Source organism: Vigna unguiculata, chromosome 5 (genome assembly GCF_004118075.2).
Source record: "Vigna unguiculata cultivar IT97K-499-35 chromosome 5, ASM411807v1, whole genome shotgun sequence".
Taxonomy (NCBI): Eukaryota; Viridiplantae; Streptophyta; class Magnoliopsida; order Fabales; family Fabaceae; genus Vigna; species Vigna unguiculata.
The window spans coordinates 35,116,246-35,186,352 of NC_040283.1; the positions used below are offsets into that span (position 1 = coordinate 35,116,246).

A 70,107-nucleotide genomic window follows, 5' to 3' on the forward strand; every position below is an offset into this window, starting at 1 on the left:
AATCCAAGGACTTCACCATGGTTAATAGAGTACTAAAGAACAAAGTAGTACATGGGCCATAGCCCTAAAGAAAAACCCAACGAAATATGAATTCCAGTCCAGGGAGACTATGCATCGGAACCAATCCCTTCCATGTGGACCTCGAGCACCTCCCGCATCTGCTCCCATCAATAAATTGATGATCATCTCAAAAGTAGAAGAACGACATACAACACAATCAAACAAGCAAGGGTAAGCTAGAGCCAAAAACCATTTCATCAAAGAAATCAGATACATATTCACAGTCCATTATACATACGTCACACAAGCATGTTACGACTTTCCAAATAATACACTAAGACTCGACTCTACTCATCTAAATACGTATAACCTGGTCGGACTCAGCAGATGCTTGCACTTGTGGTGGATACCTCTGCTCACCACCGAGCTGTTCACTCCCGAGCTATGTGTTACAAGTGTTATAATGAATCAATTTTCCCTCACCACAAGGTTAGCCCTTAATGAATTTCGGGCCTCCTGCTACTCTCACCACAAGAGTCAGTCCGCTCTAAGTGAGACTAACGGACTCCTTAGAGTGTCAGGATGCAACCTTACCTTGAATCCTTACCTAGTTATACAGATGGGGCACCACCATGGACACCCACTAACAGGGGCCATGGAATTACGTCCCGACCACTGAAGCACGACCCTGGGAATCTCGCCTAAAGATCCCAAAGACTTACGCACTAACACGAACCAAACTTTCTTAATCAATCAAACAGATTTGGCATGCATACACACAAATATATATACATATACATCTCATACAATTTCTCATAATTCACCTCTTTCGTATTCCCAACCAAATCATGCCAACTCATTATTCTCGAACCCAGAATATGGAGCTCTGTCTCATACCATTACCATGCCACATTGATACCAACCCTTTCATATCTCATGTCGAACTTATACCAAACTCATCATTTCAATTTCATGAATCATCTCATACAATTATCATGCTCACCTCATGTTAAAACTCATAAATCACAACTCATACACCACCTCATTCACAAAGGCCATTCAGTTCATAAACTTAAAGGAATACTCATACAAGCATGTTGTCCACTTTTGAAATCAAGGAAAACATCAATTCCAACCACCTTCTCGCCCAGCATCTCGCTCAGGCAGAAGGGTCTCGCCCAGGCGAGGAGGACCCTCGCTCAGGCGAGCTCCCTTCGCCTTGGCGAGAGCTCGACTTCCAGTATGAGAACCCTGTGCGCGTTCTCGCTTAGGCGAGACCCTCCTCGACTAAGCGAGATGTTCGCTCGCTCAAAAGGCACAGTGGGTCGCCTAGGCGACCATTCGTGGCAAAGTACTTAGGCGAGCCCCTGTTAACCTCGCCTAGGCGAGACATGCCCGCTTGGGCGAGTTTAACAGTTCTCGCCACTGTTTTCTCCTACAATTGATAATATGGCATACCAAACAGTGATCCAACCATTTTATACATCCATAACAGTGCTCAAAATGCAATCAATCGCAAGACCAACACCAAAAACCACAAACATCTCAGACATTTAGGAGGGTTCTAGCTTCCCTTACCTAGAAAAGGCCAACAACTGGGTCCTTGGGTGTAAACAGAGAAAGGTAGCAGCTCCTAGAGCGATTTAGTGAGCTGGAAACTCAAAAACAGAAAGACACATAGCTACTCAGTACGACCCTAGAGGGAACTCGAAGCAACTGTGCTAAATAGTAAAGATATGGGATGGAATGCGACTTACGTGGAACGAAACTGGCTCGAACAAGCACAACGGAGTTCCAAGACTGAACCCTAGCGGGGAAGACGGCTGCTGCTCAAAGCACCAAGGGGCAGACTCTGAAAGAGTAGGATAAGTGAATTAGGGCAGACATTTTGGGTGGCTTTATACATTGGGCCAATCCTTAGGCCCAATAGCTTAAAGACAACCCTTAAAACTTTAGGGCAGAAAACTGGGCTTTACATAGATCATTGTAAATAAATACAATAAGTGATAAATATTATTTGTATAATAATTTGTAAAATCATAAAGAAATGCTAATACAAAAGTTGTGCATCTTGTATGCACACCTAAAAAAATTCACTTGCTAAACTAGTTAGATCACACGAATAACTTTGTCTATGTTCTAGTCTTTACATCATTTGTTTCAATAACCACAAAACTATATCAAGCCCAGTCTTTAATTTTGAAATTTTTTATCATATTTTCAAACAAGTATAAAACTGAAAGAAAAACTAATGAAAAAGTGGTTCAGAAAGTGTTCTTTCTACGTAAATATGAAATTGAAATTATGTAACATCCCAATTTTAGCAGCCTAAGAAGGATTAAAATAAAAATTTATTATGAATATTTGGGGATGTCAAAAAAATCCATACCCACAACGGGGAGAAAACGGATATTAAAAATGGATACCCGCTATCCGCGAGTACGGGTATTTTTGATACCCGCATGTTAACGGGGCAGGTACGGGTATCATAGTATCTGTACCCGTGGATACCTATAGTCGTTAAATTTTAATTCACAAAAATACCCTCATATATATATATATATATATATATATATATATATTAGTAAAAAACATTCTGACTTAATTTTTTCTAAGTTGCACATCTTGTCCTGTCTTTTGTCTTCATTCTTCCAACTTCAAGTATTGATACGTTGTCTTCTTCCAAGTACACCCCTTGACATTCTTCTCTCTCCTTTCTTTGAAATTGGGCATATACATCAAACCCTATATAGACAATGATATTTATGGTATGCTTGTTGTCAAATGATGGAATCAAAATAAGAATACTTGGCACGTGACATTTAAGGTTTATTATTTGTTTATTTTGTTTAATTTTGAGGAATCAATCAAAGAAAGCGAGCTTGTTGATCGAATCTGTAAGACCCGAGAAATTTAAATAATTAAATAAATAATTATTTAATAAATGTGGGTGGTGTGAGCCTTTATGGCATTTAATACTGCTTTTAAAATGTTGAATAGTACTAGCTTAAGTGGTTGAGAGTATTTGGTCATGTGAGAGGACTTAGATTCAAATCTTGTGTATGCCATTTGTGTGCTATTTTATTTGTTTATTATTTTAATAATAAACGCTTGAACATGATGAGTGATAATACAATCCTAGAATTATAGGAATTATGTGCACTTGAATTGTTATCATGTGGTCATGTGTTCAAACCTTGTTAAACATGAATTTAACTTTCTTTTTACCAAAATTCTATTTAGCATGAATGTGACGGGTAGAAACCCTAGCCGTCTAGAGAGTAGTTGGAAAGGGTTGGAAAACCTTCTTGAATGGTCATTGATTAACCATTAAACACATTTTAATGGTATTTTCGTTTTAGCCATTAAGACACTTAAAAGTAGGGTGTGAGATGAGTGGAAGGAGAGGAAAAATACTTTTAGTCATACACCAACTCTATGTACTGAAAAAGAGAGTTATGAGTGGTTCTAGAAGCCTATTGACGTGTGGAAAAGGGGAGGAGACGAGAAGTGGGTTTTACTATCATCAAGGTTTACAATAGTGGCAATTGGAAGCACGAAATCCAGGTTAGGGGAGTTGTACCTCTCGTTTTTCTAGTTTAATTATGTAAACATGTATACAATGTGATGTATGATTGCTTGATTCTCGTGATTTTTGGAATTGGGCTGAGTTTCTGGAAATTTTCCAGAAACTGCCTGGCGGGCCTTCGAAGCGGCCAGGCGACACATACCTTTTGATGTGCATTTATGGGTTCCTTATGGGAACTGCCTAGCGGTGATGAATTGCCGCCAAGCGATGCATGAATGTGTAGAATAGGGTTTCTTCGTGAAAAAAATGTTGTTTTTCGTGTTTCTCGTGAAACAGGAACTGTCGGATGGTGGTTTCCTACCGCTAGGCGCTAGGTCTCTGGTGTACTTTCACTAGGCGGAAAAATCTAGTCGCTGGGCGACTACGTTTTTTCTAGTCTGCACGATTTTCATAAAACTGCATTTCTGGTTCGTTAACCGTTCGATTTAGATGAAATTTTTTGAAAGGGGGTTCCTAACATGTTGTTCTTTACTTTGAACGGTGAAGATTTGAATTGGATGTTTGTAGTTATAGATATATGTTACTGATGATTGGTAGTTTGAATTCCTTAAGAGTATGATTAGCAATGGATGCTTAAGTGTGCATAAGTGTTGGTATGGTCTTGATTGGTGAATTTATGTATGTGTATATATATATATATATATATATATATATATATATATATATATATATATATATGTGTGTGTGTGTGTGTGTGTGTGTGTGTGTGTGTGTGTGTGTGTGTGTGTGTGTGTGTGTGTGATTGATGAGTATGTTTTGGTAGTACTTGCTTAGCCATGTTGAATATATAAATCTACATATGTTAGCTCGAATCTATGATGTTATAAGTGTGTGAAAAATGTCACTATTGATGATATCACTATGACCAAGTGTTGCATGATCATGATGGGTTTTGGCTAGTATGGGAATATGATAATCATGCTTTAAATATAATGGGATTGCGGGGGTATGTAGAATAAGTACATAGATTTTATTGTGTCATATGTGGTGTATGAGTTATGTGCATGTTGTCTTATTATTTCATAATTTTGTAGAAGCATGGTTTACTCTTGGGTTCAAATTGAATGTTGGCATTGATTTAAGATGTGAGTATATATGAATTATAAAAGAGAGGAATGTGTGTTTATACTTGAAAGATGTATATGTGTTGTAATGTTGTAATTTGGAGTATATGAATGTGTATTTTGACTTCTGGATGTTTGAGAATTGAATGGTTGAATGCTAGGAACTGAATTAGAGTACCTAAAACCAGTAGTATCACACTACTGGTGTAGCATCGGGCAATGCAGAGTGGACCGCCAGGCGATAGTAGGAAATAGGGAAGTCTTGTGTGTTTTAGCGCCCGACGGTGATGTGGAACCGCCAAACGGTTTGCACTGCCATTTTGCCTGGCGGCGCTTAGGCTATGTCAGGCGATGGTGTAATGGCAGTGTGCGTTTGTGATACGTTTTGCATGGCTTGTTGTGTTGGTCCTAGTCTGAGGATATGCTTGATATTGTCATGAGGGGTAGGTTCATGACTGGTGATGAAAACGTGATAATATGAGTGGGGAGGTTCATATTATGATGCTCTCGTGTAAGGATACGGGTAGGGAGGTTCGTATGTTCCATGCTCACACTTGAGGGTTGTTGTGAGCGAAGAGGTTCGTAGTTGTTGGATCACGTGTGTTGGATTACGGGCGGGGAGGTCCATAGAATTGGACTACGAGCGGGGAGGTTCGTAGAGTTGGACCATGAGCGGGCAGGTTCGTGGAAGCATTGGAATCCTTAAGACCATCTTGAGTATGTACCTTGTATAGTGTAGTGTGCTTTTCTTATTATTTTTTTTTGATGTTGTGATGTAAGACATGGATCAAGAGATGTCGTGCCATGAGCGGGTAGGTTCATGGATGGTGGTGAACACGTGATGATATGAGCGGGGAGGTTCATATCTTGATACTCTCGTGTGGGGATACGAGCGGGGAGGATATGTTCCGTGCTCACACTTGAGAGATGCTGCGAGCAGGTAGGTTCGTAGCTGGTGGATCACGTGTGTTGGACTACGAGCAGGGAGGTCTGTAAAGTTGGACTACAAGCAGGGAGGTTCGTAGAGGTAGGACCACGAGCGGGCAGCTTCGTGGAAACATCATATATCCTGAGTCCATGGTCAATTATTTGTGTGACTTGCAGGTTGAAAACCCTTGGGGTAATAAGGTCTTAGCCAAGAATTATCTAGAATAAAATAGTTGGGTGTATCTTGATTTTATTAACGTGTATGTTAACTGTTTATGAGCTCACCCTATCTGCTTGTATTTGGCAATGATCGTGTATTGCGTTACACGGGAGCAGATGATGTTGTAGGTGGTATTGGTGAAGCATAGAGCCGGAGCGGGGCTAGACTGGGGAAAAAGCTTTATCAAATTTGTATTGTTTATGGTTTTGAATAATTTTGTAAACATTTTTGTTACAAACTTTTATATATTGATTCGAGTTTTATACAGTATGGATTTTGGACAATGTTCCGATAAATTAATGTTTTAATTTTCTCGTGTTTTGGGAAAATGTAGTATAATAAATGATGTTTAATTATTATTTCTATTTGATTTATTTAAATTCGTAATATCCGACTGGGATGTTACAAAATCACTAATTAAAGAATTTTCATTGTGTTGAACATCATTTTATGTTTACTTTTATAATTATTTGGACTTGTATTAACCTGATTTTATTTGAATTTTATTTAAATTTTATGACACTGATATATTTTATTTTATTTTATTTAAATTTTTGATTAAATATTTGTTTTTTAAATAATTTTTTAAATATCCGCGGGTACCCGTAGATACCTGCAAATATGAAAAAAATAGGCGGGTACCCGCATAACGAATACTCGACGGATATGGGTACGGATACGAGGTGGATATTTATCAATGGGTAGGGTACAGGAGAGCTACTACCCGTACCCTACCCGCCTCGTTGACATCCCTATGAATATTCAGAAAGAAGATAGTCCAATGTATATGGTATATTAGTACAATCATATTAGATAGGTTTACAACAATATCACACACATACATTTCTCAAGCTATTACCATTTCTTTTGTTTCCAAACTATACCTAACAAGATCTAATCTCACTCGACCGCCCAAACTGATAGCGCCTCAACCACAAGAGGTACCACTACAGTTGCATCTTTACATGCTCACACCAATAAGGTGATCATTGCAAAAGAAAATAAACAAAACAAAGGAGAAAACACGAAAGAAGGGTAAGTTAACTGAATAAGAGACTACAATTGCATTATAAATAATCCATGCATACAATTTCCCATATTCAACAGGTATAGCACAATCACACAATATATCATATTATGAATCAAACTCTTCTAGAATCAATATTATCCGAATATGTGCTCTTGTGTAAGACTAGTGAAGTCATGCACCTGTGATGAAATAATGAAATAACATGCTCTCCCCGAGCTGCTCTCCCCGAGCTACCACACACAGGGTTAATCCCTTTTATAGTCATAAGAAAAATGAAATCATCTATCAACACCCAATTTTGTCTGGTTGAATAAATAATAAATAAAATAAAATAAAATTTTATTTTTAATAATAATTTTATTTTTCTTATTTCTTAATTTAAATATATAATATAACATCACTAAACATTTTTTTAAATAGAAAATTAAACGAAATAGAAAAGATAAGAAAAATATTTTTATAGTGAAAATAAGTTTTTAAAAGATAAACACAAAAAAAAATAATGATTAAGAATAAGAATTAAAAAAAAAGTTTTATAAAAAAAATAATAATAAATTGAAAATGGAAAAATAGTTTTTAAATAATCAAAATAATTTTATAAAATATATTTAAATTTATAAAAAAATGAAAAAAAAGATAATGGTAAAAAACTATAAATATTGTTTTAAAAATATATATATATTAGGCTAATAAAACAAAGTAATAAAAATAAAAATAAAAACAATAAAAAGATATATATAGTTTTTACTAAAGAAAGAAGTAAAACTAAAATTAGAAAAAGTAAGGAAATTTCAAAATAAGTGGTTATATGTTATCATTACTCAACTACATCCTCCTTATACTCCCATAATCTATATTCTCTCCCCATTTCTCTCAACTTTTGTACAAAGTTAATATCTTAGGCTATGCTAAAAAAATAAAAAAAGATCTCATGATCTCAGTTTTTTTTATGCTCGTTCCTTGAGTTCTTTTTCTTTCTCTACTTCATAAAAGAGAGGTTTTCTTACACAACACATAAGATATACATTTCTCCTTTATCCACCGTCATCTTCTTCCCAAGGTCAAAAATATCATTTTTGGATCTCACTCTCATCACCTTTCATTAACGATCATTCTAGAACAACTCATACTAAGGGATCACACACCACGATACTAAACACAAAGAAAAAGCACCTGAAAAATACTTCTTGGAGGGGCAAAGCCACCAAAACACGAAGCTTTGAGAAGATAAGAGAGATACACGTGCAAACATTGTTTTGATTTTGAAAAGTAGAAATCTTCAAACAGGTGTGAAAAAATCCAGGTTTTTCTTTCTCCTTTTTATATTTACTTATGATATTTATTATGAGATCATAGCACCGAACATATTGATTTTTTTTTCTCTCTTTTCCTTCTCTTACTCTGAAGCTTGAACTTATCATGGCATCGTATGTATATGTTCTAATTATCATTTCTTTTATGAAATTGTCTCTTGTAATGTGGTTTTGTTATGTCAAAATAAATGGTTGGTTGTGTAATATACGGAATTTGGGATGGGCTTTATTGCCATTAATATTAGATGAAAGTTGCATATGTGTGTTGGCATAAAAAGTGTCAAAGAAACATAAACCTTATATGTATACATAAATCTCTGCATTTGAAAGTTTCTTTGGTACATTTAGTTTATTAATTAAATTTTTTTATACTTTTTCCTTAATTTCTTTTATCGGAATGCGAGTGTTGATTTTAATGGCTAATATAACATGTTGCTTGCATTGGATATTTCAAAATAACGCACAAGATACACACTAAACATGAATATTGGAATAAAGAATTTTGAGATAGCTATTGAATAATAAATATGTCTAGGCATTAATTGAGAAAATTTTATTTTTGTTTGGTGATATTTTTTTAAAAAGAGATATATAATATTTTAAAAACTTATTATTATTTATTTTGTTATATATATATATATATATATATATATATATATATATATATATATATATATATATATCGCATAACATTAATTATCATGTTGAGCATAGAATTTGCTTGATAATTAAAATTTCAAAATTCTCATTAATTATCCTGTTAAGTCTCAAACTTGTTTGATAATTAAAATCTTTTAAAATATTTTTCATTACATTAATTATCATGTCGAGTCTCGAACTCGCTTGATAATCATTATTTTTCATAATTTTAATTATCATGTCGAGTCCCAGACTCGCTTGATAATAATTATTTTTCATAATTTTAATTATCATGTCGAGTCCCGGACTCGCTTGATAATAATTATTTTTCATAATTTTAATTATCATATCGAGTCCCGAACTCGCTTGATAATCATTTTTCATAACTTTAATTATCATGTCGAGTCCCGGACTCGCTTGATAATAATTATTTTTCATAATTTTAATTATCATGTCGAGTCTCGGACTCGCTTGATAATAATTATTTTTCATAATTTTAATTATCATATCGAGTCCCGGACTCGCTTGATAATCATTATTTTTCATAACTTTAATTATGATGTCGAGTCTCGAACTCGCTTGATAATCATTATTTTTCATAAATTTAATTATCATGCTGAGTCCCGGACTCGCTTGATAATAAGTATTTTTCATAACTTTAATTATCATGTCGAGTTTCGGACTCGCTTGATAATAATTATTTTTCATAATTTTAATTATCATGTTGAGTCCCGGACTTGCTTGATAATCATTTTTCATAACTTTAATTATCATGTCGAGTCCCGGTCTCGCTTGATAATAATTATTTTTCATAAATTTAATTATTATGTCGAGTTTCGGACTCGCGTGATAATAATTATTTTCATAACTTTAATTATCATGTCGAATCTCGTACTCGATTGATACATTATTTCCATAACATTAATTATCATGTGAAGTTTCAAAATCGCTTGATAATCATTATTTTCATAACATTAATTATCATGTGGAGTTTCAAAATCGCTTGATAATAATTATTTTTCATAATTTTAATTATCATGTTGAGTCCCGGACTTGCTTGATAATCATTTTTCATAACTTTAATTATCATGTCGAGTCTCGGACTCGCTTGATAATAATTATTTTTCATAATTTTAATTATTATGTCGAGTTTCGGACTCGCGTGATAATAATTATTTTCATAACTTTAATTATCATGTCGAATCTCGTACTCGATTGATACATTATTTCCATAACATTAATTATCATGTGGAGTTCAAAATCGCTTGATAATCATTATTTCCATAACATTAATTATCATGTGGAGTTTCAAAATCGCTTGATAATCATTATTTTCATAACATTAATTATCATGTGGAGTTTCAAAATCGCTTGATAATCATTATTTTTCATAAACATTAATTATCATGTCGAGTCTCGTACTCACTTGATAATCATTAGTTTTTTTATACTTTTTAATTATCTTTTTGGGTTTCGGACTTGCTTGATAACTACTTTTTACAACATACAAAACTTCTCTAAAACAATTTGAGTTTACAAACCCTTTCATCTTTTTCAAAACTTTTTTTCACTTAGAACTACGTGATCACTTATTCTCCATTCCAATTGGAGATACGTAGGAGCAAGGTCAATCCTTGTCGAGTTCACCTTCCAAAAATCACATCTTTTTCAAACAATTTTTTTAATTATTATTTTTTATTTTAGAACTACGTGATCCCTGATTTTCCATTCTGAATGAAAATACGTAGGAGCGAGACCAAGTCCTTGTCGGGTTCACCTCCCAAAAATTTAAAATCTTTTTAAACTCGTTTTTTTCCAAATAGTCTATAAAGAACTACGTAACCCTGATTCTCCATTGCAAATGGAGATACGTAGGAGCAAGGTCAATCCTTGTCGGGCCCAAATAAAATTTTCAATATTATTTTCTGTAATATTTGGTATTTTTTTATTTGTTTGATTTTTTTTTATTATTTTTATTGTTATTTATTTATTTATTTCTGTTATTTTTATTTTTTTTGGGGGAAAACATATATTTTAAAATTACATTAATTTTGCACACTTAATTAAAGGAAACTGTCTTTGGACGGACGTTGTGGGGTGCTAATACCTTCCCCTCACGCAACTGACTTCTGAATCCAAACTTGGTTTCGAAGACTATTTCTTTTTAAGGTTTTTCTATAGTTTTCCTTAATAAACTATGGTGGCGACTCCTCTATTATTTTAAAATAATTTTTTTGTCGTCCCGTCGTGACCCCGGTTGCGACACCATCCTTATGACAGGACCTCCTGCTACTCTCACCACCAAACCATTCTCTTTTACGTAAGTATGAATAGCTAGTAGAGTTCAAGATAGCTCACAAAAATGGAACAATACTAACTTTCAAGGCACACCCTAATGAAACACATCACCAATGGGATTTCCTCCCCGGGAAATACCTTACAACAGTTCACTACATACCTTTATTTCATAATATAAACCAATCATATACATCTTTAATCACATTTTCATATTCACATATCAACCAATTACAATTTCAAACATATACATACCTAAAGTACATCAAAATGCTGAAAATCATTTCTCTAATCCCAGACTTCAGAACAACGATCCCACTAGTCAAAATGAAGAATCACATGCATAGGATCAGTTGTCAAAATTTCAGCTTGATCTAACGGTTAACGAAGTGGGAATCTTCATTTTACCAAGAGGACACAATGTTAAAAAACTATGTAGTGCCCAATACCAGAAAGTGGCGGCCAACGCTGTTCAGTTCGCAAAAATTAGCGCTCAGCGCCACCTAGCCAGCGCTCAACGCTGCCATGTGAGGCTTAGCGATGTATCAGATACCAGTAACATCAGTTTTGCAGTATTTGGTAATCTAATCCTATTTCATAGCTCAATTTGGTACTTCTCCTTTATATATTGTTTTAAAATAGTCTTTAAACCATTGAGTTGATACCAATTTTATCAATGACTCAGATCCTAGAATTTCCAATTACTACCAATTCAAACAATAACATTGAAATCAAGAATCACACTTCAATTTAAACACAAAAACAGTCAATCAAAATCATATCAATTCAGAACACCAACAATCCAAGGAGAATTTCACAAATTAGAGATTACTCAATTAAACACTAACTTAAAGTTAGCTTCCCAGGCCTGGTATCCCGCTTAAACAGCTCTAAAAACGCCAAACATCACTAACTCCACAAGATACTCTATCTATACATAGAAACATCACAAGAACGATTAGGACATACCGTTATGATCACTGATCAGCATAAACTAGAGTTGTCAAAATGGGTTGGAACCAGCGACCCAACCGGGCTCACCACGGGTTCGGGCCGGATTGGGTTGAAATTTTTTTACAAATTTTAATACGGGTTGATTTTTTACCCAACTCACCTAGAACCCGACTCACCCAAGTTGAACCCATGGTGAGTCGGGTTGGCTCACCAACCCGCAAATAAAGGGTCACACAAGTATTTTTATGTTAAGTTGGGCTTTGTATTTGAGTCATGTTAGGTTGTTGTTTTTTTTTTGCTAACACATAGATAATTTGTATTTTTGTGATTTTGGTTTGTATTTGGATTATATTAAAGTTTATTTAGATTTTAATTAGAATTATAATCTAGTTTTGACTCAAAAAATAAATAAATAAATTGTATTTTTTTAATTAAGTGAGCTCGTGAGCCAACCTATTTAACCCACCAATTCGTGGTGGGTCGGGTCGGGTTGGAATTATTTTGGCTTGCTAATAAGTGAGTCGGGTTGGGTTGACTCACTAAGTGATCAACACGTGGTGGGTCGAGTCGGGTCGGACCGAGTTACTTGTTTTGATAGCTCTAGCATAGACTCATACAAATGATTAAAAGAACACATGCAAGCAGTAAAAACCTTACATGCAACAGAACTAGAAGAAGACCAGGGAAAAATAGTTGAAACTTAACTTACACAAGCGGAGAATCTGATCAGTCCAATTTGAAGACCTCGTCGTAAGGATCACTCCTACGGTTTCAGATCTTCAATCAAGCGAACAGAGGAGGAGAATCCTTAGAGAGAAGTCAAAGAACCATAGAAAAGTGATTTCTAGAGAGATTATGTGTTTTAAAATAATGAAACTCGTTTATAACAATCTATTTATACTAAAATCTTTTAATATTATAATAATAGACTCTCACTATTTTTAAATCCTTATCACTTTTAAAATACCATTTTCTATGGTCTTACAAATTACTTTCTTTTTATTTACTAATTAACAAAGAGGTCGAACATAATTAATAAATTAACCTAGATTCCAATTTCTACTGGTAAAATTTACATTCCTTGATATAAAGGGATAATCTAGGATATAATGAATATCTTTCCTTATTGTTAATATTATAATTGAAGGATTCTGGTAACGACTGTTTTAAGAGTAATGGTTAAACATAATTAATAAATATCGAATTTTATAAAACTAATAGTTAACTGGAATATTCAATAAATTTTAACTTTATTGATAATTGATAATTTTATTTTATTTTAAAAATAAAAATATTCATAAATATCAGATAATTGCCATTTGTAATTTTTTGATGTAAAAAAATAAAAAAAATAAAAAAATAATTTTAATGTAATTGTACTATTAAAATAATAAAACTTCATTCCACTATTAATATTGTTTGATGAAATTTTAGAATTAACTTTTTTATTCGTTCATCGGTTTAACTTTCTATTATTTTTAATTATTTAATAAACTCATAACATTTTGAATTTAATAAAAAGAACACCGTAAAAATATTTTCACAAATATACCATTACAAATGAGATAATCATAATTTTCTGTAATAATAAAATAAATTAAAAAGAAAAAGAAAAAATGTTAAATAATGATGAAGAGAAAACTTTATATTTAATAATAAAACTTCATTCCACTATTAATATATTGTTTGATGAAATTTTAGAATTAACTTTTTTATTCGTTCATCGGTTTAACTTTCTATTATCTTTAATTATTTAATAAACTCATAACATTTTGAATTTAATAAAAAGAACACCGTAAAAATATTTTCACAAATATACCATTACAAATGAGATAATCATAATTTTCTGTAATAATAAAATAAATTAAAAAGAAAAAGAAAAAAATGTTAAATAATGATGAAGAGAAAACTTTATATTATTAAATATAAAATTAATGTTTTAAAATAAATTATTTAACAATTTTTATATTATTTAATATAATACAACATTAATATATTTATTATAAAAGTTATTGTATATAATTATAAATTTAGTTTGAATCTTTCTGTACATTGTTTCTTTAAACCAAAATAGTGAGATATTAAAATTATTTTATTATTTTTTATGCATCAAATAAATTATTAATGCAATTGTATAACACCAATGAACACTCTACATGAAGTAAAATTATATTAATTAGTTCAAAATTTTACACTTATATATAAACTTTATACTTATTAATTATACCTTAACCATTTCCTTTGACACCGATTAACATTTCTCATAATTAAAATAACAAAGAGAACCAAGCATCTACTGACAATACTCAAATTATCCTTTAATCTCCTTTATCTACGTTTCCTTCAATTAAGTCATCAAATCCTTCGTTCAATGTAATCTTTTTCCTCCACCGTTCGGTCAGCTGGGTGATCGGTGTACATGTCTAAAAGACTCTGATGCTTAAGTTAGTTAAGACCGATCGGTAGATAATAGTAACTGCTATAATAAATGCGAATTAAAGATCCTCACCAACCTACCTCAGACCTCTATTTATAGTTTTCGGTGTGGGTCTATGATTAGGGTTCTTAATCATGGCCCAATTACTTTTTAAACTTGATTACTGACTTGTATCATCTTAATTTATTTCTAACTTACTGATCCAGGTTTTGGTGTGGCTGCCCGACCGAGGATCGTGCGGCCTGACAAGTGTCCTTATGGGTGATGGTCTCCATAGAGATGGAGACAAAATTCAATTGGAAATGAAGACAGAGGGAGTGTTTAACCAGTCTGGCCGACCGGTAACCGATTTAGCGTGTTCAGAGCTAAAACTCCGGAGAGACTGTCACATCAACGTCCAATGTAAGGTCCGCATGTAGCAAGCGGCCTGCGACCGCTTAACCTTTGTCGGCTTGACCGATGGACCCTACAGTACAAGAACAATGTATGAAAGTATCTTGAAATACGTGTGATTCTTTTATTTAAGGAAATTTCTATAATATATTATCAATCTTTTTCCAATAACCTGATTCTACAACCAAGTGTTATAGCAAGTTTAGTTTATTTTGTACCATTATCACTTCACCCAAATTGAAAGGTTAAGTCTATTAATCTAAATGAAAAAAAAAAAATCAACAATTTGTATTTATCTTTTGTTATAATAAAATTCAAATTCAAGTTTTCACCGAAAACACCCTCCCTGTCACGAGTATTCAGAAATGTAAAATTTACAAAAATATATGGACGTGTTCAGTGAGATATTTCGGAAATACATAAATGGAGTTTGTATTTACCAAGAAGAGGGATTCGATCATCTGATACAGAACAAACTTTTTTTTTTTTGTTTAATTGATTAAGGAAACATAACAGAAAGGAAAAAAGAGTTGCTACCCTATGCAAGTTACCAAATCAATGAGATAACCATATACACCAAGATTTACAATCTTTTTCCCATAAATCTTTCTATTTATACCCTGTTATTAACTCTCCCGAATCAGGTTAGTTGGCTCACTCAATACGTATTTGGGTAGCTCATACTTTGCTCCTGCAAAACAAGTGTTCAAAACGAAAGATCAGAACAAGATGAACATGAGATTCTAGCCCCATAATAACAAACACAAGGTGAAGTAGCTCAAATTCTGGTTTGATTTCCATGGCCAAAGTCCGGTAAACATTTCCAAGAATTTTGTTTTCATCATTATGGTATCTCAAACTAAGCTAGTTTTAACTTTCTGTACTTAATTTCCTTGTACATACCCTTCAATTCAAATACATGTTTGAAGTCTGCAACTAGACCTTACTGACACCAACTGTGTTTTCTGAGGTGATAAATGAATAATGAAATGAAACATATCATCATAAAGGTTTTTCTTTTAAGAGTGATAGTACTTATTTATGTAATAGGGTAGTTGAGTTGAGAAAAGAAATGGTGGGGTTTAAAAAGCTTTCCACCATAATCCACAATAAAGGTGGGTGTCACATGATTCAACTAAATGTGGACCACAGTGGGATAATCAAGGGGAAAAGTGTGACAATGCTGCAGGAAAGCCCACTAGTTCATGACATAAAAGTTCTTTAGATGCTTTTCAACTTAACTTCATTTCATCATCCATATTATGATTTCAAAATTAAACAAAAGATACTGAGTTTTCAAGACTGATTCAGATTATGGAAACCAAAAAACATTGTATCTTCCATAATTTTAATGTTCCTTTCTATTTGTAGATAATGGAATGCGACGTGAAACAATTACCTCTCTCATCATAGCATACTGTCAAATCAGAACTTTGGACAATTACCCCAGCACTATCCACAATTGCTTGTGCTAAAGTTAGATCAGCCTCAGCAGCAGCTCGAAGAGCATCCCAAATCTCTAGTAGCAAGCAGAAAAATATACATGGACTTCAATTAAGAATGTAATTAAGGCAAAGATGATATAAAGAGTAATTCAGAAATTGTTAAACATAATAACATATGACACTACCATTGATTGTTTTTTCAGAAATTGGTTTTATACAACTAAATGCAATTGGCTAACTTCATGTTTTTTTTTTCTTCTAATCACTATAAAGGTGAAATTTGGCAAGTAGACCCAAAGGAAACCAATCATTCCATCTTGCCACCACCAGGCCAAGGGAAGTCAAATCTCACTTTTTTAACCAAAGTCAATCTGAACAAAAGAGATCTCATTCAAAAGAACTTTGATAATAACTTTTTCTTATTTCCTTAGGGCGAAGGTTTTGTTCTATTATGGATTACTTTGGCAATAATACTCAAACATCAAGTCAACCAATCATCTAAGCCAATTGTAATTAGTATGCTTTTCATTCACATGTTTCTTGTCTGCCCAGTTTTCTATATAGAAAGCACGACAGATAAAGCAGTGTTAAATATCACACATAAGCACCAACAACCAAACATGATTCTTATAAAAGCACGACATTTTCCATTTCTTCCTTAATGAGAATTGTAACCTTATCATCCCTTCTTTCCAAAATTAGCTTTAAACAATAATGTAATAGCAAGACACAATTAAAAATCCACTCTTCGATCTTTATATGGAGAATATCATCATTACCCATATGCTATGGCATATGGATCGCATATGGGTAAAAAATTATATATCTGAGGCATCATATTTAATAGATGTAATAATGGATAAAACCTTTTTCTTATGATATGCAATGAGAGAACAAGAATATAAGTCCAAAGCATGACCATCCAAAGTGAAGTATTGCACATTTATCAACCTACAAAGTTCAATCTCTACTGCCTCGGGCCAGCCATCTACTCCCTTCAAGTTAAAGTTTCCTGTCCAACTTTTTCCTGACAAACACTCTTCAATCTCATTGCAAGTTATTGCACCCACACATGAACAAACAATAATACAGACACACCAATTAGGAGGTCACACTTTTCTAGTATCCCTTTGAAAACTTCTCAGCAAAGAACATTTTCAAAAATTTCTTCTTGGTAAAGAAATGACAACCCATACTTGATCAACTTCTATGCCTTCTCTAACAAGAATATGAACTAATGGAACCAGTTTAGTTTGGGATTTCGAATAACAAACTTTGGTTATTGTCAATTTACATCTTCAATAATTACCAACCCTGTGCTACAACACCCTGGCTTTAAAGATAGAGATTTCTTAGAAAATGACTATGTTAGACGAGATTAAGGTAAAGTAGCAAGCTATAAATAACTAATTTTAATCACTCAAAACATTGGCAAACTGCAGCAAACTATGGAAAGTGAGCTGATTCATGTTAAAGAAACCACTTCCATTTAAACTACTTTTCTTCTAAAGCCAATTTAATCTGCAATAGGCCTTTAAACATTCCAAATATTTTCATTTATTGTTTCGTGGTAATACCTTTCCGGCCACCGTAGTGAGGAGCTGTGTCCCAAAACTCATCACGTAATTGCGTTAGTTGAGTCTTTGTTATTGGCTGAGGATGCTTCCATGGCTTAGGCTTCCGGATCTTCTTTACTGCACCTATTATATTGGTGTAAATGGCAAATGATATTAAACTTGAAATCTAAGCAGTGTCATCAGGAACAAACCACTAAAAACACTGGAGGATGTAAGAAATGAAAAATCTAACCACAAGCATTTGAAATAATGAATATCAAGAATTCAGATTAGCAACACAAGAAGAACACTTATACTGTGAGATAAAGCAAAAAAAGAAGATAGTGATGTGCTGTACCACCTTATTCTATGCATTCTTTTTGTGGTTAAAATTTAATCATTACAAAGGATATTTCCCCCTTCATGATATCAGATCAGCACTACCAATATAGAACAAATGTGAGGTAAGACTAACAAAGAATTTAGACCACACAACTCACCATTCCGGTCAGGTGAAACTGGGTAACGAGGGAATAGGCCTTACAAAATCCAGGATACTCAGCTGGTATCATCGATAAAATCAAACATAATACTAGAAAATAAATCCCTCAGTATTCTGTCATAAATTTAGCTTTCTTTGTTTTCTAAAATTCGTAAAGCAACAACCTTATAAACTCGCTTCACTCAAGAACTTCCACATGTTTACACCAAACTACTGAAATTTAGTCAAAACCTCACTCAATGATCTAAACTAAACCCAACGGCAGCAGGGTCTATTTCAAAACCAACTATTCCAAACTCAATTCAATCAACAAAAAACTCACACGGAGTGTCCTCATTCCAGACTAATGTTTTTGAAACTACAAATAAGAGAAGGATACCAAGTGTTCCTGGTTTCATGTTGGCTTATCCAATCAGGCTGAGAAAAACAAGTAACGTGATTTCCACATTGAAAAATTGAGAGTATGTTCTCACACTCAGAAAAAGAACACAGAGCCACTTCTGCTTTGAAGTGATAATGAACGTACATCACCTTTGATGTGATGCTAAATCAGAAACCCACTGATTTTAGGTTGAAAATTGAGTGAGTTAAAGCAACTAAAGCTTTTTGAGTTGAGTCAAAATAGTTTGTACCGAATTTTATAACTACCTAGATTTTAGAACAAAAAGCAGCCAAACATGAACCACATCACTTGAGAATCAGTTTCACTCAGAATCAATTTTGCCAATACTCGCCCAAACACGTACCAAACAAAACACTCGAACATAAAAACCAAATCAAGGCACCATGTGTTGTTAATAAGTTTGGAACACCATTCCTAACTCCTACCCCCAAGACACCCAACAGACTAAAAAACATAACAACCTACGACCAAAATCGCTGGTAAAAACAAGCATGAAACAAGAAATGCTCGAAACAGTTTCACAGGGTAGGATTTTCATTATTCAATACAAAATGTGGCAAAATATCCAAAACCCAAAAAAAAAACAGATTTGTAATTCGTTCGCCCTATGCACCTTAATTCTTGGTTTTCTTCCCCTTCGAAATTACAATTTTACAGTGTCCCCCAGATACGATCGTTCGCAAATATCAGCACCCCAATAAACAACAACCAAAAATAACCGATTTTGACACCGACCCAGAATAAAATTCCCAAAGATTAAAATAAAAGGGAATGCAAAAATGAGGTTTTGAAGGAATCAAAAGAATGGGTGGCTCACCGTCAGGCTTGGATTGCGAAGATCCAGCACAACCCATCGCAGAAGGAGAGAGAGAGAGAGAGAGAGAGAGAGAGAGAGAGAGAGAGAGAGAGAAAGAGGGGAAAGAAAAAAAAGGGATTGCTTGTGAGTGAGATGCGAAGTCAATGACGTAGCTTTGTCACGATAACCACTGCAGTGGGTAACGGTAATGGCTACACTCTACTACCTCACCTTCCAATTAAAACTACGATTTCAGTGACTGTAATATACTAAGTAAATTTTATTAAATTATGATAAATAATATATATTATACATTTTAATTATAAATTAATTTTAAAAATATTTAAATTTAGGTTAAAATATTAATATCTCAGATATAAAGTACAGAGAAAATGAACGAAAATATTTTTAAAATAATTACTTCTACTTTTTATGTATATTCTTTCATAATATTTAATATTGGTTTGCTTTTCTTTTAATTTTTACAAATATAAACACGTTTTGCCATTTGTTCTAGGGAGTATAATTATAATATAACTAAATAAGAAAATTACCTCGGAGAAAAATAGTCTTATTGATATTAATGGGTTTTCTATTACCTATACATGTTATTGATGTTATAGATGTATTTCAATCTTAAAAATAAATTATATTTATACTTAAAATTTTATTTTATATTAAATGATAGTTTTTCAAATTGTTTGATTGAAATTAAAAACATAAAAATATATATCATTTTCAATCAGAACTATATTAAATTTTTAAAATAAAATATATTCTTGAAATTATTTAATGATATTTAGGTATAATTTGTTGAACTTTTAAAGTTATACTATTTTTATATAAATTAGAATATATATATATATATATATATATATATATATATATATATATATATATCGGTCAATATTTGACAAAACCAGTTTTGATTGCTTCTCTTAGATGAAACTATATTTTAGGAAATCTGTTTAAACTCTTATCACTTTCGGTCCATCATTTTTAATATCTTTATATTTAACTTGAATTTTAATATTTTAAAATAAAATTACAAAATGATAATATGGCATGTTTTATGTAAGGTCCAGTTTTCTGTTGCCTTATTTTTGTAAGGACTGTCCCAAATCGAATGGGCCCAAGGACTGACCCAAAACGAATTCAGACCCTAAGACTGACCTGACCTTAACTTTCCCTCTCACTTTTCAGAAAAATGTTCCTTGTCCTAGAGCCGCAACCGTCTCTCAATCTCTGCTAGGGTTTGGTACCACCGTAGGCACGCAAGTTCGAACCAGCTCTCTTCCTCTACATAAGTACCCTTTCATTCGTGCTTATAGTTCTGCTACCGTTACGCTAGGTAACTCACTTCCCGCTGTCTCTCATTTCTTTTCAGCACCTTAAGTCGCTCCTTGAGTTGCCGCTTTCTGCTGTTTAGGGTCGAGATCTCGTGCTAGCCATTTCCAGGTAGGGAAGCTCTGGCTTACTCATATATTCCATTTTTCCATGTTGTTTGGTTGCTATTTCGAGGTTTTGTGGTTGGTGTGATGTTATATTAGCTGTGAACGTATGAGTATGTGGTTTTGGAGTGGTGTGGGTGGCTGTTGTAGGAAAACAGTAGCGAGACCTGATAATCTCGCCTAGGCGAGATTGACAGAGACTCACCCAGACCCTTTTTACATGAGAGGTCGCTCAGGCGACCAGCTCAGTTTTTGAGCGAGCGAGCGTCTCGCCCAAGCGAGAGGGGTCTCGCTCAAGCGAGAGGGGTCTCACCTAAGCGAGATCCCGCGTGAGCTACTGTTTCCCTTTTTCAAGCCCTCGCCTAGGCCAAGGGGGCTCGCCTGAGCGAGAGCCTCTCGCCTGAGCGAGACCCTTCAGCCTGAGCGAGGAGCTGGGCGAGGCAGTGTGATTGTGTGGTTGTTTCTGAAATTCTGAAATGATTTATGCTTGCTTGGATGTTGATTATTGTGTTAAATGCATGAGAACAAATAAATATGCATGAGTGATGTGATTCATGAATTATAAATGATGGTTTTGGGCGTGAACCTTCGCATGTGAAATGAATGAGGTGATTGGTATTAAATTGACACGGCATTGGTATGAGATGAAATTCCACTATGTTGGTTGAGAATGATGAGCTGATATGGATTCACTGGAAAAATGAAAGAGATGGATTATGAAGAACTAGTATGCGATATGTGTGTATAAATCTATATGATGAATCTTTCTCAATTGGTTAAGGATGTTTAGTCCGTGTCAGTGCGTAATTCTTTGGAGTCTCTAGGTGAGACTTTTAGGGTCGCGCTTTAGTGGTTAGGACGTAATTCCATGACCCCTGTTAGTGGGTGCCCATGGTGGTGATCCATCTGTATAACTAGGAAAGGATTCAAGGTTTGCATCATGACACTCTAAGGAGTCAGTTAGTCTCACCTAGAGCGGACTGACTCCTGTGGTGAGAGTGGCAGGAGGCCTGAAATTCATTAAGGGCTAACCTTGTGGTGAGGGAAATTGATTCATTGTAACACTTGTAACACATAGCTCGGGGGTGAGCAGAGGTATCCACCACAAGTGCGAGCATCTGTTGAATCCGACCAGGTTATATGTATCCGGATGAGTCGAGTCGTGTCTTAGTGTATTGTTTGGAAAGTCATAACATGCTTAGTTGATATATGCATATGGGATTGTGAAAATATATTTGATTGTATGGATGAAATCTTTTGTGCTCTAGCTTACCCTACTTTCGTTGTTGTGTGTTCTGCTGTGTGGTACTCTCTAACTTGTTGGTGTGAGCAGATGCAAGGAACACCCGTGGACAGCAGGGAGGTGATGGTTCTGCTGCATAGTGTGTGTGGACTGGACCTTATTTCTTAATGGGCTTTTTTTTAGGGCTATGACCCATGTATTGCTTTATGCTTTATTACTCTACTTCCATCTGTTAGACTTTTCAACTATTTTCTGTTGACATCGTGGTGTGCTTAGTTTTGTAGGGGTGATGTTAAGGATCCCAGGACTGTGCTGTTGTACTATTTATGTGTAACGTTTCTTTTAATTACGCTTATTAATTAAATGGGACGTTACATTTTATGTTAATATTTTTTATTTACATTCTTTTAAATTTACGAGACATTGTAAGTAATTAACTCACACAATCATTGTTAAGGCCCTATAAAAAATTATTAAACAACAATCATATATTAAAATAATTAGCCACTATAAGCCAATATAATAATTAATTTAAATACGAATTTATAAATTAAAAATTATTTATATATAAAATAATATTTATTATGAATAAAAAATATAATTAATTTATAAATTAAAATTAAAATTATATAATACAAATAAGTTTTTTGTTGAATAATTATTTTTAATTATTAAAATTAGTTGTTATTTAATAATTTCTGTAATAATCTATAACTATATATAAAGGGAATTCTCTTTTGTGTCCACATTTTATAACTCCAATTTTATCCTTTACAATTTAATTATTTATTAAATTTTTAAAAATTAACCGTTACTTTTACAAGTTTTTATAAAACTATTTACTTATCTCCTACTTCTTTTTTCTACTACTATTCATCAACACATACTTTTCTCATATTTTCTCCATACATTTTACTTTATTTTTTATATATATATTTTTATTTTATTTATTAACTTAATAACATTACAATATCATCAATTATTAATATAATTCAAAAAATGCATACACAGAGGCGATATCTCGCCTGTGTTTACGCTAGTATAATTTAAATTTTTTTTTAAAATTTAAGGGACTAAAGAACCAAACGGCTTTGTTATGATATAAAATCAATTTGTACCATTGAAATACAACAAACTAAAACTTCACAATTATAAATTGATTTTATATATTTTTAAAGTTAAAAGGCAACCCAAAATTGTTTCTTAGAGTAGCATGACAAAACTTATAAGATACCATTTGTAAATGAAATTTAGCATTAATCAGTATTAATTACAATCATTATGAAAAGAAATTGTGTAATTTTTAATTTTATCATAACAAGTAATTTAGTCTATTATTAGATAAATAAATTTAAATATCTCAATAAGATTAGTTTTTAATTTCTTGTTAGAAAGTTTTAAAAATGCACATTAGATAACTATTTTGATAAGTGACTATATCATAAGATCATGTATATATATATATATATATATATATATATATATTTGGTAAGATAAATTAAACATGAACTAAAAAAACATTTGTTTAATAAAAGTGGTGATGAAATTTAGCATTAATGGGTATTAATTACAATATTATGAAAACAAATTGTGTAATTTTTAATCTTATCATAACAAATAATTTAGTCTATTATTAGATAAAGAAATTTCAACATCTCAATGAGATTAGTTTTTAATTTCTTGGTAGAAAGTTTTAATAATGCATATTTTTAGTTTATTATTACGTAACTATTTCGATAAGTGACTATTATAAGATTATATATATATATATATATATATATATATATATATATATATATATATATATATATAATTGTGATATTTCAATAAATACAATAAATTGGGTTTTTGGAGTGAATATTAGATCTAGATGTAACTTTGATACAATGAGTACAACATTCAAATACTTGTAATTCGGATAAGCAACATTAATTGATCTAAGATAAACTTCTAAATAACCTTATACAAATTTCTTTTGTAACAAGATTATTTAATTATTTAACAATTTTATGAAAGTTTAATCTCAAAGACTTGTTTCATGGCTGCATATATCTGCTAAACTTAACTAGACATATCCCCACGTCTAAAGATAATTTTGATGATGGATATTATTTTTCATGTTTTATAAGACCAAGAACACTTATATTCATCATAAGGTGTCTAACTAATTCTTAGGTAGCTCTAACTACACATAAAAATTTTGAATTAATTATTTGAACACACTCTCATGATTACAAAAAGAATAGAAAATTAAATAGAGTTGTCTAAAATCATATACATTCCTAACACACGTAAGAGAAAATATAATTGACTCAAGAAAATAGTAAAAAGAGAACATACTTTTATAGACAAATATGATTGGACAAATTTATTGTTTTTAACACTAGAAGTCCTAAGATATGCTTGGATCTTCAAAGAAAAGAAAGGAAGAGCTACAATTTTGAAGAAAAGATAAAGGAGGTTTAGTAAAAATGATTTTAAAGAGATAAATTTTTTTATAAAAGGAAGATCGGTAAATAAAATTCTATTTGCAGTTTTGACTTTTTAAAAATAAAATATACAAATGTCATTTATAAAACTATTTTCTATAGCGATTTTTAAAACTTCGCATATTATATGTCGTGTTTTATATAAAATTATCAAATAATTTTAAAAACTATAAAATGGATAAAAATAACTATTATTGTTATATTCTTTATTTTAACTCTTTTAAAATAAGCATTATTCAGTTTTATAATAATTGAAACTATGTATTTGAAATAGAAAGTAGAAAATATTTATAAATGGAAATAAAATATCTTAATAATTGGAAATGAATTAGAAATTAAATTTGATTATAACTTTTCAATATTTTCCTCTCTGATGATAGCATCATAAATAAGGTGTGGATATCCCTCCCTTCATTCTCACGGTGGTGCCCTTCATTTATTTCATGTTGCTCTTTAAATATGCCATAAAGAACAAACATTTTCTTCTTATTCTTCATTCTCCATTTTTTTTCCCTTTTTCTGAACTCTTTTCTTCAGTATGGAATCACTTCAATTCTCAACTTGTTGATTATTAATTTTCTATGCCTTTTTGAAATGAATAAAGTAGGAGCGACTCTCTTTTAAATTTGTTAATCTCTTAATTGAAGTAAAAGTTCAATGGAAAATTAACTATGTTTATCTTACCTTACAACTTAAAAATTGATGCTATGATTCAATAAGAAAACATCGAGTCCTTTTCCATTGTTTCAAAAGAGTGTGACTTAAATTTAAGGAAAGTAGTGAAATTTGGGTGTGAAGGTTGAGTGTAAATATGGCATATATCAATTGGGTATGCAGAAAAAGTAGGGTTTCTAAAAATTTAATAAAAAAAAGATAAGAAGGAATCATCAAGACTTCAATGAGCTGAACTTTTATGCTGCTTTTTCTTTTCTTTTCTTAATATATTTTTGTGTACACAACACGAAACTTTTTTTCCCTAGAAACAATACTGTTCGATCAAAAGAGGATTAGAGCTTAATGACAATATACTTTCTTATGTAATCAAAACTGATAATTTGTGACATAATTGATTATGTTTAAAGACATTAGACATCCTTTGTCATTTTCACCTTTTTTTTTTGTTATTTTCACCTTTTCATAATATACTCTAAATCTCAAATGTGAAATTTTAAAATTTTAAAGATACTTTTCTCGTCATATATATATATATATATATATATATATATATATATATATATATATATATATATATATTTTAATGCGATTTAATAATATATGACACAATAAATCTAATAAGTAATCTATATTACTAATATAAATTTTAACTTTGATATATTTAAAAAATAAACTTTAAAGTTAATTTAATTATAAAATGATATTTGTAATTGTCTATGCTCCAACAATATAATTAAAGTATTTTTTTATTAACACAATATCTCGAACAATATTCTTATATGAACTGTTCCAACTATACCGTGAACTAGGTATAAGTATACTAAGGAATCCCTTATTATACAATAAACAATCACCAACAACCTTCAAAGCTGCTTATTTTGTAGTACACTGTAAGCAACCATAAACAGTCTTCAAGGTCGCTTACTCTGTACTAAGGAACCCCTTAGTACATAGTAAGCAGTCATCAACAACCGTCAAGGTCGCTTACTCTATAGTACACAACAAGTAGCCACCAACAACCTTCAAGACCGCTTACTCTCTAGTACACAGTAAATAACCACCAGCAACCTTTAAGGTCACTTACTCTATACTAAGGAAACCCTTAGTACATAGTAAACAGTCATCGACAACCTTCAAGGTTCGTTTACTCTGTACTAAGGAATCCCTTAGTACACAATAAGCAGCCATCGACAATCTTCGAGGTCGCTTACTATGTACTAAGGGATCCCTTAGTACATAGTAAACAACCATCAACACTTATATTGTTCATCCTACATTGAGGAACACACTAGTACGCAGTAGGCGGCCTCAAGCATCCAACCCTATCCACTCAGCTAACTAAGCGACCCAAGAGTATCCAACCCTCAAGTCCCACATGTCCACTTACCAAATATTGTATAGTTAGAATCCCCCATAAAGTATGTGGTATCCTTTCATATTGACTCATAAGCTACCTACCAGCAACCATTGAAGGTTCTCCTTGTAATTTCACCTACTGCCACTGGATCCAGAAATAGTTAAAAGATGTATTTTGGGCCCAAAAGCCCATTCCAAGTAGGACCCACAAGTAAAAAGGGATAAATAACACATTATTCTATGCATTGATTACACATTAAAATATTTTTTGAATCCTTGACATCATTAGTGATAACTTAGACATCAAAGTGTCTTTTGCAAGCACCACTACACTGTCATCGGAGTAGGAAGACTTCAAGCCAGCAACTGAGTACTAGAGTGATTAAGCTTACTTATAGAATACAACTTGATCCTATAAGAACATTAACCACAGTATAAAGTTTATTTTTTTTTATCAATGATATTTTAATTTCTCCTTTTTAGCCTCTTACAAACTCGTTTAATTTATAGAAAAATAAAAAAGGGAAAACGACTAGACCGTCTTTTTACTTCTTGTATTTATGTATTTATAAAAGGGAACGTCTTTTAACATTAAAACACTTATATAGACAAGTTATTATTTGTTATTTTATCTTGTACCTATAAAATGTTGAGATTCGACAAATTTCTACTTAGATAACAATACAAATTATTTTACAGTGTCAACACATAATAACTTTCCTCATAAAATTACAATTAACAATAAAAAAAATTTCACCATATATATTAATCATATTTAAATTTAAACTTAACTATTATACACAAATCGGTCCCCACACAATTATAAGTTTTGGTGTGCATAATATATTAAAGGAGAAATGAGCATGATTTATTGGAAGGAAGAGGGAATCATAATGAGTTAATAATAAGCAATAGCATGGGTGAGAAGAAAAAAAAAAGAAAGTAGAAAAAGTAGAAGGAAGGACAGAGAAACAGATAAAGTGGTTGTTGGCTGTCAGTGTTCCATGCCACGTGCCACCATGACATGTGATCTTCTTCTTTTCTAATATTGTGGCACTTCTTGGACAATATGTAACAATATTCAAATAGAAAACATTCTAACAAGTAATAATGTTATGATTCTTAAAGCAATCTTTTTATATGTTCTTTTAAGTATTACATTAAATTATGTCAAGAGATAAGTATTAGATCAGACAAGCTTAATAGTTGGAAGTTATTGAGGGAAAGATAAGACTTTTGTAGAGCGGGTAATAAATTTTAATTTTTAAAGACTATTAAAATTAGAAGTTTAAATTATATGGAGAATAAATATTTTATTACTTAAAAAATTATAAAGTTTTAATATAATAGAAAATGAACTATTTAAATTATTTTATTTATCTAAAATATAAAGTTCGCATCTTTTCCTTAGATTTGAAAGTTATTTGTCATTGTAGAAGGTGATAAAGTATAGAGTATAGAATAATTAGTTTGATCAAATTTTGTTTTTGACTAATTCCTTTTTTTTTATTTTTTATTTTTTGGTTTTTGTTCTTTTGACCGCATACATGCAAGGTTTAATGGGTTGCGTGTGTGATCTAAATAAAAAATATGTATCTCTATTAATTGAGGTTTTGAGTGATATGTTTAGTTTATGAATTAGGTTTTCAAAAAAATTGTTAGGACTTTCCTAGTTTTTCTAAGTGTTTTTTTACTAATTTCTTGAAGTTAACTCAATTTACTTTATTGGAAGAAAATTTTAAATTTTGATAATATATTCCAATTTGTATAAAAACACTAGGATTGATATCTATGAATCTATTGTATTGGCTTGATATAAATTAGAAACGAGTACTATGGTATGTGATTTGAGAATGAGAATTACATTATTGGACGGTAAATTACTATATACTAGTGTAGATAGAGCTTATATACTAGTGTAGATAGAGCTTTTAAAAACAATTAAAAAAGAATTTTGATAATGATTTTTTAAACATCATTAATGGAGGTGTCGTTGTAACTTATATACTATAACTAAAGTTAAAGTTGTCAGTATTTTTAGACATTACATTGATGGCTAGCAATATCTAGTTGGGAAAAAAATAAAAATAAGTTACATCGAGATTATCATTGTAATAATCAAATTAAATAAAAAAAGAACAATTTGTGTATTTGATGGTTTTTTTAAGGACCCGTTGTTGAACTCACGAAACAACAACGATTATGGCAAGAATAATCGTAGTATATGTGAGCTTTTTCTAAAATTTGGTTTGTTTTTTTGGCTAAAACCTTAAGCTTGTACAAAATGTAATACAAAAGAGACATTCATAGGCATGACTACTTACAAATTACCACATTGAAAACAAAAGATTAAGGAATGCTCCAATACTACAATGTATATACAATATACTTAATGCATGGTTAAACTCTAAAAGAAATGTAAAAAGTGTTCAATTAAAATTAAAAGTTCTATAAAGACATAATATTATAAAAATTACGTTACTTTATCATCTATCTTATAAATAAACAAAATATTTTGTCCATTTAGTTCAAAGTAGATAAGTTCATATGTCGATAATAATTTAATTTATTAGTGTAGTATTGGGTTATAATATATAACTTTATCTCAACTTTTATCAATATGTGATCATGGTTCAGTGCATCATGTAATAGTCACATTCATAACACCAACTTGTTTATTATATTACAAGTCAAAATAAACATGATTAAATCAATTAGTGACAATACAAAGATGAATAAATTATGCAATTTTAACACAATAGTATGAGTTATTTCCTAGCAAACTTATGGTCCTTTTCCATTCTTCTTTTTTCTTATCTTCATCATTTTCATGTTTTTTCATTCTCAATATTATGTCTTTAGTTTTCTTAAGTAGTGTCTCTACTAGTTAAAAAGTGACCAAATATAGGTTATTTTCAACCAATCAAAACTTGATTTAGGATAAGTTTATCTTTTACTCTAAAGTCTCTTTATCCCTACTCTTTTTTATTCTATTTCTAAATGTTTCAAGGTTACAAAAAAAAATTAGTTGAAAAAACATTTATCTTCACTGTTCAATCTTTTAATGATTTTTATTTTTGATTTGATAGTTTTTCCTTAAGTTTCTACGCATTTTAGTGTGTGTGTTCATCTTTCTTTTTATCGTTTGAAAAACAAGTAATTGTTAAGTTAATTAAATCAATTAGTGACAATACAAAGATGAATAAATTATGCAATTTAAACACATTGGTGTGAGTTATGGTCCCTTTCCATTCTTCTTTCCTTGTCTTCATTATTTTCATGTTTTTTCATTCTCTATATTGTGTCTTTAGTTTTCTTAAGTAGTGTCTTATCTTTTTTGTAAAATATTCTACTAATTAGAAAGTGAAAAAATATAGGTTATTTCCAACCAATCAAAACTTGATTTAGGATAAGTTTCTCTTTTACTCCAAAGTCTCTTTATCCTTACTTCTTTTTACTCTATTTTTGAGTGTTTCAAGGTTACACAAATTTTTTAGTTGAATAAGTATTTATCTCAACTGTTCAATCTTTAAATGATTTTTTTATTTTATTTCGTGGTGGTTTTGCCTTAAGATTCTATGAATTTTGGTGTGTGTGTGTGTGTTCGTCTTTCTTTTTATTGTTCGAAAAAACAAACAATTGTTAAGTTAAGATCAATTAGTGACAATACTGATGTGATCCCAATAAGCCTAACCCCAAAATCCATCAACAAACCCAAGCTCACCTTGAAGCTCAATCACTAGAAGCATGATGAAGAAGATCCACATGGGCCTCTCACAAGATGATCAAGTCAATCATGGACTTTTCACTTTATTCACATGGGCCAAAGAAATATACAAATATGAGTTGATGCATGGAAGGCCGTAGATTAGATTGGGTCATTGTTTAGGCTTTGCTTTCAATAAAATAAGTTAGAACATTTTAGAACAATTAGGCCGAGCCCAATTTGCTCTTTTGGCCGAGAATCCTTAGCTCTCTCTACACTTGGATGCAAGCAAAGCATGAGACACGCAAGGAGAATGTGATGGTAGCATGGAATGTGTGACTTGGGCAAAAAGAGTGTGACATGCCACTTGGCATCATCAAGACTCATCTCCTACATCACATGGTCTCCAATCAAGCTTCTCCTCTAAGTTACATTTGCATTACATCTTTATTGCATTTGCTTCTCATTTGGTCGGGCATGTGCCTATAAATAGAGCCATTCAACTATTATAATGGTTACTCTTGAATTGCTAATAGATGCTAGTGTTGAGATCACTCCACACTTCTATTAATTTGAGAGCATAGTGGCTATCCTTCTCTGTCATCTCCTCTAGCCACCTTCCACACCATAACACCAATTTTACTCTTCATCTTCACCAAAAACCTCCATTGCCGAGAGCATTCTATGGATTTATCATCAATCCCGCTGCACTTCATCTTCTTCTTACTGTCTTCCATGGATTTCCTTCCACCCCCTCCACCAAGGACGTCCATCAAATACAAAGATGAATAAACTATGCAATTTAAACATAGTGGTGTGAGTTATTTCCTTGCAAATTTATGGTCCTTTTCCATCCTTCTTTTCCTTGTCTTCATCATTTTCTTATTTTTCTATTCTCTATGTTATTCTTTAGTTTTCTTAAGTAGTTTCTCATCCTTTTTACTAACATATTCTACTAGTTAGAAATTGGCCAAATATAAGTTATTTTCAACCAATTAAAACTTGATTTAGGATAATTTTATCTTTTACTCTAAAGTCTCATTATCCTTACTCATTTTTACTCTATTTCTAAGTGTTTCAAGGTTACACAATTTTTTTAGTTGAAAAAGTATTTATTTTAATTGTTCAATATTTAAATGATTTTGTTTTCGATTTGGTAGTTTTTCCTTAAGTTTCTATCAAATTTGGTGTGTGTGTGTGTGTTCATCTTTCTTTTTATTGTTTGAAAAACAAGCAATTATTAGTTAGGGAAATTAATGAGTTATAAAAGAATTTATGTGAGAACCTAGAAAATGGTACTTTAGGATTGATAGTGTTTAAAATAATGAATACTCAATTATTTTCATATTAAAAAAGTAAAAGTCTAATTAAAAATTTTATAAATGAGTTTCATTATCTATAAATACATCATCGCTCTACAAACCTTTTCTTTGAGCCTTCTCCCTTCTCTTTAGATTTCTCATTCTTGAGTTCATATTTTCGAAGATTAGAGACCATTAGGGTGATCCATGTGTCGAGCTTTCTGCTCCTGTCCGATCAATTTCTCAAATTTAGTAAGTTGATTTTCTACCTTTTTCCTTGATTTGATGGTAATCTTTGCGCATGTGAGTGTTCTTGGCTCACATGTGGCTTCTGTGTCTTCCATGTGAGTTTCTGCTGATCAGTGGTTCTAATGATGTCCCCTGATCATGTTTGTGATGTCTTTAGGTTGAGTAGTGTGTTCTGATAGCTAAAAGGGAGATTTAATATTCCTTGAGTGGTTTAAGTCATCTTATAGGTAAGGGAAGCTAATTTAAGTTTTTTGAAGTTATAGAAATATTGAATTGATATATTGTATGATGATGTTGTGAATTGTTGGTGTGTTGATTTATGGAATGATACATGATTATATGAAATTAATGTTTTAAAATAAAGGTTGTTACATGTAAAAAGAATTTGGGTTTGTTTTGTAGTTGAGAGTTTTTGGTACTTATGTTTGAGGTTTATTCAAGTTTGGCATGTGTTTGGTGTCTATGAAGGTTCTTGAATTGCTTAGACTTGACTAGGAAGGCATAATTATGCAAAATCATGTTCTGTAGAATAATGCAGACTCACTAGATGAGGGATGACTCGCTCAACGAATCAAAACTTAGAGGCTCAATGAATTGGGAGTCGCTGAGCGAGAATTCACTCGTTGGCCGAATCTAAAGTCAGGGACTCACTGACTTAGGAGTCGTTGGTTGAGTACCCATTCACTCTGCGAATCTAACATGTATAAATTTGTATTTCAGCTTATCTTATTTTTAGATAACTGTAATATCACTTTTACATGCTAGCATATTTAAGCTCGGTGATTATTGGATATGAAATGTTTTGATTAATGGTTTTAGATTATTAAATGGGATGTTAGAATTTAAATCTTGAGCATCGAAATTTTGTTGAATGTGTTTTTGTTGAACTTGTTGGAGGTAATAATTTGAAGTTTTTGGATGTGAAACTTGTTGTAGTAAAGAGCTTGTAAAACTAATACGAAAAAATGAATAAGGACTAATCACCAATCATTGTCATTGTCATAAGAATCCTTTAATGTGTTTTTCAGTTTCAAACCCTAATAATTAACATTATCATGTTTTATTTTTTTGTTTATTTTTATCTTTTATTTGTTTTTATCTTTTTAGATATTTCAAGTTTTATTTAATAAAATTTGAAAAGATAAGTATTCAATTTACATATTTAATATTTTGCAGATAGGTGAAAATATCAAAGAAATTATGAAGAATATCAATAGAATCAGATTATCAAAGTAATCAACAAGAGGAGATATTAATCAATTTGGTTACACCAATACAAAATCAAGTACAAAGTTACAGGTCCAATCCAATTCGAAAAATATATAAATAAGGGACTTGACAAAGGTAAAAGAACAACAACCCTTCTAGGAAATAAACACCTCTTGTGGGAAAAACCCCTTTCGGGGGGAGAGAAAAATAATTCTTTTGGGGAGAAGAATAATTAACCTAAAAGGAGAGAAGGTAGGGGTGCAATCTAAAGGCTGGGGTATTCATCTTTATTCTTATTCTAGTATTCAGAATGTTTAGGAGTAGCTAATTCCCTTATTCATGAGGGTTGAGTGTAATGTCACAAAGAGATACTTCAACTCCCTTATTCATCAACAGAACCTTAAATTCCAGCAGAAAAGTTGGTTTTTATTAATGTCACAAAGAGATACTTCAACCTCTCCTAGTTTTCATAGAGATCAACAACCTTTGGAGTGTTGGTCTTAGTAATAAAGATATGATCCTAGTTTTCTAATAGCATAATCAATGTCCATCCAACTCAAATGAAGAAGAACTTTCTCCTTCCAAAACTTATAATTATCCCCTTTTTAGTAGGGGGAATACCACAATGGATATCAGGAATATTCACAGATCGGAAAACTGTAAATTTTGAAATACATGCTCATTATCATAATTTGAGAGTATAATGTACATTATGTTTTACCAATGCTAACATGTATTAATGAATGAATCTAGTGACATAAAACTTGTTTGTGGGCTAAAGTCTTACTTAATTAGACTCACATAACTAAATGATAAAACCATTATGTTTTATCAATGCAAACACATCTTAATGAATGAATCTAGTGACATAAAACTTGTCTATGGACTAAAGTCTTACTCAATTAGACTCATATAATCAAATGATAAAATTATTATGTTTTACAGATGCAAACATGTCTTAATAAGTGAATTTAGGGACATAAAACTTGTCTATGGGTTAAAGTCTTACTCAATTAGATTCATATAACCAAATGATAAAAATATTGTTTTACATATATAAACATGTCTTAATAAGTGAATTTAGTGACATAAAACTTGTTTGTGGGCTAAAGTCTTATTCAATTAGATTTACATAACCAAATTATAAAACTATTAGACTATGTTCCTTTTCTTAATTCATGTGGACAATTTGATAAATATAATCCAATATTTCATCCTAATTAATCATATAAATGTAGAAAAATTCATGGGTAAAAATTCATCACAATACATATAATTAATTATAATTAATGTTTATTATGTTATTATAAATATAAATTAATCAGAGATGTTGTGACTACTCTCTAGTTTATTAAAATTATATCCACCTCCCAAGCATTCCAAACATTTAAAATTAATATTTACATCAACATTATTAATACTAAAATCAAAATAAATAATAATATTCATATGTACAAATTAAATATGTAACATATAATTTATATTAACCCCTATGGTGCTATCTAATAATGGGTTCAAAGCTTGAATTTTTTTAGAAAATAATTGTGTCCAACCATAATATTGGTTTTGTACAAAATCATATATTACGTACAAAATCATATAGGGATATTTTCTTTAGTTTTATATGAAGGGTTTTTTTTTTTTATCAAATATATTTAAAGAGAACAATCATATGTCAATCCTTACTTAACCCATGCCATAATTCAAAAAAATGCATTACTTGACCATCACACTAACAAAATATTTCATGTTAAAATATGGATATAAAACAAAGTTATATACTCCTCATTATAATTCCAAAGCCTTTTTGGGTTTTATAAATATAAATGTTTAATTCATCTCCAATCACAGAATAATCAACACATCCACTGTAAAAGGAAATGGGGGTGTCAATTTCCATAAGCAAGTGGTAGTGTTCCACACTACATGAATACACAAAACAATTTTCAGACTCCTTTGAACGATTCCGACAAAGTCTCGAAGGGTCGTAGTATTGATGCTCTGAGACCCTTTATACCCATAACTGCAACGCCAAACAATGGGTTAGTGTCACCTCATAAACGGCGACACCTCCAACACCGACAATATTAGGTTTGACATTAAACACAAAGAAAAACACAAATAAAGAATCCAAAAGGATAACTGCAACAGATTCAAAACAAGGTAAATGTATTTAACCTTGTTTTAATACCAAATGGTAAAACTAATACAGAAAAAGGAATAAGTACTAACACCCAACCATTGTCATTGCAACGAGAATCCTTTAATATGTTTTTTAGTTTGAAACCCTCACTCTCACAAACTCTAATGGTAAGTATACTTTAAAAGAAAAAAAATTTGATGACCCAAACAACAAAGCATGTGTGAAATTTATAGAGCTTTGTCCATCATAGATTAATTGCTATAATAAATTGTTGCAAATTTTGTAGGATTACGATATCAAAATTCATCCAATAGTTCTAAAAATTGATTGACTAAATGTACCATCTTTATGGAAACAATTGATTTAACGTGAATATTTTATATTATCCTGCATATTTGAGATACTGCCAACAAATGTTGCATAACATAAGAGTGTAAAAAAACATTTAAAACTTTTTAGAGTAGATTAAATCATTAGATATAGTTTAAGAAAACTTATTTGTGAATATGTCATTTTGTTTGATTTAACATATGACACTTGAGTGTTGAGTTGTCACTCAAGTGATGTCCTTTAACTTAGGTGCATGATACTATTGCTCAAGGTTGTCACTCAAGCAATAGTTCACCTCGCTCAAGTTGTGGCTTGGAGTTTGAGCGAAAAAGGTGTCACATATATTCTCTATCCTTTAAAATTCCTACAGTTAAAGTGAAACCAAATCACTTAAGCGATGAAAAGTTGATGTAATGGTGAGGTTTGGAAATTATTTTAATATGAACAAAGAGTCATATTGCCTAAATACTATTTATGTCGCTTAAGTGATATGAGTTGTTGCTCAATTGACTTGTTATAGTTTAAGTGAGGATGAGATCAAAGTAATTCTCTCTACTCCAAAGACACATCACTCAAGCATTTGTGTAATGCTCAAATGGTATATCATATTGCTAAAACGACAAAAATGTAGCTTGAATAAGATGAAGCTAGTTAACTTTGTTTTAATAATGAGTACCACTCAAACAATAATTACTTCTTTAAGTAATATAATGACCTTTAATTGATATTTATGTTAAAAATAACCTGTGTAATATGAGTGTGTTTTATCGTCATTGAAGCAACTTTTTTTAGACTAACAAAAAATTTAAATAAATCAAAGAGATTTTATTTTATACGAATTAATTTGTTTGAAATCATACTTTATATATGTATATATATTACACTCATTATAATTTCTTCATAAGTGACCTTTCTTATGATTTTTATATAATTTTTTATTGTGATTATACATGTTATTTGTAACATCCCTACTGAAAATTACTTAATTAAAATAAATAAATAATACTTTAAAGAGAAATCTCATAATTTTATTATTCCCAAACGCGGGAAGATTTAAAACATTATTCAATGCGCCATAATTTAAATGAAACTAGAGTAATAATGTTATTACAAGTTCCAAAATAGCGATTGCATAAAAAAATAAAACATAAATAAAATCTCTAGTCAAAGGTTCCCTGTTATCCCTCTCTCTGTAGCTATGCGTCAACAGTATCATCTGGAATATCATTTGTTCCCGTGTGACAAATCACATGATCATCGCTAAACACAAACAGAAAGGGTGAGCTCATAAATTAATTAACACATCATTTAATAATATCAAAACACACCTAGCTATATTATTCTAGTTACTTCTTGGCCAAGACCTTAGTACCCCAAGGCTTTTCAACCTTTACTTCACACAAAAAGGTTAGCCATGGACTTAGGATTTATGATGCTCACACGAACATGCCTGCTCGTGGTCTTGCCTCTACGAACCTCCTCGCTCGTAGTCCTGCTCTACAAACCTCTCCGCTCGTAGTCCTGCTCTACAAACCTCTCCGCTCGTAGTCCTAATCTACGGACCTACCCGTCCATAGTCCAACACACGTGATCCACCAGCTACGAACCTCCTCACTCGCAGCATCTCTCAAGTGTTAGCACGAAACATACGAACCTACCCGCTCGTATCCCCACACGAGAGTAACAGGATATGAACCTCCCCGCTCATATCATCATGTGTTCACCACCATCCATGAACCTACCTGCCCATGGCACAACATCTCCTGATCCAAGTCTCGCATTAATGCGTACAAGCAATACACGCAAGCCACTGCCTGCAGCACTATCACCTGGCGCAACCTAAGCGTCGCCAGGCGAAATTCATGTGCAGACTGCCTAGTGGAACACCATTGCCGCCAAGTGCTAGACCTTTCCCAAACCCATTGTTTCATGGTCTATCACCTGGCGGAGCACACATTGCCGCTAGGCGCCACACGTTGCAGGAACATCCCTACTGCTCTTATCACCTAACAATCACACCCGTGCCGCTAGGCGCTATACCAGTAGCAAAACTCAACTGGTTTTAGCACCTAAAATAGATTGAACTTATAATCTAATGTACTTCCCAAAAACCCATATATACACTTGTCAATCCAGGTTAAATTCTTGGTAATCCGCCATCCTTATATGATTCAAGTGCCTATAATTCATAACCGTCAATCCCTTTATTCAAGACCTATAATTTTTACCGAGTACTGTATCATTGCATAACAACTCAATCAAGCTTATGGAAAGGCTACCAATCCAATACCTTACAATTAGACAGCCTACTTCCACTACATTACAATGATTCCCACACTTTTCACTTAATTACCTCCCAATTAAGTTACACAATTCATAGTGAATTCCTTAACCTACCACATTACAATCTTCCAACGTCTTCAAATATATATCCCACTAAAATCTTATCCTCCCAGTTCCTACAATCCCAATTACCATTAGCCTTTGTTCTGTTTTAAATTCCATATCCATATTACCTCTCACATATCCTAATATGACCATCAATTTCATACACTTTTCGTTTCTACATCTTGGTTTATTAAGACTTAAGCATAATATTCCCGTTCTTCCAAATTTCGCATCACAGACTAATACCCAAATCATGATTCCATGTACTACCAATACTGTCAAGTTGGAAAATTCTAGCTATCGCATGGCGGCAGAACACGTGCCACCAAGCGGCGTATCAAATTCTTGGAAAATTCCCAGTTTATTCGTTGTACGAATATCCCTTGCTTCCTTGCCATCTCGTCTTGTCATACAATAGGTTGAATTTATATGCAATCCCAGAAATATAAAGGCATAAGTGATGCCACGATTAAATAATAATTGGATGTTGGAATCTATTTCCTAATTGTCCTCTTTCAGCCCCTCTCTCAATTCCATGATCACCCAATTGCCATTACCAAACAAGTTATTATATAGTCAAGGTTTCACTCAATTGATAACATTTTGTCATTACATAAAATTTCCAACAGTAAATTCCAGAAGTCACAAGGACTCCTGCATAAAAAAACACAAACAACCAAGAATAGCTTTTCATCGCTTGGCGGAAATTCATGGTCTACCAGACGGTTCATACCAGAACCCAGTAACTGGGCCACTACTGATGCGTCGCCTGGCGGCATCCTCATGCCCGCCAAGCGGTTTCTGGGTAGAAACCCAGAAACTTACGTAAACAGCTTAAAAGAAAAAGGGAAATCCATGCAATCATATCATGGCAAGGCATAATCATTCATACGCGATTAAAACACAAGAAGTAACTTCCCTTACCTGGATAATTCTTACTCACTTGAAAGAATTGAGACTTCTCTTGTGCCACCACTAGTCTAGCATTGGCCTTCTCCGAATGCACTTGATGCTTTGATCAATTCAACTAAAAATCACCTTCAAACTCCCTGCCAATTTCGTTTGTCCTCTACCCTTTCACGTTTTCTCTCTTTCTTCTCCAAAAACTACACTAATTAGACCATTAACTAAGCCTTAAAGCTTGTTAATGCTAGGGAAAACGAAAATGGCTTTGAATTAGGTGTTAATGGCCATTCAAAGACCATTATTGGCTGCCTTCCCAGCCTTTCTAGGTTGCCCTTCTTGTAGCTAGGGTTTCTCTGCCCTTTCATATTCTTGCCAAAAGAAAATTTGGCAAAAAGAAAGTTTAATTCGTTCTTAACAAGGTTTGAACCCACAACCATTCAAGCACAAAACAAGTGCACAACCAATTCAAACAATTCATGTTTCATGGTAATTCCTATAATTTTAGGATTACATTATCACTACTCACGTTCAAACATAACATTAAAATAATATACTTATTAAAATAACATATAAATGACATACATAGGACTTAAACTCAAATCCTCTCACACAATCAAGTACTCTCAAACATTTGAGCTAGTACTTTTCCACTTCATAACAAACCACATTAAATGCCATAAAGACTCCTACTACCCGCATTTATTAAATAATTATTTATTTAATTATTTAAATTTCTAGGGTCTTACATTATTTCAACAAATGATATTTCACGCCCAATATGCAATTCTTGAATAAAATAAAGGAATTGTAATATATAATACAATACAAAATATTACTATTTTATTTTTTTTAAAGCATGTTATTGTAGTGATTCTAATTAGTAGTTATAATACTACTAATTATTTCATCAGTTTTGTAATAGCAGGCAATATATATATATATATATATATATATATATATATATATATATATATTTGACGATTTTCAAAACATATTATATACATTTATATCCTCTACCACAACATCAACACACCTTATCGTTGCACATCCCAACCTATACCATCCCTTACTCTTGTGTAACACACGATCATAATAGACAAATATCACAATCATAGAAATAAAATAGGGTAAGCTAGTTGGTTTATGAAACATGTTATATTTATATACATATATGAGCATCATACAACATAACCAATCAAATCCAAGTATATAAATCTATCAACCCACTTGGCTTATGCTCACATCACAATACATTATAGTTCAAATAAACTAGTTCGCTTAACTTTATTTTCAGAAGACTTAGTGTATTGAATTAAACTCAGAGGTTCTACACATGTCAAACAACATCCCACTCTGCATAATCAAATCTTAAGAACAAAGTCCTCCACATATGACAACATAAATTCCTATACCATTTTCAATACACAGTCATTTTTTATACCATCTCTCCATAACATAGTGTTAGCATAAGTGACCTTAGTGCATGGATTTGATGAAGCCAGTACATGTAATCATGTGTGATTGATGAAGACTTAATGAAGAATTGAAGTGATTCGTTGTTAATCAAGCTTGGGGTGTATCGAATCTGAAATCGATGTGAAGATCACAAAGCTTGAAGTTTGGACTCAATTCGTAGACTGTATGACATAATGTAGATGTATTTTTTCTTGTGTTTGTCCTTTTAAATATGATAAAAATGGTTTTAATAGGTTAAAAGGCTTGTTGCATATAGTTTTGGTATGAATGTATTCAATCAGTTGAATTGTTATGCAATCAAATGATTTCACTTACTTAAGTGAAAGTAATAGATTGTACAAACAAATCAACCTGTTGAATTCAGTTATGTGCAAACTATAATAACTGGGCTTTCAGAGAATGGAGCAACTTTTGTGATTTTAGAGCGGTATAACAATGAAACCAATTTGGAAAACACTCTCTCTAGATTACAGAGTGTGCAACTTGTGAGTAAAGATTTTTGAATCTTGGAGTAAATTTTTGCTTGGTTTTGAAGCATTGATGGACATATTTTGGTTGGCTAGGGAGAACCACCAAGTTTTCGTTATTCTTGCGCTTTTGGGTCTTTCTTGGTGTGGTTCTAGGTTTGTAAGTGGGATCTTGCTAGTTTTGCAGCGGTTGAGATTCTTGTGGGATTCAAGAATATTAGTGTTTTTGTTTAATTGAAAAGTGTAATCTTTGTGAAATTGTGTAATTCTTTTGATATAGTGCATTGTTATGCTCATGTTGTCCTGATAAACTTGATGTAGCTCATATTTGAGAGAACCAATATAAAAATAATTGTGTGGTTCTCTCCTCCTTACCTTGTTCTTCATTTAATCTTCAAGAAAACTTATTTAATCAATCTTTGTAAGGTTTTTGTGTGATTTGATGTAATATGGTGATGCAACTAAGTTTAATATATCAATTGAAAACAATCTTGTATGGTAATACATGCTGTTTGAGTGATTATTGTGATTTGTGTTCTTATGCAGAATTTACTAGAATATCACTATGTTGATTTTATATTTCAATATGTTAAATCATACTGTATGAACAAATCAATCTGTTGTTTCTGTTTTTCAATTGACTAAAATATATGGTCCTGCAGCAATTAACTTCTGATTTGTTAGTCATTTTATTTCAAACTGAAGGTGTTTTAATAAGTTTTAATTGAGCATATTCTTAAGTACTCAACCAATTCAACCCCATATTCTTGGCTAAGAAAGTCATTTTAAACCTACAAGTGGTATTATAGTTAGGTTCTTGAAAAGTATTCAAGTTTGATCCTAAATGTTTTTCTTTTTCTGAAAAATGGTTAAAAATAACTTCCTTTTGGAGAAGGTACTTCTATACACAGACATCCTATGTTTAGTGGCATTAACTATCAATTTTGGAAAATTTGAATTAAAATTTTCATTGAACCAATTGAAAAATGAATTTGGAATGCAATTATGAATGGACCATTCATTCCTAAACATGTTATGGATAATAAGTAGCGTGGCAAGCCATGGAATCTTTGGACAGAGGAAGAAAGAAAGCTTTCTCAATAGGACTGTACAAGAAACAACATCCTAACCTCTTCATTGAACATTGACAAGTTCTTTAGAGTTTCTCAATATAAAAGTGCAAAGGATATTAGGATATACTTAAAGTCACACATGAGGAAACTAATGATGTGAAGAGAGTTAGGAACCATGTTTTGATACAAAAATATGAGTTTTCCAAGATGCAACAACATGAATCAATTGCGGAAGTTCAAAAGAGGTTCAAACACATTGTCAACCACCTCATAGGTTAGGGAAAAGATTTTGACAAAGATGAGCTAAATATCAAAGTTTCAAAATGTCTTGATAGAAGTTAGCAACCCAAAGTCACAACCATCTCAGAATCAAGGAATTTATCCACTATGACTATTGTTGCACTGTTTGGAAAGTTAAAAGAGCATGAGATGGAAATGAATAGGCTAAATGAGCAAGAGTCAAATGAGAAAAAAGGTGAAGAACATAACCTTGAAGTCTAGCACCAAAAAGAGTGATAAAAACAAGGAAGAGGTGGCTGAATCATGTGAAAATGAGAATTGGAATTTACTGTTAAAAGGTTTAAAACGTATCTCAAAAGGAAAGGTTACAAAGGTAACCAAAAGAAAGGCAAATCTAAATATAATGATTCAAATAACACTCATAGTTTCTCTTGTTATAATTGTGGTAAGCAAGGACATATATACAAATTGAATGTGCAAACATTAATCAAGGAAAAGAGAAATATGTTAACAAGAGAAAGGAGAACAAGCCCAAGGAAAGATGTGCTTACATTGCATGAGAAGATAATGATGATTCAACAAGTAGTTCATCTCAAGATGGAAATGAAGAAGCAAACTTATGTCTCGTGGCTAGATATAAATCATGTAAGGAAATGATTTGGTTGAAGAATTTTCTTTAGGAGTTGGGTAAGGAGTAGTGTGACAATGCTATCTATGTTGATAGTCAGTGTGTCATTCATCTTGCTAAAAATCCTATGTTCCATGCAAAGTCAAAGCACATCTAGTTGAGATACCATTTCATTAGAGGGTTAATTAGTGATAGTACTTTGTTCTTGGAGAAGATCCGTAGGTCAAAGAATCTTGCATATTTTTTAACCAAGGTGGTTACTATTGAGAAGTTGAAGCTTTGCATAACTTCAACGAGCCTTCATGGTTAATTGTTGAGAAGGCATCACACTAGTTTGGAGGTTTTACAATTTTGAGGATTACTAGATTTACTTTGGAGTGCAGTTGATGTGATCAACCTTCAAGTGGGAGATTGTTGAGTATGTGGAGTCTGAAGGGTTTATTGGGCTTGACCCGTTTACTCGATATATTTTTCATAAATACTCATGCAATTTTAAAACTAATTCATCAATCAAAAATAACACCTAATGCATTCATTGTAGAGGTAGGTATTTTGGCCGAACCACGTAAATTTTTTGTATTCTTGTTATTTTACTTTGTGTGTATTTGTGATCCCAACAAATAAGATGTAAGAGAATGAATAAAGAAAAAGGGAAGCTCAAAGGTCAAGAAAATCAAATATAAGAGTTATTTATGGTTTAGGGTTTAGAAAAAAAAAAGAAAAAGACATATTAGATGTTTTGATTAATAAAATCTTATCTTGACCGGAACAAATATATATATATATATATATATATATATATATATATATATATATATATATATATTAAATATATTATAGAGATAACAAAGTATATATCTATTCTAGGTAAACATAAGTTACAATTATAATTATTAAAATTACTTAAGATAGCATAACCTATTTTTTTAATCTGGTAAGTTAAAGCAAAAGGACGATATCAATTTTGCATTTTATAATGCAAGCTTTTCCTTGGTTGTTTTGAGTAAGAGAGAGAGAGAAAAGTTTGCAAATTTTGGCAAGGTGCTCGTGTTGGTGGATAGTTAGACCTAACATTTAAAACAGAGAGAAGATGATGATGATGAAAACAAGAGACAAATGGACTGTGACAAATACATTTTACTAGCAAACAAAACCCCGCAACAATCACCATCTTTATCTCTGTAACTTTCTGCCAACTATTTATTCATCCTGCACGTTTAAAAAAAAATTATATCAAATTTAACTTTGTTATAATATCAGGATATTTAAACGAGTTTGAATTTTTTATTAATTTCTTTTATGTTGTTCTGCTATGCCCTTACAATATACGGATGATCATCAATTTTAAAATTTTAAAATATATTAAAATTATATTTAAAATATTAAAAGAATATATTTTTAATATTCAACATAGCAGAGAACAACACAAAAGAATTAAAAAAAATATCGGACTCATATTTATACGGTGCATAATAAAAATATTTACATGTGCATATTAATACTTTACATTGTTCTTTTATATGAAACTCAGTATAGATATTATTGATATAACAAAATACATACTTTTATTCAACTATCAGATTAAGTGAAGATAGGTTCGTGTGCTTGCACCAGTCATGACTTATCTTTTCTTTTACATGTTTCACATGCTGTTGCTCTTCTTTTTAAATATATTATTATCATTATTATTACTAGCATACATGTGTTATCGTGTCTATATGTACGAATCTTTTAAGTATGAATGATAATATGTTAGTAGGTGATAATAACGTAATGTTATTAAGTTAAAAATAAAGTAAAATGAATAGAGAGATTAATTGTTAATGAATAAAAAAAAAGATAAACAGTTTTATAGAAAATAGGTAAAAATAATAGTTAATTTTAAAAAAACTTAATAAATAATTATATTATAAAGGGTAAAATTGGCATTATGAAATTTGGACACAAAAAAGGAAATCTTCTTTATATATTACTAGTGTAAACACAGGCGCTATCGCGCCTGTGTGTACGCATTTTTTGAATTATATTAATAATTGATGATATTGTAATGTTATTAATTTAATAAACAAAATAAAAGTATATTTATAAAAAATAAAATAAAATGTACGGAGAAAATAAGAGAAAAATAACTGTTGATGAATAGTAAGAGAAAAAAAGAAAAAGGAGATAAGTAAATAATTTTATAAAAACTTGTAAAAGTAACCGTTAATTTTTAAAAATTTAATAAATAATTAAATTATAAAGGGTAAAGTTGGAATTATGAAATGTGGACACAAAAGAGGGAATCCCCTTTATATATAGTTATAGATTATAGATAGGTAAAAATAAACGTTAATTTTAAAAAAATTAATAAATAATTATATTATAAATGGTAGAATTGACATTATGAAATATGGATACAAAAGAGAGAATTCTCTTTATATATTGTTATAGATAGGTAAAAATAACCGTTAATTTTAAAAAGATTAATAAATAATTATATTGTAAAGGGTAGAATTGACATTATGAAATATGGACACAAAAGAGAAAATTCTCTTTATATATTACTAGCATACACACATACGCGATTATATTAGTAATTAATGATATTGTAATATTATATTTATAAAAAATATAGTAAAATGTATGGAGAATTATTGATGAATAGAAGAAAAAAGGAGAAGAAGGAGATAAATAAATAGTTTTATAAAAATAATAAGCAAAAACAAAACTTAGATCAAATCTTATCTGTATAAATAATATTAAAATGAGATGTAGAAGAGAGAAACTAATACCTACCCAAACTTTTTAATATGGGAAAACCTCATTATGAAGGAAAAACCTACATAACCTAATTTAGTAAAAACTTTCACTAATAATAATTAATGGGTACACCACAATTTCTCTTGTAGTTTTCAAGGATCAACATAAAATATTCTTTTCACCAATAAGCGGGATAACAACACACTCCAAACTAGTTCCTCAACACCAACTTAAACAATATACATTGGTTGCTATTTTCTTCTTTTTCACTGTCTCTTGGTGACTTCTTTTATTTTCTTACCAAAGACACTCAGACCATTTGCCTTTTTGTCTCCTTATTGAAAACCTTGATGCAAAGGGTTACATTCTTTTAAGTTGCATAATGGGTAGGGAGCCCATAAAGAAAAACACCTATTATTTACTTTTTATTAATTAAGTTAGGATGAGCCCAATAAATTGTTGATCCACTTAACAAATCTCCCCATCACCAATTAAGTAGGGCCATAGTCAACCAAAATGGGTTTCTCCTTACAAATAACAAATTTTCCTATAATTTAGATTTTTGTCATCATATTTGAATCATTCTCACCAGTGTGGAATTCCTTTAATGATATTTTCTTCATCTCTAATGCATCTCATATCCAATGATATTGGAATTCAATATGCTTCGACCTTCAGTGAACGATCAAGTTCTTGTTGAGATGGATTGAATTTTGATTATCACAATATAAAACATATTTATCTTATGATAATCCCAATTGTTGTAGGAAATTCTACATTCGCAAAACATATTTTTTCTTTTGTAGAAGATAAAATAACACATTTTTGTAGTCTAGATTGTCATCACAATGTGCCCTAACAAAGGTCATCATATAACCATAAGTACATTTCCTAAAATCCACATCATCAACAATGTTTACATCAGTGTAACCATTAAAAGTAGGCTTACCATTTATACATAAGTATCCAATTTACAACTTTGTTGTGCTTTTTTTTCTTTTCAAGATTAGTAAGGAAATAACTAACACCACCAACAACATGAGAAATGTTCAACCTTGTAAACACCATATAACATACATCAAACTACCAATTGTAGATAAATATGAAATCTTCTGCATTTTTTCTTTTTCTTTCTCTTTCTCACTTGTAGGACACTACTTTGAGGTCAACTTGAAGTGACATTAAAGTGGAGTGCTAATAGACTTAGAATTGTCCATATTAAATCTCTCTAATACTGTAACGTCCCATTTAAATATTAACCTTACATAAATGCAACGTCACACAAAATAATATAACAAGCTAGTCATGGAATATAAACACTACTCCTTACAGTTGTCTAAAAGAGAGTAGGAAGTAAACTAAGGCACACCATGATGGCAGTAACAAAGTATAATAATGGATCGATAATATTTCAAAATAAAGCCCAATGACAAAACAATACATGGGCCATAGCCCTAAAAGAAACTCAAATGAGCGGAAATCAGCCCAGATGGCTATGCAGCGAAACCTCCATCACTCTGATGACCACGGGGAGTTCTCGCATCTGCTTACATCAATAAATTGATGATCATCGCAAAAAGGAGAAAACCACACACAAGAACACAAACAAGCAGAAGGGTAACCTAGAGTAGAAAACGGTTTATCATGCAGTTACATATACTTTCACAGTCCAAAAATGCATATGTCAACCAATCATGTTATGACATGCACACAATACACTAAGACTCGAGAAACGACTCATCTGGATACATATAATTAGTCGGATTCAGCGGATGCTTGCAATTGTGGTGGCCTTTACTGCTCTACCGAGCTAAATGTTACTGTGTTTCATCCCCCCACACACAAGGTTAGCCCTTAAAGTGTTTCAGGCCTCCTGCTACTCTCACCACTCGAGTCAGTACACTCTATGTGAGACTAACTAACTCTTTAGAGTGTCAAGATGAAATCCTTACCTTGAATCCTTACTAAATTATATAAATGGGACACCACCATTAACTCCCACTAACAGGGGTCATGAAATTACGTCCCGACCAACTGAGGCACCACCATGAGATCTCACTTAGAGATTCATGGAATTACGCCCTAACCCATGAGGCACCACCATGAAACTATCATGGAATTATGCCCTAAACATACCAACAATATTGATGCTCATACCAGTTCACTGTAACTTTATAACCAACCCTACCACACATGCCACATGCCAATATCATATCAAACTTATCAATTCCAATCCATGACACCAGAAATTTCATACATATACACATGCCTCATACTTTAAACAGAGCAAACCAACCAATCTTACAATTTATAACAATCAGGGGTGAAAATAGTGTGGCCTGCAGCGAGTCTCGCTCAAGTCAGAGCCTTCGCTTAGGCAAGAGGAGTGCCCTTGCTCAAGTTGCAGGCTCTCGCTTAGGCGAGACGACGACAAAGGCCATGGGAGATTTTTCGAGCGCTCGCTTAGGCGAGGCCATCGGTAACATCCCGGTAGGATATTACTTAAGGTAAAATGAAATACACTAGAATAAAAGAAAATAAAATAATTTCCTCATTTATTATTAAACCATTTCCCAAAACACGGGAAATTTTATGGCTTTAAACATTAACAGCAACCTATTAATAGTCCAAAATGTCACAAAATTCATCTTTACAATTTAAAATCCAAAGCCATGAAAACTGTATTCAAATTACATGGAAATTAAATAAAAGCAATTATAAAATCCCCTCGTACTCTGAGCCCACTCTCCGCCACTATGCATCTCCTGGTCCACCTGAAACATCATCTGCTCCCGGATAATAAATTACCCGATCATCGCCACACACAAACAGATAGGGTGAGCTATGCACATAAACATAAATAAATATGAAATAAACCCCCAGCCCATTCGTAAATATTTATTTGTCTACAAAAACACCCACTTTCCCACACTCATAACCAATGTGAGTTCATGTATGTATCTAAATATGGGATTTCATGTGCTTCCACGACCCTCCTCGCTCGTGGTCCAACCTACAAGCCTATCCTGCTTGTAGTCCTGCTTCACGGACTCTCACGTCCGTTCATCCGAACTCCTCACTCGGACCCGGACACGCATACCCGCCTTTCCTACTATGAACTCCCTCGCTCATAGCGTTCTCAAGTTGAGCATGAGATAAACTCCCTCGCTTACTCATCCCAACGAGAGTACCTCTGGTGAACTAATCTGTTCACATTCCGTATGCGGTCCACCCATCACGAACTCCTCGCTCGCGACTCAAACCAAGCACATCCCAAATCTATGGACTTAGTCCTTCAAGCCCAACCATCCCAACACATGTATATACTTCCCATAATCTAGGAAACATCAAGCAACACAGCTCAAACAACGCACACACAAGCATGGGTTCACCACATTCTCGCCTAAGCCAAGGATCTTCGCCCAGGCTAGTCCATCAGCCTCGCCTAAGCTAGCCCACCTCGCCTAAGCGAGGGTGAAACAATGGCTGCATCACACCATCTCGCTTAGGCGAGCCCGTCTCGCCTGAGCGAGACTTCATTCGCTCAAACACACAAAACTCCTCGCCTGGCCTAGGATTCACGCTGAATCCACACAAGTCTCATTGCGACCTCGCTTAGGCGAGCCACTCTCGCCTGAGCGAGTGAACGTGTCGCTCAACCCCAAACTTGGTCGCCTGAGCGAAAAACTTGTACCAAAACCCTGAATGAACTTCTGCAACTCTCGCCTAGGCGAGAGGGACTCACTTGGGCGAAACTTGTAGAGTTTCGCCACTACTCATGCACACAAATCACCAAAACCATGTCAATTTACAATGTAATCATTCTCATTCAATCTGTTTCATCAATCAAACCATAAGAACAGACTTTAAACATGTTTGAATCCCCAAAACGCAAGGTTTGGTCATAAACAACAACCATAGTACCAAAACCCTCGTCCAATTCATATAAAACACCCAAGAGCTTTGTACACAATATCCAATCCACCAATTCTCAATCACAGTACATATAATACCAATTCATACCACATAGAATCCAATTGAGAACAGAAACTCGGGGACACATGCAAAATTCGTATACACATAAATTCAGCACCCCTAACCTGGAATTCTGGATTGAAATTGGGAAAAATGAAGTTCCTTGGTTCACCAATACTTTGCTTCTGCTTCTTATATAAAAATAATAATAAGGATTAATTCATGTCTATCAAGGTTTGAACCCGTGATCATACCAACGCCCATTCAATACACAACCATCCAACCAACTCATCTTAAGTGATAGTTATAAAAATACTTATGATTCTACCATCACTCACTAGGCCCAAATATATTATCAAAAATAAGACTTATGATTCTACCATCACCACTTATGATTCTCACACATAAAAGGCATACATAGGACTCGAACCCAAGTCCTCTCACACAACTAGAGTACTCTCAACCACTTGAGCTAGTACTTTTCCATGTCATACCAATTAACATTTAATGACATCAAAATTCTCTCCACCTGCATTTATTAATTAATTAATTATTTAATTAATTAATTTCCACAGGTCTTACACTATCTCTCTTGAGCGAGATAGTCTTTCGCTCAAAATTCAATTCACTCGCTTGAGCGAGTACTCCCGCAAAACTCCTGGGCGAGTTTCTACTACTCTCACCTAGGCAAGATGAGCTTGCTTGGGCGAAAATAGCAGTTCGCCTCTCCTGATTCACGTAACAGTGGCATCACACCAACTCCAAACAATATTCAGTTCATATTCATCCAAACCCAAGCATCATCCAGGCACATAAATCACAAAATAGAGGTAAAACAACCAACACACAACCAAAATATGAAAACCCTTGCTTCCCTTACTTTGAAAGAGCTAGCAGAAAAATTCGATACGCAAACAATGAGCATAACAGTTCTAAGGATAGGCCAAAAAGCTGAAAACAAACGGTGAAACAGACAGGAACGGGGTTACCACGAAACCCTGACTGGGATTACGAAAATGTGACTAGAGAAGAACTAATATGAGCTAAGGAGCAACTTACGTGATTTAGAGAATGAGATTGAGCTAGCTTGAAGATGGCGGAGATCCAAACCCTAGCAGAGGTTCTATGGAGAGGAAAGAGGAGTGTGAGAGTATTGATTTTTGGCAAGTGAGCTGAATTAAGAGGGGTTAGGTTGCTTTAGGGCCTTGGCACCCTATGGGCCAACCTTTTGGCCCAATTGATTAGGGCAACACTTAAACCTTGGGGCAGAAAATAATAAGTGGGCCTTACAAATACCTTTTCAATATATGTTGAAATTTTTTTAAAATTTACTAACAAACTTTACCGGAAAAAATAAATTCGTCGATAAAATTACTTTACCAACAAAATTTACCAACGAATATTGAAATTTTAGTTACATATAAATAAATATATTTTTCTATTATCAACACATATTTTTATCAATAAAATCCGTCAATAAATAATACCTTAAAATCTATCAATAAATTCATCGTTTGACCAAATAAAAATATTTGATTATTCTTATAATTTTGCATTAAATAATTAATTAATTCATTTAAGTTTTATCAAGTTTTATCGATAACAATAGTTTTAATTATAAGAAATTTTTTGTTTGAAAAATTTCATTTCTTTTACAATATAAAATGTTTATCAATATTAATTATTTATATTTTTATACTTTTAATTTTATGTTATTTTTGTATTATATTTTAATTAATTACTTAATGCATTTAAATTTTATTGATGAAAATAATTTTAATTATAAGTAAATACTTATTTCAATTTTTTTTATAATATAACACTCTTAGTGCTATTTTTTGTACTGTTATTTTAATTTTTGTGATAATTCATTCATTCTTTTAATTCTTTTTAGTTAAAATAATTTTAGTTATCTGAAATATTTATTTAAAATTTTCTTTCTTTTATAATATAAGATCTATTTTACTATTAATTATTAACACGATATTATTCTTCTAATTTTTATGTTAATTAATTAATTAATTCAATGATATGTTTTCTTTTTATTACACACTTATTTTTATTTCTATCTCTCTTTTTGTTTATTTTCTAACAAATCTTATTTCTATGTAATCATAATTAGTGTTAAAATAGTGTTAAAAGATATCATAAAATACCTAATTCTGCTAAAAAAATATGTCAAAAACCCTAGTTTGGCTCAATTAAAAGGCTGGCGCAATTAATTAATCAAATGAAATGAAATTAATTCTTTATGGATTTTAATCTTTCAATTGATTGATTTTGTTGCGAGGAAGATGGACATTTTCTTTTTGGATAAAATTGGTTCGATGGCCGGTGTTGGAGAGACATAATGATAAAAAGACTAGCCTCCTTTTGGAGTTTGTGTATGATCATGATGATTTTTCGATGGCGTCGCGTTGGTGTATAGAAGGAAGATGAATTTGTTTTTTTTAGGTGAATGGTTATGACACTGTCTTGCTAGATGAATGGTGAATGGTGTTGGGGTAGTAGAAGAGTTTTGCATTTTATTTTCTATTTTTCTGAATATAGAAATTGTTGTTTGTAAATGATAAATAGTGAATCATTTTGTAATTTTGCATAAGTAAATGAATTTTATGATTATGTGTTACTTAAATTTTTTATATTTTTTTATGTGGTTAAATGTGAATTATGTGACGAAAATGAGAATTAGAGAGTATTTAAAGCATTCATAGCAATAAAAAAATTAATGAAATATTAAAAAATTAAATCCGAATTCGAAATAAAAAATAATAAAAAATAAATAATCATCGACATTTTTTAAATATTTATTGAAGGATATATACTGATGAAAATATTCGTTGATAATTATCGAAGGATATATCCGTCGATAAATATTATTGACTATGTTTTTACCAATGGATTTTTGTTCGTCAATAATCAGTCAGAAAAAAATACTTTTACTGACGGATTTTTCCTGTTATTGACGAATATTGACCGTCGATAAATTTAATATTTCTTGTAGTATATTTTTGTTGGGACAGTAACAATTTTCCATTCTTCATGTCACGAACAATTCCTATGCCAATGATTTGTTTTTTGCATGACCCAAATCCTTCATTGCAAAGGACTTGCTCAAATCTCTTTTAAGACTTTGAATCTCAATTATGTCATGACCAATAATCAACATGCCATCAATGTAGGGTAAAAGAATAATAAATTTTCCATTAGAAAAACTTCTTCACAAAAACACAATGATCAAAAGAGGTTTTGTCATACCTATGATCCATCATGAAGGAATTAAATGTTCTATACCACTACATTGGAGTTTGTTTAAGCAAATACAAACTCTTTCTCAAATTGCAAACAAGATTCTCTTTACCTTTGACTATAAAACCTTCAGGTTGTTTTCACATCAAGTTTGTCAACTTCTATATTTAAACTAATTGTTAAGCCAAGTGCAACTCTGATTGAAGACATTTCAACCATAGGTCAAAATATCTCTTCAAAATCAAATCCCTTCTTCTTACTAAAGAACTTCACAACCAATCTTGCCTTATACCTTGGATGAGTCATTCTTCTCTTATTTCAAATTTAACACCCATTTATTTTTTTGTGATCTCTTGCCTTGGGGCAACTTCCCCAACTAAAAGGTATGATTCTCATACAAGGATTTCATTTCGTCTTGCATGGCTTTATACCATTTGTTTTTTCTTCATGCGACATAGCTTCTTCATAGCTTTCACGCTATATCCCATAAATCAACAAAAAAAACTCATCATGGAAATATTTCTATGAAGAACATCTCTCTTTAGCATATCTTCTCAAGTGAGGCTCCACATATGGTTAAGGAGGAACTAGTTTGGTTGGTTTATTGACTTGAATCTTAGACATGTCAACTACATTCTCCAAATTTACATTTATGTCTCCTCAATGATTAACAAATTTGGCAAGAGGTTCTATCTCAATATCAATGCACCTATGAGTAATCTATTTTGGCTTATCTTTCTTATAAATGTCCTTAATGGTTTGGTCCTTAAGAATCATGTTTACACTTCCTATTAAGCCTAGACCTTTCATGTCTAGGGATGTGAGCAAAGGCTTTACAACGAAACACTTTCATCAAAGGACTATAGAAAAATCTTTCTTCTTCCTCACCCTCTCAAGTACATCACCATCAAAAGGAAAAGAATGAGAAAGATTAACCAAATCCATTGCAGTTCTTAATGTGTCACCCCATAAAGCTTTATAAAATTTCACATGTGAGAGGATGGATTTAATTATATAATTAATTTTGCAATTCATTCTCTTTGCAAACCCATTGTGTTGAGGTGCCTTTGGAACTATCTTCTCAAGTCTAGTGTTATGATCTTGCAATAATGCTCAAAAGGACCCATGCATGCACCATTATAATTTGCTCTAACATATTTCAATAGCCTACTTGTTTCTCTTTCAACAATTGCATGTAAATGTTTAAACACATAAAGTACCTGGCCTTTAAATTTCAAAACAAAAGCCCAAACCTTTATAGAATGATCATCAATAAAGAAGACTAAATAAGAGCAACCTTTAATATTGCACATTATGGATTAAATACAAGATATGTGGTCTTCTACTTGGAGGATAAATGAGAAAAGAAACTTTATATTGCTTATCAACAAGACAATAAAAATAAGTTTGGAGAGATGTACCTCCACTAGAAAGCAACCCTTGTCTTGCAAGTGCAATAAGGCCCTTCTCAATCAAGTGACCAAGTTGTTTATGCCATAGTATAGAACAATCCTCAATTGCATTCACTTGAGGTGTAGACAACTCTATTGATGTCTAATAAAGAGTACTTCAGTTCTCCTTTTTTGCTACCACCATTTTTCCTTTAGTGCACTTTAATTTTCCATAAGCAAAGGAATTATGATAACCATAATCATCAAGTACTTGTACAAAGACCAGGTTAAGGTGAATATCAAGGACATGTCTAACATTCTTCAAATGAAGTTGCAATCGATACTAGTCTCTGACCACATTTCTCCAATGCCGATAACCTTGCTTACCCATTGGTTTCCCATCTTCACCTAAAATTTCCAGTAGTATAGGATGTGAAATAATTACAATGTGATGTAACATGAAATGAGACACCAAAGTCAATAACCCATTCATACTCCTGGTTAGTGAGATTAACAAAGTCATCTTTGTAAACAATTACAACTTCACCATTAAACACAACTGTATAAGTGGTTTTATCTTTATATTTTCTTCAATTGTTATTATTTCCTTTGTCCCTTGATCTCCCTTATTCAAGGATCACGCGCTCTTTAATAACGTGAATTAGTTTATTACAATGGAAACATGTGATATCTTTCTTTGGCCTTGACTTATCTATTGACTTGCTACGATCATTAAATCCTTAAAATTGACTATGCTTGTTTTTGAACATGGATTTAGGGAAGTGAATTTGAGGGGAAGGTTGGATTGTTTGGATTAAGGAAAAAATAACGAGAAATGAATGAATTTGAGATGAAAGTTGATGTGTAATGTGATAGGTTTTATAGATTAAAAGTAAATATTATAATTGATAAAAAAAATGTTATATATTATTACTATTACAAAATAAAAATATATAAAATAAATTAATATAAAAAATAATTTTATAAAGTATAAATTAAAATTAAAATATATTTGAAGAAACATTATTATAATTTTTTGTTAAAAAATAATATCTAAAATCACAAATTAAAATATATTCAATAAATATCAAAATTTAAATTATTTTATTATTTTAATTATATATATTTAATATAATATAAAAACATATAAAAACATTATATATATATATTAAAATACAATTAGTATATAATTTCATATATAAAATAATAAGGTATCGTTAACTTTATTTGCAAATATTCTTATACATGAAGATAAAGTTTGAGATAACAAATCTTCTCATTTTTTCTATTCTATTGATATTTATTGCATCGTTTTTCAAACTAGTGTTGCTTTTTTTTTTTCTGTCTCGAGATCTCAATTGCTGAAACAAACACATCATAAATCTCCAAGAATTTCTATAAATATTTGTCGACTCTATAACTAAAACTTCATTTTTGGTATGGGAGATAACCTTAGTGTTGATCTTCCTCATAGTTCCTTCATTTAATAAGTTATTCTTAACCATGTCACTCCCAGTTCCTCAAAGATATACCAGTAATGTCTCTCAATTGTCTAGGAATGAGCTAAACAACAAATGCAAGTAACTCATCATCTAACACAATCTCAGTAGTTATTAAATAATTCACCATATTTTAAAAACCACTCTAGTGTTCAATCATTAAGAAATCATCCTTGTATTTTCACATTTACTGACTTCTTAATAAGGAATGTCTATTTCAAGAAATTTCTGGACTTAAACAATTCACTTAATTTCTTCCATAAGTTATAATTTAGAGTCTCACCTAATACTACATAATAAATAAATTTATTTATCCATTGTCTTATATAATGACCATAGTCTTCTTATTTACTTTCTTCTACTCGTACTTAAATTTATTTGTCGATGTAACACCATAATAAGTGAGTACTCCCTGCAAAACTTTATTATATGGCTTCTTTAGACTAGGCTTATAGGTGTCAAAAATAAATAAAATGTATTATTTCTTATTAAATTTGTTATAATATATATATATATATATATATATATATATATATATATATATATATATATATATATAAATAAGTGATTACTTAATGGAATTTCAAATAAGTTTAAAATATATTGCATTATTTAATTGAATATTAATATATTATTTTTATTTGATTATATATTATTAGATACTGTGTTATTCGTTTGAATATTACTAAATATTATGCAATTTGAATGTGTTATTCGTTTGGATATTACTAAATACTAGAATTTTGACCTGTGTAACGCACGGGTTATTTTTTTAGAATATGAATTTTGTTTTTTCTAGTAAATGGAAAAAATTAAGAAATTAAAAATGATATTAGAATAGGAGATATCAATTTTATCATGTTTATAAATGAATGCAACAGTTCTGAGTATTTAATGTTCCGGTACACCTAATAAGTTCCACATCGCTTAGGAGTCGAGGTCAAGCGAAATTTAATATTTCATGTTTGAAAAGTATACAATATAAAAATAAAGTACTAAAAAATTAAATTAAATATTAAATTATGTAATTAAATATTAATGAGAGAGTTTAAATACCCTGTTCCTGCAAAGAACAAATCAGAGATGTCAGACACAAATATCATCTTACCTCAATCCGCAATCCCTCTACTAGGCGTCCTCCCAGCTCGCATATGCTATCTGTTGGTCCCTTGGCTTGGACCCGTGAGGGGTTACCTGTGGAGAAGACTCCGACGATCAAGTCAGCAGGTGCTTCAGAAAGTCAAATCTCGTGATTAAGGGATTAATGAATGCGTACCTTTAATTGCTAGAGTCCATGTAGTCGGCAGATGTTGTCTTGTCCTCTAAAGTAGTCGGCCTGGTTCGCCTATACTCGTCCGCTGATTTGTCTGGTAACTATTTGCATGCTTGGGGGTTATGTAGGCAGATTTTACTGTTATAGTCATGTTAGGTCGCCTAGGTGTAGTACACCAGTCCCCCAGCCTGTGTTGGTATACCTATAGCGGCAAAGGATGAGAAGTGTAAACATTTTTGTTAGGCCGCCTAGGTGTAATACAAACTCGAAACAAACTACAATTATAAAAGAAAAACCTAAAATTTATCATATCATGAAAAAAAAAATCAGCAAAAATTAAGGATATGAGGTTGTCATCCCTCTGAATGCTCACACACTCACTACTAATGTCCCAAACAATTACCCTTTATCATGCATTCAGATTAACTTGATCAGTTTATTGTTTCCTATTATTTGTTTCTACACACAATATTCAACAAGGAGATGTTTTCTTTTTAAATTTTCTTTGATGTATTGCTTTTTTATATCTTGCTGTATTAAACTAAATTGCAATACTTTTATGGTTATTTAAAATGTTTTTTTTGCATTCTAACATTTGAGTTCTGTAAGAATGCTAAAAGATATAAAAATCAGTACAACAATCGAAACATTTCATTCAAAAAATGCTACACACAATCAAATTCTGCTTACATATTATAATTCAAAATGGACACACAATCAAATGCTACACACAATATTATGAAATAAAATAAATTATATTTTATTTGTTTTTTTTAGTTTGTATAAAAATATTAATATAATTATTATTATATTTAAATAAATAATTAATTTATATAATTAGTTTTAAATGTTATTATTATTTGAGTTGATTAAGTATTATACTACGGTACAAATTTTATATTATTATTATTTAATAATATATAATGATAATATTCAATTCTTACTATTACCTGATTGTATTTGTAGTAGACTAAAATAATTTTTTTTGACGTGTATTAGGTAGTATTGAATACTAATAATATAGGAAATAAATATTAATATTTATGTAATTCATATTTTTTGTAAATAAATATTTTTAATATATAATTATATCATGATTAAAATTCATAATAAATGTCTTTCAAAATTTTAGGTATATATTTTTTTAATATATACGTAATATTCTAAATCTGTAAAGATTATTTATTTTTTAATAAAGGAGAACACGAAAAATATGTAGAAGAAAAAGAAAAAGAAGATCAACAAAGTAACTTATCTATTCACATTTCTAATATTTGATTTAAATGGTTATTCAATTGAAAAAATTTATTCACCATGGTGCCAACCAATTTTCGATAAATGGTTATTCAATTGGAAAAATTGATCAGAACTTAGCAAACTCAGGGATACATTTCTTTAACAAACTCAAGCGTGATGACTTTTAGGAATTTATACGTTTTGCTCTTTAGTGTTTCCATTTTCACCATCCTTAGCGGTTGCAGTAGTACTAAAGTCTCATTAAAAACAATACATTGTAAGAGTTCTACTAAACAAAATATTGCCCTCTAAGTAAGGTTTAATACTAGTATCACAGTATAAAAAATTTAATAAAGAGACAAATATGAAAGACTTGCACCAAAGTCCAACATAGAAGACATTCAAAAGTCCAGGATGCAAAGGATTGAACCTAATCAAATTACATATTAATGCATTTTGTATTTTATTTTGATATACTTGGATACAATTTTTTTTTTGTTTTTCCGTATTGTGTTTATATTTTGGTCGTAGACATTGGAAATAAAAATATAAAGCATTACTTATTTTTAATATGAATATATGAAAAACAACTTGATCTACTTATTGTTAATTTTTATTTCAAGTTTTTCTAGAAAAAATGCAAATCAACATGAGTGAAGTATGCGTTAATTATTGAAGACGTATTCAATTCTTGTTTGTAAAAAATCCACCACAATCTAATGTCTCTTGGGTGGGTAAATCCAAGCAAGTAAAATTGGCTAGAATCATCCACACAAACTCTTCTATCAATGTAAATTTATAGTCTAAAAGAACCTTTGAGAGCAAGGGTCATTTCCACGTCATCCATAAAGCATATATGTACATATTGTGTCCAAGAATAATTATGAAACATGAAACGACCACAGAAGATGAAGATAAAAAGCTTTTGCTTTTGTGGCACCTAGCAGTGCCAAATATTTCTTATAGTACTTCACGCTTAATGCATGATTGGATGTGCTACCACTAAATGTAAATTTGCTCGTCCATCATCATCACCTCAAAATAGATAGAACATATAAGACCATAAAATCTTCGATATTTAAATATAACCGTATTAATACATGTGCATATGTGAGTACATAAAAAGATGAAAGAAAAAAGTTAATAGTTAATACAAAGCATTTCAGTGATGAATACATATAGTATAGTAGTATATACTCAAATAGATACTAACATGAAAAGAGATGAAAAAAGGAATTGTCTTTGGCATTCAATAACAGGGGGCACTTAATGGAATTTCCTATTCTAACATACCAGATAGTCAAATAAAGGAACAATTTCACATAAAAAATGTATAATATACATACACAATTTCAGTTCAACCTAGTTGTTATCTAAACTACAAATTTTTTATACATACTAAATTCACTAATTGTGGAAAAAGGAGGGAGGTAAAATTTTATAGGAAATATGTAATAGAATACAAAATAAAAGTCTCTAACTATTAATCAATGAAATAAATTTCATTCATATGAATGAATAACTAATAGAATACAATATAAATGATGTCACGTGAGCACCAATATTCATAATACATGTTTATAATCTATTTCCAAAAATTGCTGCAATACCGGTTAAGTCAAATAAAATAACACCTTGCAAAAATGTTAAAAGCTAATTAAGAAATCCTGACAAAAAAATCACTTCCAATTTTATCAGATTTTGTATTGATTGTTCTCTACCAACCATGTCCTACAAATAAATTTCACAATCCATCATAATCACAATTCCTGATATAGATTAAAGATATCATGACCATTATAGACAAAAGATTTCTAAACCAAGAGAAGAAAGTTTGAGAGCACGAAAATTTGAACAAAGTCATATGCAACAACTTCCAACAGTAAGACTTGGTTTTATTTGGAAAGTAAGATTATAATATTATCAAGAGCAACAACAAAACAACTACAACCACAATAATGAATGTGTATCATCTCAGTCATTAATAGTCATTTATACTTGCAATCATCATATGAAGTTATAACAGCAGCAAGTCCTTGTATAGGAAAAAATTAAGTTTGGGTCCATTTTAAAATGAATTTAAATAAAAAAAGCCATTAATCGTCGTCAATAACCATGTCTACCAATAAAAAATAGCTATAAAAGTAACAACAAAATGATAAAAAAATGAAAAGAGAATAATAAAATACATATATCATCATGAAATTATACTTACTTTCAAATCATTAGCAAGTTTTAAATTTTATTCAAGATAATCTTTTCTTCCAGCCAAATCATTCGACGCACATGAGAGATAACTTCACTTTGCTCCTCATCAACTGTCTAATAAAAATCTAACATTAACAAACACATTTACTAACCATTCTTAGTTCAGAGAATTGTCTCTCTAGTTTGCATTTCTCATTCAATAGTTGTAGTTCCTGCTGCCATTAAATTTAGTTAATTTCCTTAAAACACGAAGATGTAGATAAACATTAGTGACATGTTTATATTTTGTACCTTCGTGCAGGAAAAAGCAATTTTTTTATGGAGGGATCTCCCCTTCTTGTCCGCTTACTGGGAATAAAGTTCCTTCAATCAACTTATAATTTGATGGAATTGTATGAAATACTCAGTATCTTTCAAAGAAAAACATGCATGAGTGTTTATACTTTTCGAACATTATGAAACTTCCCGAAGTAAAATTGATCAAAATCAAAAGCAATTTCTTATTGGATGAATTTTATTTTATCACATTGTTAAGTTTGTCAAGTAAGCATGAACACCTATATATTTATAGTAGTGAAAAGATGAACCACATCTCATCTTTAAGTCTCTTATGAATTTGATAAATAACTGTAGTAAAAAATAGTCTTGATTATTATCATTCTCAGAATCACCTGTAATCATAAATGCTCTTTTTGTAGCAATGAGATTAGTATCCATGAGCTCAATGCCAAAGTAATTGAATGTCTCCATCAACATGCTAAACCTTCCCCCTCTATTTGTGCCACAAAGACTTGTTCTTGCGGAAAGTAAGAGTGTTAACATTAGTAATAAATAATTTTTGGGATCTTTTTAGAGTATATTTGTCATTGCATTCATAAATATTAAGAATATCTATGAATTTAGTGATTTCACTTAAAAACCATGAAACAAAAAATATAAAGAAGGCAAACTTACAATAAACCTTCAACAACTCCAATTGCTATGCTCATTCTTCTTGCGCAATATAACTGACATTCCTTAGCAAGTGGCCATGCAAATGTGTGAGCAAGCTATGATTAGGCATGTAATCATACACAATAAAATTTTCATCTCCTCCCAACATCTACTCTGTTTTTTTTTTAATTTGATTATTGCTCTTTAGCATAGTTAACATACCCAAATAATCTACCTTGATTCTTGCCTTGTTGACTATATTAAATATTTACAGACCCAAGCATTAAGAAACCATTTTAACTCATAACACCTTTAACATTAAACTTATTTGAGATAACCGGTTAACAATGAGTAACAACAATTATTAAAAGAAAAATTGACTAAAATAAGTTGATCAAGGTAGTGTAGAACTATCTCCTGAAAGTCACTTACTTCCCCGCTAGCACCAAGGAGATAATGTTTTCTAATAGGCTTGATACGCTCAACACTCTTGTACTGCATGGTAGATCCATATGAACCTATATCAACATATCCCCCATTCAAATGATACAATAATGAACTTTTCAGACATGGTAGATTCATGAATAAAAAATCAATTACTCCTACCATGCTAAATTTTTTTTCTCCAATAATATCATTTCTTTAAAACAAAGTACTCCAAGAAGGCAACTTCCACAATAATTAGATAAAGAGCATTTTGCAAAAGGAAGATAAAAGCCAATTGAATAACAAACCTCCCATATCAGCGACCATGAGAATCCCATCTTTGTATTTCATAGAAACTACAATAAAAAGTATATCAATGATGATAATCCAATTAAATATGACATGTTCCAAAGTTCAAACAGTTAATGAGCAAGACTTACTTCATTCCAATCTAGAGTGACATGCTCTATTGCAGATAGACAGAATCTTGAGGAATTCGGGGTAAAAACTATAATATTTGAAGGAAGTAAAATGATAGCAGCTTCACTGGCATCAACCCTGCATCCACAACATAAAAACATAAAAAAGAAATCTATACATAATAGAAATGTGGGTTGAATGCCAAGTAGAAACCTTAAACACTTTGTGTTTACCAAAAAAAGGCAGAAAGAAATGGATAGTTATATGTAGTCTGAATGCAAATGACATCAAAGTTTTTAGATATAAACAATGGTTTGGCAAAATTAGAAACAAAACACCACTGTTCAATCTTGTTTTCTTCGAGAGCAATCCATATCTTAAATTATTTATGGTTGACACCAGAGTATTCACATAACATAGTTAATGCTATAAAAGTTAATGCTAAATACAAATTTGCGAATGTTTCTCCATGGCTTGCAATCATAGAATTGTTCCAACCCTTTTTATTGGGAGTGAAAGCCTGTAGCACTAACAAATAAAGTCAGCACAAACAAAGATAAATGAACGAAACTTACACAATTAGTATTATAGCAGTATGTTTCGTAAAGTATTGAAAAAGAGAAAAAATAGAAACAAAAAACATAAACCATGTAAATAGAGAGATAGAGAACCATGGCAAAAAGTGAAAAAAAACATAAAAGAAGAGCAAGAACGAAAACCAGAACCCGAGAGAAATTCATATCGCAAAGTCAAACGGTAACTCAAAATCTGAAAAACAAAAAAAAATGATAAAAAAAACAAAGAACATATCAAATATATCACTACAAAAATCAATGGTGAAGAGAAAATGATAAACAAATTAAATATCTAACTATAAAATTAAGTGGTGGAGAAAGGATGATCAAACCTTTGAGACCCAATAAAATTTGAAAGCTAAAACCTTCGAGACCTAATAAAATGAGAAAGCCAGAACCCAAACCTATACCAGTAGAGAAGAAAAAACAAATCAGTGGTGAAGAGAAAAAAGATAGGGTTTTGCTCATAGAGGAAGAGTGAGGCGGCAACATTGAGAGTGAAAAAAGATAGTGTTTTGCTTATAAAGGAAGAGTGAGACAGTAGAGGGTGAGAGAAAAATTGAGAGTGAGGCAGCAGTGAGAGAAGAGTTGAGAGTGAAAGAATTAGGGTTTTAGCAAAGGAGATGATTTTTTCTTTTTGAATTTAAAGCAAAATGAGAAAATCACATGTGTAAGAGCCACATTTTGCCACTTATCAAAAAAATAGTGTTTAAGCTTTCTACATTTAATTAATTTTGTGTGTTCTGCTTTTTGTGGTTGATGAAAAAACTTGCACTTTGTGCTACCTTTATTTGTATTATGTATAGATTATGCAATTTGGATGGAGGAGGTACATGTTTGAATGCTAATTATTATACTTTTAAAGAATGATAAGTTTTGTGCTTTTTATTCTAAATGTACTTCATATATCATGTGAATTACACATTTGGTAAACGAAATGACATAAAAGCTGGGAAATAAAGTATGTTTATTTACACTTGAGAATATATGAGTGTGATACTATGTATAAGAAATTAATTTATTTTTAGGGTTAAATATGTTTTTGATCCCTTAACTTTCAATAAATTTTGAATTTAGTTCATTTCGAAATTTTGGACCAATTTAGTCCTTCATCTTTCGAAATACGTGGATTTAGTCCTTTTAATCAAATTTTGTTAGGTTTATTTGATGTTTCGTACACATTTCAGGATTGTATTTGAGTTGTTTATACTCTTTGACACATTTTTGCTTTAATGTTAAGTCAAATACTATTAAGAAACGCACTTGAAATGTCAAACAAACTTAACAAAATCTGATTAAAAGGACTAAATTCATGTATTTCAAAAGATGAAAGACTAAATTGGTCCAAAGTTTCGAAATGGAGTAATTCCAAAATTCACTAAAAGTTAAGGGACAAAAACATATTTAACCCTTATTTTTAATATTAGTGAGTTTTTAATTTCAGTGTTACTTTTACGTCTCCAAATAGACTTAAATTCTTTTAAGATACCCATACTTTAGAGAGAGAAAAAAAATCCTAACCATTATGCTAGTGTAGAAATTTAAATAAAAGCATATAATAACATCAACAAATACTTAACAAAGGTATTATTACTCAACATGTATATTTTCTGAACTAACATTTTAAACTCTCCACTCACACACAACTAGACCCCTATCCACTCAAAGGTTGTGGTGCCCAAAATAACTACATATATTTATAGTGCTCTCTTTTTCGTATTACTCGACATAGAATTTTTATGAAAACCCATTAAAGAACCAACATATTCTTTCTTCACCAAAAGTTTCACATGTTTTTGTTAAATATGTATAAGCCATGAGAAGGAAGAATGCGTACAAAAAAACGTACAAATACGTACAAGAGGTGTTTGGTGAAAAACAACTCAAAGAGAGTTTGCCTCCTGATTTATTAGAAACTTGTCCAATATATAAAGTACAAAATCCCATGATATAACGGGAAAGGAAAACCTAATATGTATCATCATAAAACAAAAATATTTGATAATAATAAAAGAGAAAAAAATATAATATCTCTATCACTCCCTCTCAAGATGGGCATGAATATTATAAAGTTCCAACTAGGAAGTAGCAACTCGGAAAGCATAACGATGCAATGACTTAGTAAATATATCAGCAAGTTGACTTGTAGAAGGAACATGGAGAAGGTGGATAAGACCATCAACAAACTTTTGTCGGATAATGTGACAATCCAGTTATATATGCTTGGTTCTCTCATGAGAACTAAGATTCTTAACAATGTGAATAGCGGAATTGTTGTCCTAAAAGGTAGTGTATGGAATGGGAACAGAAAAATGCAAATCTTGAAGAACGTATTGAATCCATTGTAGTGCACTCAGAAGAAGATCGTGAAATAGTGGTTTTTTTCTTAGACTTCCAAGCAACCAAAGAGGTGCCTAAGAAAATACAATATCCAGAAACAGAGCGTCTGGTAGTGGCACAAGTTGCCCAATCAAAATCAAAAAAATGCTTGAATTTTAAGAGAGGTGTTGGACTTATACAAAAGGCCATATCCAAGAGCATGTTTTAAGTACCGAATGATCCGTAAAGCCTAATATCACGTGAAGAAGAAACAAATTGGCTGAGTTGTTAGACATTAAACTAATATCAAGCCTGGTGTTGGTCAAGTATAGTAATCATCCAATCAGACGCCGAAAGGAAGAAAAATCTAGTGGAAGAGCTCCCTCGTCGGCATGGAGTTTGATAGAAGGATCAGATGGCGTTGATGCAGGTTTACATCTAAGCATCCTTGCCTCTGAAATGAGATCCAAAAAATATTTCCTTTAGTTCAAAACTAATCCATCAAGAGAACGAGTAACTTCAAAGCCCAAAAAAATTTGGGAAGGTCAAGATCTTTAATATGAAATCTAGAATGAAGATGAGCTTTTATAGCATTTATTTTAGCATTATTACTAGTGAGAACCACATCATCGACATAAACCAATAAAACAGTAATAACAGGCTTTATATGTAACAAAGAAGAAGTAACTCTGAAGTTAATTTTTGATTCCAATTATGACTGGCTTGTTTTAAACCATATACAAACAAGACGTAGTTGAGGAAGAGAAAGACCTAGTGGAAGTTTCATATAGATCTCTTCATGTAAGTGTCCATGGAGGAAAGCAATGTCAACATCCAACTGATGAATAAATCAATCGCTAGCAATAACCCAGGCTAAAAGGATGTGTACAATAGTAAGTTTGACAATAGGGGAAAATGTTTCAAAATAATCAAGCCCCTCAGTTTAAGTAAAATCCTTAGCCACCAACTGTGTTTTAAACCTATCAATTGTGGCATCTGGTTTATGTTTGAGTTTGTAAATCTAGTGGCAACAAATTGGCTTGATGCTAGAAGGATAAGGAACTAAAGTTCAAGTCTGGTTTCTGTCAAGAGCATGTAACTCAGCATCATTTGTTTCAAGCAGTCATGTTGAGCAATTTCTTTGAAAGAGAAAGGTTCAGCTTAGCCAAAAATATTACGACAAAAGGCAGTATGGTCAAAAGAACAATTATCATAAGAAATAAATAAATACATTAGATAAGGTGTGGAAATATTAGAGCATGAAGTTGAAGCAGCACCATAATAATATTGATCATAGTATCGAGACCTGTTTTTCACTATATAAGAAGTTCTAAGATTGGGATCAATAACTTCAACATTATCAAAAATAAGAATAGTTGCAGGGATCGTAGTAAGGTTAGTGGCATGTGAAATAGGTAAAGCTAGAAAATCATACATGCTAACATCACAGTAATGAGATCATCTATTGAAGCAATAGAGTTATCAGATGGCAAAAAGAGTGATTAAGGAAAAATATTTTCATGAAAGATAACATTCCTAGTCACAAGAATAGACTTAGATTGAAGGTCATACAAAACATATCCTTTTGTTCCAGATTTATAACTAAGGAAAGCACATTTTAAGCTTTGGGAATCCAATTTCTAGTAGTGGTAGAACTGGCGTAAGCCAGACAGCCAAAAACTTTTAGATTAGAAAAATCGGCTTTAGTAGAATAGACCAACTCATAAGGACATTGATTACTGAGAAAAGGAGTGGGTAACCTATTAATGAGATGAACAACCGATTTAAGCGATTAAGACCAGAAAATGTTTGGTATTTTTGCTTGGAAAATAAGAGCACGACACACATCTCGTTTTGTTGAGGAGTTGCAACACAAGAAGTTTCATGAAAAATACCCTTACTATTATCAGAACTTATTTTCTTAAGCTTGCAAGAAAACTAATTTTCTGTCAAACTAATAAAGTTTTGAAGTAGAGGTATGACTTTAGTTTTATTTTTAAGAAAAAGAATCCAAGTAAATTTGCTATAGTCATCAACTCTAGTTAAGAAATACTTGTATCCATAAATGGAGAAGACTAAAATCGAGCCCCAAATATCAACACAGATAAGTTCAAAAAAAATGAAGAGATTTAATAGGGTTGGAAGAATATTTCAGGTGTCTTTGTTTGGCAAAAGCACAAGCATCATAAGCAATAATAAAAGGAGAAAAAATATATCAGAATCATAAAAAATAATAAGCTGTAAAATTTTATTAGATGAATGACCAAGTTTCATATGCCACAGTTACAAGGACTAGCATTATTGATGAGAGCAGAATGTGGTAAGGAAATATTTTTGTAAGATATACTCAAGTTATGTTTGTCTTGAGAACTATCTAAGAGATAAAATAGGCCTTGATGTTTCCTAGCAGCTCCAATCGTTTGGAAGTTATCGGTCTGTAGAATAAGACAAGTATTTTGGGAAAAAATGGTAACACAATTAGTAGAATTAAGCAATTTAGAAATAGAAATGAGTTCAATAGAAAATTCAAGAATAAAAAGGGTGTTATGAAGGAGAAGATTGCCCAAGACAATGGTACCCAAGAATTTAGCAATAACAGATTTTTGGTTAGGTAATTGTATAAAAATAGGAGAAATAGGTTTGAGATTTTGAAATAAATTTTTAAAAAGACAAATATGGTCAGTAGCACCACTATTTAAAATCCAAGAAGATAAGGGAAAACAAAACCTGTGGGTTTATACATTGATGAACAACAATTATGGGAGAAGAATCATTTTGAGACTATTGGATCAAAGCAAGAAGAGCTTCATACTACTCTCTAGAGAAACCAAACTAAGTGTCAGCTTTGTCATCCTTTTCGACACGAAGATCGACAGTAGATGAGACGGAATCAACCATACTAGCAGAGGGTTTGGAAGGAGGAGGTTTGACTTTAGTGTTTTGGTGATAGCCTTGAGGCCTTACATGCTTAAGTTTGAGATTGGTTTAGTGACAATGGTCACAGTATTTAGGATTGTGGCCACCATACCGAGTAAAGCGTCCCATCCACAACTACTAAAGAAACCAATGTGAAATTTTTTACTATGTCCCTCGTTAAAGGCAAGATTGACAATAGAGTCTTGAGACTTAAAATGAAAAGTAGCACTAAATTCACATTCTTGTTGAAAAATCAAAGATAAAGTTTTCACTAGAGTAGGCATAGGCTCCATAAGCATAAGTTGGGACCGAACCTAAAAGAATTCATCATTCAGTCCACAAAGAAATTTGATGACACAATCATCATCAACTCTTTCTGGATCCTTGAAATCAAGCCACGTGTGCAAGGAGAAGCACAGGTACATACAAGAATCATGCGATACAATATGAGTTCTTTCCAAAGGATTTGAAGTCGTGTGTAATATTGGGAAATGGTTGAATCACCTTGTCAACAACTCTGAATTTCCTCCTGTAAATTGGCAATGCGAAACTTATCACCATGAAAGAACCATTGAAGAACGATTCATATATTAAACGCAAACTCCATCCACATAACAGATTGTTTAATGGTGAACGTTATTGAGCGAGTGAGCCACGAAATTACCATCTTGTTACAGCATTTCCAAGTTTCATGCAAGGGATCATTAGAGAGTGGACATGGAAGGGTATCGATAACAAAATAGTCCTTGTTTTTGGTTTCCAACAGAACGAGCATATCATGTCGCCATTGCAGATAGTTGTTATTGGAAAGAAGACGAGACACCAAGACAAGAGTAGGATTCTCACTAGGGTGAAGAAATATAGGATTTGGGGTTTGTGGGATGATTAAAACATGGGTTAGGGTTCATGGAGTTTGTTAGAGAACTAAAGGATGAAGTAGAATTTGCCATGGTAGGAAATCAACAAGAAAGGAGAAAGCGAAAGATGATTTAAATATGATACCATATTAGATATGTATAAGTCATGAGATGGAAGAACACGTACAAAAACGCACAAGAGGTATTTGGTGAAAAACAACTCAAAGAGAGCTTGCCTCCTGATTTATTAGAAACTTGTCCAATATATAGAGCACAAAATTCCATGATATAAGGGGAAAAATAAAACCTAATATGTATCATCATAACACAAAATATTTGATAAAAATAATAGAGAATAAAAAATATAACATCTCTATTAGCTTTAGAACAAACATCCCACATGCTACCAATAAATATGCTTAAATCACTCACTCTTGCCACTAGTCATTTGCACAAACTCATTGACGATAACAATCTTTTCTCGTCATCAACCCTTACCACCTTGTACGTCATATTCATTATTGGCAACTTTCACATCATTATTGTTGGCAACTCATCGATACTCAAGGGGAATCCATCACCAACACCACCTCTGCCAAGTCAAACCCCACCGCAAAAAAATATCAAGACTAACTTTTCTCCAAAGGTACAACATGAAACCTTGAGTCTAGTCTCCATGTCAAATTTCTCCTTTCCCTCCCTTGATTAGAACCAAGCTCTGATACAAGTGTTGAATCGCGCAATAAGAAAATAACCTCTTCAAGAGGAAACACTCACAAATAAAAGCATAAATTTAAATAAAAGCACACATGAAACTTAATATGGTTTACTTGTCATGTAATTTTTTCTAGACAAAATTGCAAACTCTCCTCATGTAAATTTTTGTGGACAAAACTACAAACCTTTCTTGTCTAATTTTTTTCTGGACAAAATTGTAAACTCTCAAATGACACACAACTACTAAAGTCCTCCTTATATCCAATAAATCTATTGAATTATGATGACAACTCCAAAAATAACTATTTATTCTTACGGTACTTTCGTACTATTCTCTTCACTAGACTTTGGTAAACATAAGAACAAATATAAATTGTGACGAATCTTTAACCAATATTTTGGGAGTGCCAAAATTTTGGTTGAATTAATTTTTTGGTCCATATTTTCATCTAAAAAAGTCAAGTTAGTTCTCTAGTCT

The 70,107-nt window shown here is 31.6% G+C and overlaps 1 protein-coding gene across 1 annotated transcript; it reads right to left on the minus strand.

Annotated features, from left to right (window-relative positions):
• Positions 1 to 15,266: 15,266 nt before the first annotated feature.
• On the minus strand, positions 15,267 to 19,787 carry LOC114183065 (ubiquitin domain-containing protein 1-like). The gene is made up of 4 exons (XM_028069916.1): positions 19,585 to 19,787; positions 17,884 to 18,006; positions 16,261 to 16,380; positions 15,267 to 15,552 (listed from the first exon to the last, which is right to left on the minus strand). The coding sequence occupies exons 1-4, from the start codon at positions 19,619 to 19,621 to the stop codon at positions 15,488 to 15,490; spliced, it is 345 nt and encodes a 114-aa protein (XP_027925717.1). The 5' UTR covers positions 19,622 to 19,787; the 3' UTR covers positions 15,267 to 15,487.
• Between the last annotated feature and the right edge of the window lie 50,320 nt (positions 19,788 to 70,107).

Coding starts and splice junctions, on each gene's coding strand:
- LOC114183065 (XM_028069916.1), bottom strand. CDS start 19,621: ATGGGTTGTGCTGGATCTTCGCAATCCAAGCCTGACG. Junction 16,381..17,883: donor TCACTACGGTGGCCGGAAAG/GTATTACCACGA, acceptor GCTTGCTACTAG/AGATTTGGGATGCTCTTCGA. Junction 15,553..16,260: donor AGTATGCTATGATGAGAGAG/GTAATTGTTTCA, acceptor CTTGTTTTGCAG/GAGCAAAGTATGAGCTACCC.